Source organism: Crinia signifera, chromosome 2, assembly GCF_055691185.1.
Source record: "Crinia signifera chromosome 2, ASM5569118v1, whole genome shotgun sequence".
Classification (NCBI taxonomy): domain Eukaryota; kingdom Metazoa; phylum Chordata; class Amphibia; order Anura; family Myobatrachidae; genus Crinia; species Crinia signifera.
In genome coordinates, this window is record NC_139218.1 from 84,970,429 (window position 1) to 85,042,517 (window position 72,089).

The following is a 72,089-nucleotide window of genomic DNA, read 5'->3' on the forward strand; positions in this document are numbered from 1 at the left end:
GCACATGGTTTTGTCCATCTAAGAAGGATTTTGTCAGAAAGAGTGAACTAGAATAAGGCCCATAATGCCTGGGTTACTATTGATCTCCCTTTGTTGCTTAGGAATGTGACTACAACTAATCAGATCTATATCAGTCTTACAAAGATTGAGACTCGCAATTTATTTTGAAATACCCAAAGCGCACAGTTTCACCAGAAACTAACAGTCCTTGCAGGTGTAGTTAGTGAAAAAAAAAAATCAAAGAAATAATGGGCATACCAGCATGTGGTCGAATGTAGGTGTATATGCGGGCGGCTGGTGTGAGACTTTGGGTTCTCTTCTAAACCCAGTTCAAGCTTCACCCACTCACTTTCAAAGCCATCACCCAGTCCTTTCCCATTTAAATCTCTGACCTTATAGCTCTTCTCATTCCCACCGACCATCTTCCCTTCACAAATGAATGTCTCCTCTCCTGCAAACTGATTGTTTTTTTCCATTCTGGCCTCCAAGTTTTTGGCCATGGTGTTGAATACCGCTAGAATTCTCCTTTCCCTATCAGACCCTTCGCCTACAGGGCACCTGGAAAATATTCACAGCCCTTCACTTTTTCCACATTTTTTGTGTTACAGCCTTATTCCAAAATACAATTAATTCATATTTTCCCTAATAATTTTACAGACAATACCCCATAACGACAATGTGAAAAATATTTTTGGGGAGATTTTTGCTAATTTATTATATATAAGATGCTAAGAAATCACATATGTATTCACAGCCTTTGCTCAATACTTTGTTTATGCACCTTTGGCAGCAATTACAGCCTCAAGTCTTTTGAATATGATGCCACAAGCTTGGCACAAATATCAGATTCCTCTTTGCAGCACCTCTCAAGCCCTATCAGGTAGGATGGGAAGCATCAGTACACAGCCATTTTTAGATCTCTCCAGAGATGTTCAATTAAATTCAAGTCTGGGCTCTTGCATGGGCACTCAAGGATATACACAGAGTTCTCCTGAAGCCACTCATTTGAAATCTTGGCTCAGTCTGGAGCACGTTTTTATCAACAATGTCTCTGTAAATTGCTGCATTCATATTTCCCTCTATCCTGACTAGTTTCCCAGTTCCTGCCACTGAAAAACATCCCACAACATGACACTGTCACCACCATGCTTCACTGTAGGGATGATATTGGCCTGGTGATGAGTGGTGCCTGGTTTCCTCACACAGTTCAATCTTTGTCTCATTAGACCAGAGAATTTTGTATCTCATGGTCTGAGAGTCCTTCAGGTGCATTTTGGCAAACTCCAGGTCGGCTGTCATGTGCTTTTTTTTTTAATTTGAGTCTTTATTTAAATTTTTCATCAGACATAATAAACATATTATACATTTTAAAAAGTACACACATAGAAAAACACATACAATACATACAATACGTATACGACACTTTGCAAACCATATAGTTTGTAACCACGATCATTTCCCCGGTCTGGGGGGACTGCTTCTTACGATCCCTAGGGGTTGGGGTGGAATAGGGGGAAGAAGATTAGGGTCGCCCGGGAGAACTCCTCTACATACCGTAGTGGTACCGCCCATGTTAGAAAATGACTTGTGATTGTCTTGAAGATTACAGGTAAGGGGTCTGGCTTTTTTACAATTTTATATGGTGACGTCTCATGACACGAGTAAGAAATATTATATGTGATTGTGTCCAAAATAGAAAAAAAAAATAGCTAAAGAGCTTTGTGTTAGATCAGATACCTTTCGTGTAAAAGACAAATATTTTGACTAGATTTTTTTTATTTTTATTTTTTTTATTTTTCCCTTTTTACTTTCTTTTTTGCGACCGTGTGGCTCCAGGTAGCTCGACCTGCTAGCCTACAAATTTATACCACTTGGAATAATACCATGGGTTCCAGATTGCGTGAAACTTAGTTAGGCCCCCGATGGAGGCATAGTGAAATTTTTCGTGCTCATATATCGTGTTGACTAAATTGGTCCATTCTAGAAATACCGGGCCCAATTGTGCCATCCAGTGACGTGCTATTATCAACTTGGCCGAAGCTGTGAGGTTTAATAGAAGGGAGCATAGCTCTCTAGAAATGTGCTCTTCTTGCCAGATCCCCAATACCATGTTTTTGACCGTAAGGATGTCTCGTGGTGATCCCATATCCACCAATACTAGCCGTATTTTGTCCCAGTATTGTACTAATGTATTGCAGGCCCATAGCATATGCCAGAAGGAGGCCCCCGATTCGCCACACCTCGGGCACCTGCCTGAGGCTGAGCCTGATATTTTCTGTAGTCTAACCGCTGTAATATATGTCCTATGAAGAACGTTAAATTGAACTTGTTGGACACGGATCGAATTTGTTGCGCCTTTTGGTGTAGCTAGGGCCCTTTGCCACTGGCTATCAGTAAGGGATGGGAGGTCCTGTACCCATTTCTGCCTGAGCTGCTGTAGCCCCTCTTCCCGTTCGAATGCGGACAAGAATTTATAGATTTTAGAGACCCGTTTTCTCGAGGACAGGGTTTTCAGGAAAAGTTTGACCGGAGCGTCTTGCAACCAGCCCACCCTCCCTCTGCCCCACTGTGTGATAGCATTTCTCAGCTGCAGGAATCTCCAGAACATTGTTCTAGGGAGCGAATACTCGCTCCCTAATTGCTCGAAGGACTTAAAACTATTGTCGTGATATAAATGACCCAGCGCGCTGACCCCGTGTTGGGACCATAATTTTCCTCCTTGCTGTTTATAGACTTCTCTAACTGTGGGAATGAGAAGAAACAATGAATCGGGATCCGTCCCCTCGTATTTATCAACTATACAGGCCATGTTCCAAATTTTTATAGCTTGATTAATAATTCCTGGGTATTTTCTCTGGGTTTTACCCAGGAGCAGGGTCTGGAGGGGTGTGATATGGGGGTCTACACATTTTATCAATTTGAAGAGATCTGGGGTATATTCATCTGCCCGTATCCATGAGCTCAAATGTTCTAGTTGGGCCGCCATGTAGTACCTCTTAAAGTTAGGCATAGCTAACCCCCCATTTTCTCGGCTTCTCCATAGCGTAGCTATCTTGACCCTAGGGCGCTTATTACCCCATATAAAAGATGATAAGATGCTATTTAAATTCCTGAACTGTTCATCCTTTATATAAATGGGGGAATGCTGGAGTATGTATAGGATTTTGGGGAGGATGACCATTTTGATCAGATTGACCCTTCCCATTACTGAGAGGGGGAGTCTGGCCCAGATCTTGCATTTTGTCCTGACCTCGATAATAGTCGGATATAAATTATCCTTAGTGTATTCTTCTGGCTTGCCGGACATCACTATTCCTAGATATTTAAACCCCTGTACCCTGACTAGTGGGGCGTATTCCTCCCGATCTGCCTGACTCTTGTTTCCCAGAATCATTAGGTGGGATTTATCCCAGTTAACAGTGAGCCCAGAAAGGGTACCAAAAAGGCTAAGTTGGTCTATTACTGAGGGAAGATCTTGCTTAGGATCCGCCAGGCCCACCAGCAAGTCGTCGGCATATAGTGAAACTAGGTTATATCTCGAGTCTGTTAGCGGATCCTGGCCGTACAGCTTTGATCTCAACAGGCAGGCAAGTGGCTCAATCGCGACTGCAAAGATTAAAGGGGAGAGCGGGCAACCCTGCCTTGTACCTCTATTTAGAGAAAAGGGAGAGGAAGTGTAGCCATTAATAGAAATCCGGGCGCTAGGGTTCCTATACAATAACTTCAACCAGTTTATGAAGCCGTTCCCAAATCCGAAAGCCCTTAGAGAATTCCACAGATAGCTCCACTCGACGGAGTCGAACGCTTTGTTCGCGTCGAATGAAGCTATCGCTCTTGCATTAGAATGTTGAACATATGTGAATACCCGTCTTAGGTTGATGGATGTAGACTTTCCTCTCATGAAGCCTGATTGGTCAGGGTGTATTATATCTTGAGTGACTTGACTTAATCTGTTCGCTAAAATTTTTGCGATGATCTTCGCATCTGATGATACTAAAGAAATTGGTCTATAGGAGTCGACCCTTATCGAGTCTTTCCCCTTTTTTGGTATAAAAACCATCGATGCTTGGGCCATTGAAGCAGGAAATTCGTCATCCATCAAGATATCCTGACATAGAGTGACTATTTGCGGGGCCAGAATCTTGGTGAATTTTTGATATACCTCACCCGGCAGGCCATCTAGACCAGGGGCTTTTCCTTTCGGCAGGGAGTTGATTACATTTACCACTTCCTCAAGTGATATTGGCTTATCCAATAGACCTTTAGCTTCTAGGGAAAGATGAGGGAGATCTAAGCCCTCCAGGAACTCGCCAAGTTCCTCATCGCTCACTGTCCCGCAGGATTGGTATACCTTGCCAAAATGGGCAACAAATTCGTCCACTATTTTAGGGGTTGTGGTTAGAATTTTATCCTGTTCCGTTACTATTTTAACTATTACATTAGAGGGTTTGTCAGCTTTAGATAAAAGAGCCAGCAATTTCCCCCCCTTATCGGCTTTGGAGTACCGTTGATGTGATCTAGACTGAAGCCTACGACAGTTAACATCTTGAAGGTATTCTAACCATTTGTCCTGCATATTTTGCCACTCCTGTTTGTCTGACTCTAGCTTACTCTGCAGGTATACATTTTCTAGTTCTAGCGTGCTCTCCTCGAGCTTTCGAGCCTTCTCTCGATGGAGCCTCTTGAGGTGTGAAATCCTCTTAATGAGTATACCGCGCAAAAAAGCCTTAAACGTGTCCCAGACACAAGAAGTGGTGGCCGACCCCTCATTCAATTCGAAGAAGGCCGCCACTTCTTGTTCTATCTCGTTCTGATTGATCTGGGAGAGCCAGAATGGCTGGAGCTTCCAGTATCTGAATCCCTCAGCCTTAGCCAAGTCCAGCTGCATTACCAGGGGGGAGTGGTCCGATATGCCCCGGGCCATATACCCAATTTGTGTTACCTTATTAATTACTGTATCTGAGACAAAAATCATGTCTAATCTTGAAAATGCACAATATGATGCTGAATAACACGAAAACTGAATAAGGGTCGGGTATCTTATACGCCATGGGTCCAGCCAACCAATACCTTCCAAAAACTCTGCAAAATTCCTCCCTCCTCTGTTGGTATCGTTATTTGCCCTGGACCATCTGTCTAGCTGGGGGGAGACTACGTTGTTAAAGTCTCCGAGGCAAATTAAATGTTTTGTTGGATAAGATAATGAAAAGTCTACTGCAGCCCTCAGAACGTCAAAGGAAAACGGGGGAGGGATATATATATTTATCAATGTAATGTCTACATGATTTATACTGCAATCCATAAATATATATCTTCCCCCGGGATCGATCTTAATATTTCGACCTTCAAATACCACTGACTTCCTTACCAGGATTGAGACCCCTCTAGCGAGGGAAGTAAATGGAGCGTGTACCAGTGTACCAATCCATGGCCGTCTCAGGGCCGCCAATTTGTCCCCGCATAGGTGGGTTTCTTGGAGACATATAATGTCGGCCTCTAGAGATTTACAATGGTTCAGGACCAGCGATCTTTTCACTTTATCGTTAAGTCCTCTAACAATCCATGTTAAGAATTTAACCATCGCCTTTTGGAATGTAACATCTACCTCTCTTCTTCCTCCCCCTGTTCCCTACTTTTGATAAGATTTTGGGTTTGCAATTCCCACGAAGACAACATATACACACAACACACAAACACACCCCTCCCCCCCTCCCCCACCCTGTACTACCTGGAACACCTGGCGTACCTAATTCCCATCCCATTCCCCTCATGTCCCTAAGGGCACTTAATAAATGGCCACCATTTGCGTGGCCGACTCTCCAGTAGTTCCCCAAATGGATTTAAATAAGTTTTCACATTATGACCCCCCCTCCCCCCTACACGCACAGTCACGTCTGATTTAACTTATACACGACCTAACCTGTGTATCCTCCGGTCCTGCTGGAATAGTATATATTGGAAGACCAATGCTGGATTTTCTTAGTGGGAGAGTGAGAAATGAAGGAATCACCCCTACATACAGCCTGACATTGTCATTACTACCAACTTATGATCCCCACTTGAGTCGACATGCTTAGTAGTTGTTACTAACATATTGGACACCTTGCTTCCAGGGGATAACCCTGTTTTTTTCCCCCTTCCCTCCCATTCTTCGCTTCCCCCCTTCCCCCGACATAGCAATTATTACTAACTCCACACTGACTTTACACACAGCTATAACCCATTATGCAGCTAAAAATCTATGCAGGCCGACAATGGCCTAAATTGCTGTCACAACAGCGGGGGACCCGGAGGTTCTAGCAATAAGAGAAGAAAAGACATAGGAAAGACAAAAGAAAGGAAAAAGGAACCCCTGGAAGCTTCCCAGCCTATCAGTTATTACACCTAATTTCTGACTTTTCACATGATTAATACCCATTAAAGAGAACACCCGCAAATGGCCTAGCATTGCCATGACCACCCGCTATTATCACACCAGCAGGCAGCCCTGATTGGCACTTATCAACAAGATATTCCTAGCATATCGCTAAGGGTTGGCCAGTTGTTTCTTTCCCGGATGGGACCCATCTAGCCAGCCGGCAACATCACCTGGAGAGAAGAAAAATTTAGTGGTCCCGTTTGCTTCCACTCTTAATTTGGAGGGGTAAAGCATAGAGTACTTTAGGCCTAGTTCTCTGAGCCTTGCTTTGACCTCCCTGAATTTGAATCTTTCACGCTGTATTTCAGCCGGAAAGTCTGGGAAGGCGGATATCTTTTTGCCGTTGTAGCCAAAATCTTCTTTATTCCTTATCAAACGAAGCAAACAGTCTCGATCTTTGTAATTCAGGAATTTAGCAATGAATGTGCGTGGGGGACCCCCAGGAGGGGCAGGACGGGTCGGCACTCGATGCGCTCTCTCTATTGCGAATTGCTGAGAGAAAGCTTCTCTGCCGAAGGCCTGTATGAGCCATTCCTCCAGAAATTTCTCTGGGTGGCCCCCCTCTACTCGTTCTTCCAGGCCAATGAATCTAACGTTGTTCCGACGGAGTCGCCCCTCGATGTCCGATATTTTAAATCTCATGTCGGCCAACTGGCCCGACATTACCTTGACTTGCTCCTGTATCGGGGTAACTGCGTGTTCAAGAGAGGAGACCCGGTTTTCAACTTCCGTGACTCTTTCTCTGATTTTTTGATTGTCACATCTCAGCAGCGTTATATCGGATTGGATTTTGTTGATTTGCTCTAACAGGCGGGATTCACAGGTGTTAACCGCCTCCAAAACCTGTTGGAAAGTTACCTCTGTGGGGCGTGGATCGCCAGACCCCTTAGAAGGAGTTGTTTGCGGGGTATTGGGCTGGGAGTTGGAGGCTGCATTACCCTGTGTTCTGGCATATTTCTCTAATCTGGCTGCTGCGGTATTTTGCCCCGTCTTGCCCATTATCCTCAATGAGGCTCTCACGGACGCCAGAGATGATTCTTATAGTAAAGATTTTATAATTTTGCTATAAAGCCAAGGGCAGAGTCCTTTTAAATTGAGGATATGAGCTAGGAGTTCACAGGAGGATCAGGGTGCCGGCCGCTGAGGCCTTTTAGGCAGGGGGATATGAGCCAAGTGTTCACAAGAGGGTCAGGGATCTTTGGGCTGGTAGCAGCAGTGTATTAGCTCTTCTGTATCTGGGGTGACTGGCAAGTCCCAATAGATTCAGTAAGTTCCACACCCCCTACCACATTCCCCGTGCAGAAGTATCACAACCGCAAGTACAGCAGTGTCCTATCTGGGTTTCCCAGTACTTTCAGACTTTTATTTAAGAGTTTCCAATACTGCACCTGCCTCTTGCAGACGGGATCCACTGCGTCCCCTGTTGATTGTACAGGTTCCTCCGACTTTTAAGTGTAAGTCCTTGGGCCTCCTGCACTGCTGCCCTCCACGAACCTGCCGGCCGGGATTCACTTTGCTGGCCTGGAGATGTAGCGTCTGTGACCGTGGCTAAGCGTGCATCGTAGGGGTGGCGGGGACCGCAGTTTTTTGTTTATACACTCAGCCCCCTCTTACTTGGTGCTCAGGTTTCAGCAGAGTACTGCAGCATCCTCAGCCTGTCCTTGAAAAGCAGAAACTCTGGCAGGGAAGTCAGGCAGAGAGACCTGTATTATGGCTCGGCAGGGGATCCAGCAGTGAATCACTAGTGCACGACCTCAGCTACTGTCCTCCGTCAGCTGCAGGTCAAGGAGAGGGCACAGGAGGGAGAGCCAGTATCAGGAACCCGGCATGTGAAACAGCGTGTATACACGCTCCTGCTGGCGTCCTTCAGTCTCCGTCTACAGTGCCTGCTACCCAGAAGGAGAATACAGCGGGGGTCAGGCGGGGGTCAGGCAGGGTCTGCTGGAGGATGACGCTGAAGGATAACACAAGCTGCTGCCGCTGTACACAGATTTCCCTGCACAAGGTCAGTCTGAGTGCCGGGCGGGGGAGCCGGAGGGAGACCCAGGCTCTAATAGGAATGTGTCCAGGCTGGGGCTGTATTTTACCAGCTGCACGTGTACTGAGACATGGAGGGGGCCATAGTAGACAGGAGAGCCGGCGCTAACCTCCCTCACTCACACGCCGCCGTGGCCACGCCCCCCATATCCCACATTCGGCTGTCATGTGCTTTTAACTAAGGAGTGGCTTCCATCTGGCCATTCTACCATACATGCCTGATTGGTGGATTGCTGCAGAGATGGTTGTCCATCTGGAAGGTTCTTCTCTCTCCACAGAGTAATGCTGTAGCTCTGACAGAGTAACCATTGGGATTTTGGTTACCTCCCTCATTAGGGCTCTTCTAGCCCAATCGCTCAGTTTAGACAGCCGGCCAGCTCTAGGAAGAGTCCTGGTGGTTCCAAACTTCTTCCATTTATGGATGATGCAGGCCTCGGTGCTCATTTGGACCTTCAAAGTAGCAGATATTTTTCTGTACCCATCCCCAGATCTGTACCTCGAGACAATCCTGTTTCGGAGGTCTACAGACAATTCCTTTGACTTCATGTTTGGTTTGTGCTCTGACATGCACAGTGGGACCTTATATACACAGGTGTGTGCCTTTCCAAATCATGTCCAATCAACTGAATTTACCACAGGTGGACTCCAATTAAGCTGTAGGAACATCTCAAGGATAATCAGTGGAAACCAGATTCACCTGAGCTAAATTTTGAGCTTTATGGCAAAGGCTGTGAATAATTATGTACATGTGATTTTATTTTTTTTAAACTCCCAAAAACTTTTGTCAATATGGGGTTTTGCATGTAGAATGTTGGAAGGGAAAAATGAATTTATTCCATTTCAAAATAAGGCTGTAACATAACAAAATGGGGAAAAGTGAAGCTCCGTGAATACTTTCCAGATTGCTACCCTCCTTCCAAATCTGTCCTTCCTAAATAAAGTATATCCTGATATAGCTATGCCTCAGTCATGATTTTCATTGCAGCATGACTCTGTAATAGCCACAATATGTAATCAGCCATTGTCATTATTACAATTACTTATGGAATGTTATTTCCTAATATCCTTGCATTTTCACGCATAGCCCTTAGAGTGTTGTTTGTGCTTTTCCTGTTCCAAGCCACTGCCCAGTGTAGTACCAAATCGATTTTAAATCTTGGAGATAGATAGTGGATAAAGATAAAATACTTACCAATAAGCTTCTGCCATTATAAATGCTACATTTGAATAATGACATTTAGGAGCTGACTAGTTTCTACTTTTTCCCTCTGCACTTTGTACATATGCCTCCCAAGTACTAATCTCTCTTATTATCCCAAAATACCCTTTATTCAAACATAATGTCAGCATTCATTACAGTGATACTTAACACTATAGAAGGCAATAATCTAAATTAATTTTAATTGAATTTATCAGAAAAACAATTACCATTTCAAGCAGTAGGCATGGTACACAGTGGTTTGTAATCACTTTTTTTTTTTTTTTCATTTCACTTTTTACTATTTTGCTGAGTGCACTTGGAAGCAGATCAGAAGTAATCTGATAAAATGTATGTTTTATTCATAAATAATTACTTTGAGAGAATATGTGCACTCCATTATAACCTACTGTCTCTGTTTTCTGAATAACATTGACATTATAGTTTCTAATACTGAAAAAAACTGTCAGTAAATTATAGCTACTGAAATGTAAAGACAACTATTGTTTTTGGTCTGTCTTTTTTCTTTTAAAAATCAATAAAAATCACTTAATAAAAAAAAAAAAAACCCTTAGAGTAATTCCACCAACTTCCAATGAAGTTTTTGTATTATTACAATTATTTTAACTTTTTACATTTTATATTCTGAATTAAATACTTTGTATTAAATCGACTTGATTGAGCCTAGAACAGGTACAGTAAGGAAGATATAGTATTGCATTCTATTATTTTTACAAAGACAGGCATCAAAAGGTTAATCTGCTGTAAAAGTGTATAAAATACATAGTATATGTATAAATACATAGAATACCACAACAGGTGTAAAATAATTTAATGCACAGGCATTAATGCACTGTGAAGGATGGTATAAGTAAAGCACGTTGTCAAATATTACATACGTAATTACAGTACTTAAACAAAAGTCAGTTTGCTGACTTACCATACATTCAACATTTTATAATACAAGTAGGGCACAGTGTAAAGTGTTACACGAAAATATACTGATATAAAACATGAAAATGATGAAAGTATAGCAATATAAAAAGACAAGGAAGTGAATAAATTATTTTTTCAACTAGTTTCAACTTCAATATAGTGCAGCTTACAGCTCTTGGAGGGTGATTATCCTCCCAAATATTATTTCTATTATTAGAATTTATTGTATAAACTGTATTGCTGTACTTTATGGAAATAATGCAGGTAATACATATACAAGAGGACCAGCAGGAAAACTACGGGGCATACCAGAAGAATATTAATTGACCTAGAACTATAATACTGTTCATAAAAGAGAAATGAACCTGCTTCTGATGTCTGGCACATGCATCATTGGAGGCACAATAAAGAAAAAAAAACATTTTATTTTAAATAATTTTAATAAAGTTTTTGTTTTTTATAGTTCTTCGGTATTTCGGAGTTCCTTCATAATTGAGTATTTTTTTACTCCCAACAAACCAATTAAATAATCATATATATCCTCATCTGCCACCTGATCAATCCAAATAACAGCAGTCTACATGCCCTTTAAAACCCCATGAATGTCCCCACATGCTAACAGACCTTGACACATGACTCTTAAAGGAACCCAGGCTTTTCCCTGTGCCCTGTAAATGCCCTCCAGATGTGCCCAGCTTAGACCTCCTTTATATGGTATAAAACTTTGTCTGGCTCCACATGCCCCCATAAACTTACAGTTACTAAATTGACTTGCATTGCCTATATAGCTATACACATATGTTGAGATAAAATTAATGAAATCATGGGAGTCAAGCAAAAAAACTCCAATAGTATCTCATATATTTAACCAGATCTGTCACTCTTCCGCTGGGCTACAACAGTGATTACCAGCGTTATAGTTATATGACAATGGTCTGGTACAATTAACAATGTAAAACAGACATAATTGAATCTTTTAATGGAATACAGTTTTAAAAAGCAGAAGTCTTTGGTAAAAGGTATTGCTGGTATTGCTAGCGGCAGGGAGGTGTTCATAAGGTTGGGTGGGTAAAGCATTAGGGGGTGCCTGTGCACCCCTAACACTCAATGTGCGCACATCTATGACTCTGTCTCTCATCTGCTGGTAATACCAGCAGATGAGTGGCCGGGCCAGCGATAATGCGGGAGCGCACATCAGCGCTCACCACTCGATGCCTCATGCAGCCAGGGCGGCTTTCGAGCTAACAGCAGCTCAAATGAGTAAACTGAGCTGAATTCAGCTTAAATTCACCCACTGTGCATGTGCCTTTAATCTCAAAACAAATATAAATTAAATAAGTACTATTTACTATGGGTGTAGTCTGCATGCATAATGGTACAGCTCACACAATATTAAAATGCGCCACAATATGGAACACTTAGAATTTCTTTTGGTTAAAAATAATATATTAATGATCTAGCAACAGAAAAAGACATGCAATATTGCTGTTATGGTTACTAAGATATTATCAATTACGCGCTCCACTAATGATAAGTATATAATTAATGATAACATCAGATAAAACAATCCACTCCATCTATTATATTAATGATCTCTTACATTACACACTATCTCCTATGGCATCAAAAGTTATATGAGCAAGTCATTAATATGTCATTGTAATGGAATAACAGCTTATATAGAATGAAATAATGACTCAGACTGACACTTCACCAATTACATTTTTCTTTCATTCTTTTTTATTGCTGTGACATTATTGGCTATGAGGTACATATGAACTTTTGTGCCCGTCAGAAATTGTGCCAAAGTCCGATACTACTTTTATATTATAATACAGGTCGAGTCTCCCATATCCGTAGATCTCTTATCCGAAATATTCCAAAAAAACGTGTTTCTTCTAAGCATATTTCAATTTTTTTTGTGTCCCCCTCCCCACCCTTTATTTCACCAAGTCCCCTGATGTCCATGGCGGTCTTCAGCATCTTCTTCAGCGGTCCCAGGAGTGCATTCCACTGAAGAAGGGGGGGGCCAGCGCACTGCTCCTGGTTGGGGGGGAGGTTGCGATGCGGCCGCTGCATCGCTCCACATTAGCCGGGTGATGCTCCAGGGGGGGGGGGGGGGGGGGGGGGGCAGGTGATGCCGAAAAGTTACTCCTAGTGGTGGCGCCGGCCCTGTCTGTTCCCCTGGTCTCACTCTCTCTCTCTGCCCATGTCCCCTTCTCTCTCTATGTCTCTCTGTCCTGGTCTCTCCCTCTCTCTGCCCCTAGTCTCTTACTATATCCTCACTGCCACTGGTCTCTCTCCATCTCTCTCTGCTCCATGTCTCTCACTTTGTGAACACATACATTCAAATGTATGTGTACGCCTTGAGATCTGATTGTCCCACCATCCTGTCCAACTGCAGCATGCTGTGGTTGCACCTTGTGGCCCCTGCCACATGTGATTAGGCAGATGCATAGGAGCCTTTGTACAGGCTCCTTCCAGCCAAATGGGTCCCACTGAATGGGACATACTTGGACACTATGTGTGGCCCAAGCCTAAGTTATGTAGTAGCAATCGCATGTAAACAGTTTTCATTTTTATGGATTAAAAAAAAACAAAAAAACAATGTCCAGGTGTGAACCACCTGGGACCACCATTGACAGATGGCCATTTCACCTACAGCAGCTTGATCGCTGTGTGTAAGTCTCAACTATATACTGTCATCTTATATATCACCAAAAGTGACCAATTTCTATCACTAGAGGAACTGATCCGTTAGTACCAGTTGTAGATTCTGGCTCTACTCTTGTTTTATTGAGAAAATCAAACCCAGTAGATACTCTCACTCTCACTCCCGCTGTTCACTGCCAGCTGACACACAGGGGAGAAGCAGAAATTGAAACCGTGGCATATCTCTCAATCTAACCTCTCTAATACCTCTATGTAGCATTCCTATAAGCCACCATACCTGTTGTACTGTGCAAAAAAAACTTTTGACCTTTGCATCATCTATGTGAATTAGATCCATGGGAGGAATATAAACAAAAAATATGTTCACCGGCTTGTTATTCAGGTGGTTACACCTAGATATGGATTTATATGTTTTGTACAAAAACTCTCTTAAGAAAAAAAAAGAAATGAATAAACGTTAAGTTTTGAGTACTTTATTTCTCCTTTTGCAGGACGTGCCCCAGAAAAGAGTCCTTCTTCTTCTTTCCCTTTATTGCAATGTAGTACTACTGACTCGGGGTGCACCCCCAACATTCTAACACATTTGATACTTTCTCGTACTTTACAAGTATAGGGGATCCTATATACTGTAGCCAGGGGCTGGCTGGTAACTTTTAGCCTGGGGGGCAAGTCAAGAGCACTGGCCCATAAGTAGCGCATAAGTGGCCCATAAGTAGCGCATTGTTAAATGCAGGTTTTTAATTAAAAAAAAATGTATTAATTAAAAAGAGATTAGGTCTGAAGTTGATTATATTATAAATACTTTATTATAACTTTTTCATAGCAAAATAATAAAACATAAATAATGCAAAAAAATGTGTAAAGATTTTTCTTTTAACAAAATATGCTCTCCTGCATATGAAAAGAACAGGACACCACAGTCTGGTCTCCTGCATATATAAAGAACAGGACACCACAGGCTGCTCTCCTGCATAAAAGACAGGACACCACAGGCTGCACCCCTGCGTAAAAGACAGGACACCAAAGGCTGCTCCCCCTGTATAATAATAATGCCATGATGCCACAGGCTGCTCCCCCTGTATAATAATTTGTGTCATGGCATTACTATTATTATATTATACAGAGGGAGCAGCCTGTGGTGTCATGGCATTATTATTATTGTACAGGGGGAGCAACCTGTGCTGTCATGGCATTATTAATATATACAGAGGGAGCAGCCTGTGGTGTCATGCCATTATTATTATACAGAGGGAGCAGCCTGTGGTGTCATGGCATAATGCCATGACACCACAGGCTGCTCCCCCTGTACAATAATAATTATGACACCACAGGTTCCTCCCGCTGTATAATAATAATGCAATTACACCACAGGCTGCTCCCTCTGTATAATAATAATGCAATGACACCACATGCTGCTTCCGCTGTATAATAATAATAATGCAATGACACCACAGGCTGCTCTCCTGCATATGAAAAGAACAGGACACCACAGTCTGCTCTCCTGCATAAATAAAGAACAGGACACCACAGGCTGCACCCCTGCGTAAAAGACAGGACACCACAGGCTGCACCCCTGCGTAAAAGACAGGACACCACAGGCTGCTCCCCCTGTATAATAATAATGCCATGATGCCACAGGCTGCTCCCCCTGTATAATAATTTGTGTCATGGCATTACTATTATTATATTATACAGAGGGAGCAGCCTGTGGTGTCATGGCATTATTATTATTGTACAGGGGGAGCAACCTGTGCTGTCATGGCATTATTATTATACAGAGGGAGCAGCCTGTGGTGTCATGCCATTATTGTTATAGAGAGGGAGCAGCCTGTGGTGTCATGGCATAATGCCATGACACCACAGGCTGCTCCTCCTGTACAATAATAATTATGACACCACAGGTTCCTACCGCTGTATAATATAAAAGTAATGCCATGACACCACTGGCTGCTCCCTCTGTATAATAATAATGCAATGACACCACATGCTGCTCCCACTGTATAATAATAATGCAATGACACCACAGGCTGCTCCCGCTGTATAATATAATAATAGTAATACCATGACAAAAATTATTATACAGGGGGAGCAGCCTGTGGTGTCATTGCATTATTATTATACAGAGGGAGCAGCCTGTGGTGCCATGGCATTACATTTATATTATACAGGGGGAGCAGCCAGTGCTGTCATGGCATTATTATTATTATACAGAGGGAGCAGCCTGTGGTGTCATGCCATTATTATTATACAGAGGGAGCAGCCTGTGGTGTCATGGCATAATGCCATGACACCACAGGCTGCTCCCCCTGTACAATAATAATTATGACACCACAGGTTCCTCCCGCTGTATAATATAAAAGTAATGCCATGACACCACAGGCTGCTCCCTCTGTATAATAATAATAATGCAATGACACCACATGCTGCTCCCGCTGTATAATAATAATGCAATGATACCACAGGCTGCTCCCGCTGTATAATAATAATGCAATGATACCACAGGCTGCTCCTGTATACTGTATACTGTAATATAACAATAGTAATGCCATGACACAAATTATTATACAGGGGGAGCAGCCTGTGGTGCCATGGCATTACATTTATGTTATACAGGGGGAGCAGCCTGTGGTGTCATGCCATTATTATTATACAGAGGGAGCAGCCTGTGGTGTCATGGCATAATGCCATGACACCACAGGCTGCTCCCCCTGTACAATAATAATTATGACACCACAGGTTGCTCCCCCTGTATAATATAAAAGTAATGCCATGACACCACTGGCTGCTCCCTCTGTATAATAATAATGCAATGACACCACATGCTGCCCCCGCTGTATAATAATAATGCAATGACACCACAGGCTGCTCCCGCTGTATAATAATAATGCAATGACACCACAGGCTGCTCCCGCTGTATAATATAATAATAGTAATGCCATGACACAAATTATTATACAGGGGGAGCAGCCTGTGGCGTCATTGCATTATTATTATACAGAGGGAGCAGCCTGTGGTGTCATGGCATTACTTTTATATTATACAGGGGGAGCAGCCTGTGGTGTCATGGCATTTTTATTATGCAGAGGGAGCAGCCTGTGGTGTCATGGCATAATGCCATGACACCACAGGCTGCTCCCCCTGTACAATAATAATGACACCACAGGCTGCTCCCCCTGTATAATATAAAAGAAATGCCATGACACCACAGGCTGTTCCCTCTGTATAATAATTTGTGTCATGGCATTACTATTATTAATAGTAATGCCATGACACAAATTATTATACAGGTGGAGCAGCCTGTGGTGTCATTGCATTATTATTAATATACATGAAACAGCACAGCAGATATGTAGTTTTAGATGTTAACTTACTACTGTGTTTTATCCTTCAGGCTCCTCCTGTCCTGCTGCGGCTCCAAAAATGTCAGTTCCCCTCTCTGCGGCCTCCTGAAGCGGCCCCCACGACTTGTTCTGCGGCCCCAGCCTTCCTCCAGTCTCTGCAGAGTGCAGACGCGTGGGTGGGAGGCGTCAACGTCATGACGTCCCCACCGCACCCAGCGTCTGCCACTGCCGCCGGGGATAAGAGGGAACAGGCTACCGGGGCCCTCCACCACGTAGCCGTGGAGGCCGGCGGCCATGTTCCTGTGGCCGCAGACATCATTTAAAAAACCACAGGAACATGGCCGCCGGCAGTGAAAAAAAAAACGGCAATGCGGCCTCGGACACGGCCGCGGCGGCGCGGCCCGCAGCACACCTGCCAGAGCGGCCTGGGGGGCAGATGGCACCCTGCCCCCCCCGCCCCTGACTGTAGCTAGTAACCTATTAGATATACTGAACTTGCTATCCTTGCCAGTGCGGACTCAACCGTGAGCCTTTTTTCTTTATATTTATGCTACAGTTCCAGCTGAGCAGCTTAAAGCCAAAGTCTCCTTCACACACCACAAGCATTAGATCCTACATGCCAGTTGTATACCCTTCCTTACATGCACATGGACAGTATAATAGGCTAATCCCTGAGTACTTCTAGGTGTGTTTAGTAGCATTACAAGAGAAGTTACATTTGTATTAGCCTAGGGCACCTAGAACCTTTGATCAGGCCCTGGACACTGGATTGTGGTGAGCATAGGACAACTATATAAAAATTGCACAATGTCTATACATTTCCATGAGATACAATGAATTACAGTTCATTGCATCCGACGTATCTCACTCCAACTCTCAGCAGTGAAGGGTAGAATTTAGTATCTCCTCTGGTCTTGCCCACAGGTTTCTGATTTCTGGGATAATGTAACCTTGTATATTTCTTCCATAGGCCTGTCTCTATAAATCTTGTGAATCTTGTGGTCATCCCGATGACCAACAACTTGATAAGTTTCTCAAATGATATGTGCTTAATACCCTAACTATGGCAAAAGAGTGCATCACGATGGTTTGGATGGCCCCATGAGGTCCTGTGCTCAACGGGTTCTTCTGGTAAATAACACTGTTGCACACAAGATATTTATATATACCGTCTGGGCTCCTTGGTTGGATATAACCTGCAGGCACTTCCACCATTAATTCCTGTACAGCAGCGGCACCATAAATTTAGAATTAATGCTATTATACTGTAGTTCCTTAAGTAGGGCCACTGGGGATTTCAATTTTATACAGTGTTAATGTAAAATTCCTATCATGTGCTCTTTGTTTTTTTCTATTATATAACTCTTAGTACTTTTGTAACTGAAAATCATGAAAAATACCTTTGCTATTTGTGCCCCTCTCCACCCAGTCCCACCCAGACTGTGTGTTCTCAGTACTTCTCCCTGTCCCCCCCTTACATAGTTAACTTAAAGAGGTTTCCTTCCCCCTTATATTCCTTAATATCCCTTTTCTGCACTTGACCGACAGTCTTTTTCCTGCTCTAGCTTTCTTACATCAGTCCATCGGTCGGCACTTCTTTCAGACAGCCTAGAACATGTGGTGTCATCAGCAAATAATCAGGCTCTCGGTGCTGCCACGAACAGCTGCTCTGTGTCAGATGCTGCAGGGGAAGACAGAAGAACTCATCAGCCAGCAGTGGTGCCCTTCAAACATCCCTACCTGGCTGCACAATAATATAGGAAGCAGCTAGGCCATCTCTTCAAGGGCTTCACGCAGGCACAGCCGCCCACTCCTGGTTACTCCTACGTTGCTACACAAACGTTGCTGATTGGTGGCTGGGTTTGTGTTTGTTTTCAGGGCTGCAGGTACAGGTACAGTAGAAGCACTGATGATCATAGGTGTGCGCATATTGAGTGTTAGGGGTGCACAGGCACACCCTAATGCTGTGCCCACCCTTATAACACCTCTGCCACTAGAAATACCAGCAAAAGACTTTTGCTTTTTAGAACTGTATTCCATAAAAAGAAGCACCTACCTATATCAATCAATAATGTGTGTTTGCAATCATTGTTAATTGTATTAGGCCATTGTCATATCACTACATACCTGTGTCATCCATATATGTGTATAACTGTATTTGCATGTACTGTTACACAGAGTAATTAGAAGATTAAAACTGAAATAGGCAGGAGATTATGGTGTGGCTGAGATATATTGTAGTGAGTGCCGATGATGTAGACATGCCTAATTGGCAGTGTTAGACACGCCCAATAGATGGAGCTATGCACACCCCTTTGACGGTGCACCCCCTAATAAAATGTGCTGCGCACGCCTATGCTGATGATCCCTACTGTGTCAGCTGCTTCTGACTCTGCCTGTGAACTGTTTGCTGTGTTTAGATTTTCTCTTTGGACAGCACTTCTATCACTGGTAAAGTTTGTCAGCCATTAATGCTCTTGTTTCCCCAGCTCTCACAGTAATATATTCATGCACCACTCAGAAGTTTGCCTCAGGCTCTGGTCTTATCACCCCCAAGTGTTCCCCTCTACCCCAATCCCTCATCCTTAAGTATGCCTTACCTACAAAGTATTCCTCTAAGCCCCCTACCCCTTGTATTTCTCTATAATTCCTCCCCAATTGTTCCCCTGAACCCCCTCTCCAAAAGTGCCTCTGACCCCTCTCCCCAAGTGTTTCTGAGTGGCATGATAGTGCATGTCAGTACTGTGGAGGGGCATCATGGATCCATGTTGCTTCACTGTGTTCAGTTTTTTACATTTATTTTTACAATATTGCATTGTTACATTGTAATATTCTGCTATATATTTGAAACTGCATAGCCAATCACATTCTCTTTATACCGGACACCACTAGGTCGACAGGACACAGGACACACGGTCAACATGAGTTTAGGTTGACATGGGTCTAGGTCGACAGGTCATTAGGTTAACACAAGCATTAGGTCGACATGGGCAAGGATCGATAGTGAAAAGGTCGACATTGGGTTTTTCACTGTTTTTTTGAGTCAACATGTGCCGATAGGCGGTACTTCATGCCCCACCATCCACTAGGGTGTGGTGGGAGAATAAAATAGTGTGCCGAGTGTAGCGAGGCACCGTGCCCGAGGCATCGTGAGCGAAGCAAGCAATGCAAGGGCATGTGGTGCAATTTAAACGGTGTCCATGTCGACTGTGTCGACATTCGGGTAAAAAAACTGTGAAAAATTTAAAGTCGACATTTTGACTGTCGACCTTGCCCATGTCGACATAATGCTTGTGTCGACCTAATCTCCCGTCGACCTAGATCCATGTCGACCTTGACCCATGTCGACCTAAACCCACCCCTTTATACATGGCATACAGTAAAATGGGCACATGGAAAAGTCTAACCTAGGATATCAGGCTGTCAGTATACTGGAGGAATCTGACCAGATTCTAACTGACTGTTGCAGTCCTGACCGCATCCTCTTAATATATATATAGGGGGCCCTAGAACTCTATGAAGCCCACAGAGTCATAGATATAGCTAACATTTATCAAATAATTGGAATGGTTGTGTCATCCATCTCTTAGGTGTGTACCCAGAATTATAAATGAGAGGGAATTGTCCATACTGTAGTGTAAAAAGAAAGCATTTGTTGTCTGCTGGCAAAAACATTCAGCTCCCAACTCTGAATCAGCCCTTTATGAGCTATATTAGCCCAGGGCGTGGAACCCACTCCCTTGTCATGACACGGAACATACTGTATAGTAAAGGATGTGTCCTGCTTAAAGTAGCTTACTGTAGCAGGACCGCAATGTGAATGCAGCGTAGAATGCTGTGGTCTCACTGAAGTGAATGAGATGTGAGTGCATGCGCACACCAGCTCCCATTCTCTTCAACAGCAAAGCGGTAGCTTGCCAATGCGTGTGAATGCCCGATCCCCGCTATTCTGCGACATTCTTACTACAACACATCTGTATAACAGAAATGTGAAAGGACATGTTAATAGGCTTAACTGTATATACATTTTTCTTTTGCAACTTACATTTTTTTAGATTATAAATGAGCAGATATACATTATTTAAAAATGCCACATTTTAAAACCCTTCTAACTAGGAAATATAGCACATTGCAGAAAAATCATTGTGTGTTGGTAGTTACATTAAAGATAGAGCTCATTTGATTTATTTGACAGTTGCATAGCACATTGATTGCACCATTCACATCTAAAATGGTCCATTATTATCAGTAAAGTAGTTGAGTAGGTGGGGTTACAGTAGTGCTACAGTATCTGCCACATCTTCCTCTCTGGGGGTCACTGGATCTACTAATTTGGCTTACAGAACTACATCTGTAAAAACTAAAATCTATGGTAATGGTCATTGAGAAACTGCAATCACAAGAAAAGTCCTTATCTAGCATTCAGAAAAACTTGATGGATTGTAATATAAAGATAAGTCCAGTTAAGGGGCCAGATGCACTAAGCTTCAAAAGTGATAAAATGGAGAGTGATAAAAAAACAGCCAATCAGCTCCTACCTGTCGTGCCACAGACTGTGTTTGAAAAATGTCATGCAGGAGCTGATTGGCTGGTTGTTTATCACTCTCCATTTCATCACTTTTGAAGCACAGTGCATCTGGCCCAAAGTCCAGTTAAATAGCTACACCTTCTCCGCAGATCTGTACCAGCCATTAGATAACTCATACCAAAAAAATGTTTTAAAAGAGTTACAGTTGTTTAGCCAAAACAACTATATCAAAAGAGGCAGCGTAACTCCATAGTAATTCAAACTGAAATAGCCATATATTTCAAAACACCATGTACATAAATCATGGTCAACGTTTTGGTGCCAGGATCCTCCTTTATCAAGACGTACAGTTGGGTTTCAGCAATATACGTTATATCATGTAACATTTTAGGAGAAACTATTGTGATACTCTCACAGATAAGTATCTTTATCCTTTCAGGTTATCTTGCAACAGCAATTATCAACAGCTCACCACAATAACTCACGAGGAAAAATAATAGAGTAATTTTATTAAGCTGGAACTCCGTTTTTCTTAAAGGAACTGATGGAAATCAAGGATACTATTATGCACAAAATATCAATATATAAATACAAACATCAGAGATTCTTCCCACGTAACATTGGTGAGATATTGATGTATAACAATATTACTTAGAGCATAAGTTGTACTATTCTGCAACAAACAAATAAGCAACTATCCATTCACCTGCAATGTATAACAAACCGTTACAATATCAAAACAGGTTATAGCGTTTTACCAGAACTAGATTATTATTGCGCAATAATTGTTTATGTCTACAATAGTCTTGGGTTAACCCTATTATGACTGCTGTCACCTGTTCTTTAAGCGCTTATTTATAACAAATATTCTTTCTTTTTTTTAGGTCCCACGCTGCAAGGTCAACTCTCTGTGTATTTGTAATCCAAAGTCAAGAGAATACATAAGGTAAGTCTTGCGTAATAATGCTGCTGACTTTTAACTTGAACGTCAAATAATCTGATAATAGATGACAGAAGCTAGCAATATTTTTGGAATATCCTGAGTAGAATGATATAAGCAATTTTCCCTTAGCAGTATAATTGCCACAAGTGTCTCTATAAGTGTCAGTCCACTTCTGTAATATGCAGCTTTGGGGCTGATTCAGCAGCCACTACTCCCTTCCTCCTAACTTGTAGCTAAGGACGACTTGGGTATTGTGTGCAGTATTAACTACTAGAGTCTCTCCCCAAATGCCAGTGTAGGTACTGCTTATTGCTGCCTGGATGAGGTGAATGTTACACACAATGCTTTCTTTAGCCGGGAGAGGTGTTAGGCTGGCTATGAGGTTATTGCAGGGGCGTTACAGCTATCTGTGGGCCATCCTGTAGGCTGTCTCCGGCTGGACTATCTCTGGGCTGATCTGTGGGATATGCAGGAGACTGTTTTGCTAGAGAAAAAAAAGCGCTCGTGTATAGTGATTATATAAAAAGTAAGAAAAAATGGGAATAGGCAATAATGTAAATGAATAAAATTAATATAAGTTGATAATGTGCTTAACCGCTGAAAAGAAAGAGGTTAGTAAAATGTTTACAGCCCTGATAGGGCTTTTTTGATTGGGAACGAAGGTTGCGGGTCCCGGCTGAGGCTGAAAGTTGAGCACTATAAGTGAAGATCCCCGGCAGGCTTGCTAACTGTCCCTAGCTTACCTAGATCTTCTGGCTTCAGTCTTCATGCTTTTCTTCCTCGCCGTGTGTCTGCCTTCTCCCGGGCCTGTCTTGCTCGATCACGTGCTTCTACTGGCCCCTACTACAGAGGTGGAATGAGGAGACTGTACTGTGCTGCCTTGGGGCTGGACAATCACTCACCACACCCTCTTCTTTATCGATCACAGCTTGGATCAGTCACCGCCTCTGTCACTGCTGCTCAAGGGGACCTCGGGAAATCACCGGAGCCCTTTTGGTGAGAATTCTCCTAATTACAGCAACGCATCACACACTTTCCAGCTGCGCAGCTCTGCTGCCTTAACTTTCTCTCCACAACTGCTACACAGTGTCTTTTCTGCTGCACTTCAGCTTTCCTCAATCCCTATCCACAACACACCTACCGCTCTTTCCCCTCAGCACCTCTATAGTCCCTGCTCTGGGGTTTCCTGATGAGCAGGGGCTCTGCCAACTGTCAGAGTATATTTTCCTTTCTGGAATATTCCTCACAGTTCTCCCCTTTAAAGCAGGGTATATGGTATAGTCTACCCTAATGGGCTAGGAGGACAAGTCCATTGTCAGTTCAGGAAAGGGGTAAACAGTGTTCAGTTCACAATATTCTATTAATAAGGGGTATTAACACATTAATACTTTTCCTAAATAATTAATTAACTACTAATATTACTTTTGATATCTGCTAGATTTACTGTATCACAACCATATAACATTTTAGTTTATGTATAAACATTAACCCTTATTGGGGTGTTACACTATGTTTTTACATGTGCAGATCATTGAGAAAATGGCCACTATGCCATTTTGATGATGATTTCTCTTTGCATTGCCAGTGACCACCATGGGACTTCAGACTGGTATTTTTATATGGGTGTATGGTGTGGGCCACCTTGGTCCTGGGCCTGTGTACATAATTATATGTATGCCATTGACCTTAGCTGAATGCTATTCTGAAGAGTTAATTGATAGAAATACTACACATTGTGACTCCCTGCATTTTACACAAATATATAAGGCTTGGGCCACACATAGAGGCCAAGCGGGTCCAGTTCATTGAAAAATAGAAGTTAGGACAGATTGGTTGGTAGCTTAACTGTCTCCGCTATTTTACTCTCTGAGGCCTGGTACATCTGCCTAATAAGGAAAGATCTACAAAATTGCTGCAGTCCCATGGTGCAGCAGTACATCAAGTCGTACAGACCTCCTTGGGTCCAGTTACTTAACCAGTGGTGTAGAAGTATAACAGTTACAGCTGTACTCAGTGTAATATACACACAGTTTATGGTGGAGCTTGAGCGAAGTGGGGTTTTATACAGCTCTCCAACAAGTGAGAGTTTGCTGCTTGCATGAAGCGGTGCAGGATATTGGAACAACTTTATTTTGCAGGGCTCTCATTTTTATACAGTGTGTCTCCACCACTTTTCACACAGTGGGGACATTTACTAAGAAGGGAGTTCTACTGCACATAGGAAGTTGCCATGGGCAACCAATCAGAGTCTACTTATTTATTTAGCACCTTCTAGAAGATAACAGATAGTATCTGATTGGTTGCCCATAGCAACATCCCATGTGAACTAGAACTCCCATCTTAATTAATTTCCCCCAGCATATCTGTACTAAGGAAGGACCTACAAGATGGCCATTCATTTATAGATTACTGTGACAAGGGTCACATCGACTGGGTAAAATTCAAACATCTGGGTTTATTCTTTCTTCAGCAGTTAGGACACTAATACCCCTTTCACACCAGCCACCCGGTAATTACCCAGACGATTTTTTTTTATTACCCAGCATTTTAAGTGCTGGGTAATTTTGCCGGGTGCAGCCGGACCCCATTCACACCACCCGCAAATTACCAGTTTAAAGCTTTTCAACCTGGTAATTTTCTGTAAAACCTGGGTCTTAAATCCTGGCACTCCAACCCTGGTCAAGAGCAGGGTCGGAGTGCCGGGATTTAAGACCCGTGTTGACCCTTTTACACCATCAAAAAACCCGGGTTTCCCGGCAAATAACCGGGTTGAAAAGCTTTGACCCAGTAATTTGTTTTGTGGTGTGAATGGGGTATTACATGGTTTTAAAAGCTGTTCACAGCAGGTTACAGGATTATATTCCAAGTTTAATAATGGTATAAACTTCAATTGCTCCTTACAGGGCCTGATCAACCAATAGGCTGGTCAGGCTGCTGGGCTGCAGCTGTACCTACTACTACTCCGCATGGAATCTGAAAAAACGGGCTCCCAATAATGGCCTTCTTCTTCTAGGAAACAAACCAACTAGACCTCTAACATCTGTCAGGGGAAGGCAGTGTGCCCAGTGTTACCTGGAAGTGTGGATTCCAGGAGCGCTGGTGTGCTCTGAGCGTAACACCATGGCAACAAGCATTAAATCCCCTGACAATGAGAAATAACTCACCTGGCAACAAGCATGTTAACCCAGGAAACAAGCATATGTATCCCCAGGTAACGAGCAAGTAACTGCTGCCAACGAGCATGTTAGCCCTTGCAATGAGCATGAAACCCTGTCAATGTGCAAATAACCCCTGGCAATGAGCACAAAACCCCTTGCAATGGGAACATAACCCTGGACAACAAGCTTGTAAGTCAGACAAATTATAATTAATGATTGTGGTGATGGTGGTGGTTGGGGGGGGATGGACACTTCTGTATTAGTCCACCGTCATGCGCCAGGTCCACCAAAAATGGGGAGCACGCATATGAGATGCATGCACACCCCATTCTTGACAATGGGACACGCAAGTGTGCGAGATGCTCACGCGTCCCCGTCTCCGCCATCCGCCAGCTTTTCTGATATGGCGAGCTGGTGGGCTGACAGAGAGTGGCTCCATCTGCTGCCCCGCACCGACCCCCGCGGCCCCGCACCTACCCCCACTCACCTGTGTCCGGGCAGCAAAGAGCTGTGCTGCCCGGACCTGTGACCTCCTCCTCCCTGCACTGTACATCCTCTTCCGGGTGCAGGGAGGAGGAGGGGAGCCAGTCCCCCTGCAGCAGCAAAATTTGCCTGGTAAGAGAGGGAGGGGGAGCCGCCGGGACCCGCCACTCATCATCGGGTCACCGCAAAAGACAGCTCTTAACGCAAGAGCTGTCTTTTGTCATAATTATCGCATATGATAGAGCATATGCGATAATTATTTTAGCGGTAGTCAGCGATGGGCGGTGGTAAGGGGGTGTGGATGTTAGAGCATCCCCCCCTAATATGAATGCATGCCCCTTGTCTTAATTTCGGACCTTAGAGTAGATAGGTTGCTTGACAGTTTAGAATATTGGCCCCTGATATATTTGTACATGCACGTGTCAGCTTTCTAGCATAAACATTCCTAATTTAGTCTGTCTTCGTAGCCTAAGGACTCCTTTTATTAGCTTAGTTGCTCTTGTCTGGATATTTTCCACTCCCAAAATTTCATTTTTGGATTGTGGGGCACAGAATTGCACTCTAAATTCCATGTGAGGTCTAACCAATGCCTTGTATAGTTGTAAAATGACATTGTTTTCCCTATTTTCCATACCCCTTTTTATACACGCTTGTATCCTGTTGGCCTTAGTGGCTGCACCACAACACTAAGCACTGAACCCTAGTTTGTTGTCAATTTGGACTCCTTTTGCAATTCTGGTTTGCCCAATTCTACGCCATTTAATGTATAAGTCACACACTGGTTATGTCCTTTTGAGATGCATAACCTTACATTTATGTACATTGACCCTTATTTTCCATCTATCAGTCCATTCATAAGGTTTATCTACTGTAAGTCCCTCTGTAGAATGTTGACATCCTCAACCAATCTAACCACTGTGCACATTTATGTGACATCTGTAAAAATTGATATTCTGCTTTCTGTCCCATTCTCTATATCTTTAATGAATATGTTAAATAGAAGAGGCCCTAATACCGAACCCTGTGGTACTACACTTAGTACTGATATCAAACTTCAAAATGCACCATTGACCACCACCCTCTGCTCTCTATCATGCAGCCTACTAATTCAAATTTTAACCCCTAGCCCCAAATCTTCCATTTTTTTATCAGTTTTTTATTTGTGGAAGTGTGTAGAATGACTTTGCAAAATTCATTCAATTTCAAGAAGACACATCTACAGCATTGCCAATGTCTAGGTTTCTGCGAACATCTTCATAAAATCTTATTAGGTTAGTTTGGCATGAGCGATTCTTTACAAATCCATGTTGATTACTACTGATTATTTGTTTCATTTCTAAATATTCTTGGATCACATCTCTTAAAATTCACTCAAATAATTTCCCTATTCCTAATCGACGGTAAGCTCACAGGTCTACAAATCCCTGGGTCATCTTTTGCCTTTTTTTAAATAATGGTACTACTTCCACAATTCTCCAGTCCTTTGGCACTGTACTAGTCAAATAAGATTTATCAAAAATGTACTGCATTTAGTTGCATCAGAACCCTTTGGTGAATCTCATCTGGACCTAGTGACTTATTTGTTTTTATTTTTACTCAGCCTCTGTGTTGAATTCTATATTTGTTTCTAGCGGGGTCATCTCTTTAGGGGTGCCTGCCTGTTAATGTGAATGTGTGTGCATGTACAAGTGGCAGGGATATAGATTACATGCTCCACTGGAGCAGGCACCTATGTCACTGGAACATTTCACTTGCCCATGTGAAACCTGATTTGTCGATGAGTGATCACACCATGAAAAGGGGTCGTTGCTCCATTAATGGGGCATGGCTTTGTGAAGAAAACCTCCCCTTTCCATTACTCATGGTGGCTGGGAGATGCGGGTTGCCCTGAGGGGTGTTTTGGCTGGAATGCTGTCTCCTACAGTGACAGAAGGTGGTTGCTGCATGTAAAAGGGGCAGCACCTGGCTCCCGAATCTGGGCACATAAAACTCAATTACTGTAAACAGAGAAAAGCCTCAAAAGTAAGTAAGTAAGTAAGTAAGTAAGTAATCACAGAAATTTATACATATCTTATGATCAGGCGCTGAAAGTTCAACAACATGTAGCCATTCCCCTTCGTTTGAATACGGTGTATGCAGGGAATAAAAGGGTGATCACAATCAGATCCTCCAGACCTACCAGGCACTATCTGTTTTTATTGGTGTGAATTAAAGCATTGTTGTATATAACTGTTCTTCACTATATTCACCCTTTTATTCCCTGCATACACCGTATTCAAACAAAGGGGAATGGCTACATGTTGTTGAACTTTCAGCGCCTGATCATAAGATATGTATACATTTCTGTGATTATTGTTGTGTACTAAGGGTTAAGGGAAACACCCTTTATATATATATTGGATTGGCAGCTGAGCGCACTGTTGGTGGACACTCCATTTTTTCCCTCTACAAGTAAGTAAGTAAGTAAGTAAATGTTACTACTAATTGTTTATAATTTACTGTGTGTTGGTGCCTAGAACATATGCAATTGAAAATAAAATGAAACAGAGGATATCAGTCAACCTCCGTGGGTCCACGTGTGAGCGAGATTAATGTGATTTTGTCCAGAACAATATGTTAACAATCTGCCCATGCAAATATTTAAATAAATAATTGTCCTGATTTAGAGGTGCAAGCAATGTAGAGCATTATTCTGCCACAGTACATGTGCCAAATCCACACTGTGCACATGCAGCAGATGTTTAGCGATTGTGGATGCACAAAAGATTTATTCGCAAAATAAATGACAAAGCAGACCATAGGAAAAGATAGTGCCTCAGGACCACATGAAGACCAGGGAAGTGGTCTGTGTCTGCAACTCATAAGAGCAATTTCTATAGCCAACCCAAAGTTTAGCTTGAAGCCCCAAAGTCCAGCCCTCAGATCCAGCCACAGGCCTAAGAACCCTACCCCGGGCCCCGAGACAAGCCACAGACCTTAAGACATTACACAAAACTCAGTAGTGATGTTCTATGGTTATCAGGTCCCGACCCATTCTGATTATGTATGGGTGTTTGATGTTAATATAGTTTCTTCCCTTATAGACATGATAGATATGGTTCCAGGTCTGGCCTAGAGGTAGAAAGCTAATGTACATGAAAGAACATGATAGATCTGGTTCCAGGACTTACCATAGGGTAGTTTCCGGTGTATGAGAGTGTGCGGCAGTGGCGTAACTACGGTGTGGCAGCCCCAGCTGTGGTTTGTGGGGATCCAGTGGTCTTGGGGCGCACTGAAAAATACCTGATGTCCTGTACTAATACACAGTTTGTTGTCACTCAGTAGTAGTGGGCGGCGGTGGCTGTGTACTGTAGCTGCATACCGTAGGTGACAGCCCTTCCCCCCTCCCCAGTCTCCTCACCTCCTCTGATGATCTGGTGTCATTACCCGCACACACTTCCACTAGTATTCACTGGTGATGGAAGGCTACAGTATGTCAGCAGATGGGATGTCCTTCCTGGTACGCAGCATGGGCGCACGCCACTCCTGGGAAGCTGCAGCACAACACATGGCGGCACACAGTGGCCTAGGTAAACAGTCTGCACCATTTTCATGTTTTATCGAAGAAGGGGGGAGGAGGAACGGTGGGGGCACCACAAATTTTTTGGCAGAGGGGAGCTAAATTTATAGTTACGCCACTGGTGTGCGGCAAAGGTAAATTACCAAGTTTATTCCTACTCACACTCTAGCCTAGGGGATCCCAGCATATGTGAGCTAAAAGGTCACCCCTGGAAGTGTGTCATCATCTAAATCTTACTGTATTTGTCCTGGCAACATAAGAGAGCACAAAAAATTAATAAACTTGTTTGCATATATATTTTCATCAGTTGGACAATATCAATTAAAATAAAAATGCAGACTTCCCTATACTACTATAATACCACTGTGCAGAAGCACAGTAATTAAATCTTTAACAATTACAGTCTACTTTTGGAATGAACAGCTAATAATTACATCCTACATCAGCATAAGAACAGCAGTAACAAGGAAACCTCACATGCAATGCATTTGATATGCCATTGTCCTTTCCAGGCCAGAGGTTGACAAATGGTAATGATGTGATACAGGAATCATAAGGTGAACATTGCGACTGTTTTGCACTTCTCCCCCTTTTTTTCCCTGTAGTTTCATTCAGAAGGTTTTCATTCCAACACGTAGTAGCTGCATTTTAATTGAAGGCAATTAATCAACAAAATTACAGGTAATTTTGACCTTTGTGTGCTTTTGTGAGTTAACAGGAACAGTGTTGTCATCTCAGTTCTTTCGAATGACAAGGGGTTAATTTGATTGGCTTGTAGTTGTGCATACTACATGCACTGTAAGCTGTCAAAGTATTAAGATAATTGTCAGCTGCAATCTAGCAATTAGAACTCAATTATCTGAGTTATTACTGAAGCGTTGTAGCTAATTTTTTGTTAAACAGTGTGAACTAAATTTTACTTATTGAAAAACCTTATTGAACACTTATACTTATAAAACACTGTAATCATTATGTATAAAAATGTGTACCATAAATAATGTTTTAATGGATACATTGATTTACAGTTTGCTTGGCACCATTAACATGTACAGTTAAAACAGCATACATGAGCTATATACTATATATAATAATAATAATAATAACAAAATATAATATAATATAAAAAACACTTTAGTTATTGCTTTTGTATGTTTTTTCTTTGTCTCCATAATAAAAAATTCTCTCCTTCTTCCCAGTGCAGATAGGCATTCAATGCAAGTGAGGAAAAGCAAATGTATTATGAAGCAGTGCTTTATAGAGAATGCTAACTGATTTCCATTAGTCCCTGACAAAGGGGAGCCAAGCAGAAACACATGCGTACTAGTGCTAACCTACAAGTATGTTTTTGGAGTTTTAAAAAATGTCTCTTCTGTTTGCACTGTTTTTTAAAACACTATTAAGTAGCCAAATTCTGTGTCGGTTAATGTTGTGTGCTTTTTCAGTATAAGTTATAACCAATCCACTTTCTCATTCTAATATATCACCTACATGTTTTTTGTATTAATTTGTTCCTTTTGACACTTCCAGCTGCTGCTCCAAATTGGAGGATTGTTTCCTATGTGCCAAAAGCAACTGAAGTAACAGAGGAATCATGCATAATATTTATTCTAAGCGAGCACCTCATCAACTGCACTTCTCCTCTCCCTGCTTGAAGCACAGAGCTTGGGATCGGTAGTAAGAAAGCTTACCGTTAACCATACCTGCAATATAAAATAAAAGAATTGTACACAAAATAACACTACTATGTCTTAAAAATTGCATGCAGGTAGCAAAATGATTGAAGACAAAGCACTTGTTGATGTAGCAGTAAGCCTCAAGGTAGACCCCTGAGGGCCAGATGTACTAAGCTTGAAACGTGATAAAATGGAGAGTGATAAACCACCGGCCATTCAGCTCCAACCTGTAATGTCACAGGCTGTGTTTGAAAACACTCACTCTCCGTTTTATCACTTTTGAAGCTCAGTACATCTGGCCTCAGTATTTTTCCCTAGTACTGGAGCTGTTCCACCCTATTAGTCCTCTGCTCTAGGAAAGTAGGACAGAGGCATTAAGCAAAGATGAGGATATGGAAGGAAGAATCATGAGCTCAGCAATGGGGCTTGGGAGAACTTATCACTCTGATAACAGAGGTCTATATTGGGCCCTGCTTATTTTAATGTTTTTATAAATATATTAACAAATGTCCTAGAAAGTGGGCATCCAAATCGGTTTTGACGCTAAGCTATATACGTTTTTTCACAAAGAGAACTATACAAATGTACTATATATATAACCTTAGGGCATGGAGGGATAAGATTCCTAAACAGAATGGATGGTCACAAGAAATATTATATTGGTCAAATCAGAATAGCAAGAAAATGGGTACCATGTGCAGTTAGTACCAAGCAGTGGCAACTACTACTCTCTTGGATGAGAGGTGCTGCCTGTGTTGTAGTCAAGATGCCAGGACTAGGGCATGCACTCAAACAATGGCTTCTCGGGACTGCATTAGCTGCAGCCCCGAGAAGCCAGGTAGTGCTGCTGGATAGGCAGAGGAGTGGATTCAAATTGGAGTTGTACAGTATTAATTGCTGCCAGGACTGGTAGTACCAGTTGAAGAAAGCATCTCCCAGTGTGGCTGCCTGTTCTGTGTTTGATTAGCACATAGTGAATCCAAAGAGAAGAGCCATCACCAGTAAAGCCGGTGCATTTGCTCAATGGGTGGCAGGTTTCATTGGGGGTGGAGGAGGTAGAGAAGGCATCTGCTGCCCTCCAGACACTATGACAAATTCACAAAATATAAAGTTGATTAAAGGTTATGCACAGGTTTATTAATAACAGTAAATTACACACTAATATAAATAATATAGGAAAATGACCCAGTAAAGTTTTCATGTATCAAGGGTTATTTTGTGGAGTTGTATTGAATTAGAAGACATTAAATAGTTTGGTATGACAGGCAAACAATTTTATTCAAAGGAACTTAACAATAATGTCAGTTCTTACATTAATATCCATTTATTTTGTGCCTTATTCTTATATTTCTGTTAAAATATGAAATTAAATGTTAATATATTAACATTTCTTATTATATATTATTATTTTGCTTTCTTCTCTCTTTTTTTTTTTTTTTTTTACCTTGTTTGGTTTCTAGACTCCACTGGACATTTGTGGCTACACTAACACAATATTAATATTACACACTATGTATAATATTAATATATTATGGATACTGGGTGTACCCTGCAGTTCCATCTGTCTTCAAATATATACAACATTCAATTTACAATTGTGGATCTACTAAATAATATGCTGGCTAAACCTTTGTTGTCTAATGTACAATCTTTTATATAAAGTGAGAAATATATCCTAGTAGTGTACCCTTTTAACATCAAAATTCAATAAATTATCAAGAAAAAATAATAGTGAAAAATAAAAAATAAAAATTACAAAATTAATTTATGTATCCATTTATGTGTCCAGAAAGTTCATCATTTGCGCAATAACTGAGATGTTAATTTTAGTACAATTTTTTCTGCATTCGTCTCAATTCACGCAGTAACACTTCTGCAGCAAATGATGCTCTTCATTTAAAAATCCAGATGAGGACATAAATAAAAACAAACATAAATTATTTAGATTAATAGTAATACACTCTCAAACATTTCTACATTTTTATTTTATTGTATGCTATTATCTAGATTTCTTTGTATTAGTTATTGATGAAGATCAGTATCCTCAGAGAGTTGATGGCAAAATGAATTGTGGTATCTACTGAGTTGTAGCTATTATTTGTTTTTATGTATATATAAGAATATTTTATTTGTTATTTGATTTGTTGTATATTCAAATATATACCGAATCATATAACAGAAGACAATTTTCTTGCTATACACGCTTTTACATATATTAAAAAACATAACTATGTTTTCGTGTACTGATACCTTCCCCTTTCTATTGACAAAAATAAATAATTAAATCACTTATCATTCCTATGTGTTTACCTATTATAAATGACACACGCTACTCAATTTGCAGGTCAAAACAATTAATAATCCAGCATTTATCCTGTATTTAAGTCAGGTCTGATGAAAAAGTACCTTCCAAAAATGCACATGCAGTCTCTCAGCGGCTTATTATTAATGACACTCTTCACATAAAATGCATTCTACTTTGTATGATGATGAACCTTACATGAAGCCCTTTCTCAGTAACATGAGTATGCTCTGCCCTCTGCTGGCAAATTGGGCTTATGCCACATGTTTGATGGAACAGATATTACTCCTGAAATGAAAGGTTTGGGAAAATAGAAGAGATAGAAGAACGCTTCCAGAACACATAGTAGCGCATATATCTATACATGTACTATACAGATGATAAAATTGTAAGGGTTTTGTCTGTACATAGACTCTATTTAGAGAAATATACTACTAGGGACCATTAAACTATGGAGACAATTTTTTTCAGGATTTTTTGTCTGTTCATTCCAGTATAAAGTAAAAATGTTTGGATAAGTAAGTTTTAAATGCATTTTCACTGTTCTATAGATTAGTGATCTAGAAAGAAACGGTATGTATTATCTTGATGTGGCATCAAAGAGGGAGAAGCAATAAAGGAAAACACTGATGTTTGACACTGAGTGTTTTAGTTCTACTGCACAATATATATATATATATATATATATATATATATATATTCTGCATATGTCAAGCAAAATTTAGTCCTCCACTTATTCTGGGAATATAGCCTTTTATTGTAGACTGTTTAATAACCCAATATGGAACATGTAGGGATGACCGGTGGTGTGAATGATGAGGGGGGGGGGGGGGAGTGTCACAATTCTGATGACCTTATCCCGATCTGTAAGTACCTCTTGCCCCCAGACCCACCCTCCCTACAGCCTAACCCTTCCTACAAGGGTACCTTCATCTTACTACCCTGTAGCCTATCCCTATCCCCCTTTCTAAGTGCTTAACACTAACCCTTCCTCCCTACAGCCTAACCCTCCCTGCTAGTACCTAAACCTAACATTTAGATACAGGTATTCATTTACTAAAAAGACAGATATTATGTGATCGAATCAATAGGTTATTGGAAGGGACTATGGAGTACCCACTGGTGATGATGGTACATAGCAATGCCAGTGACAAAGGTACGGTAGATGAAGATACTTTAAAATTATTTAATTGAGTTATGCTGTAAAGTTAAAGCAACAAACTGTACATATATATATATATATATATATATATGCTTTATATGTACCATGGACTACAGTAGTAATTTAGGGATTTATATGAGTTGCTGACAAATTGGTGCAAGTAGGGTTCGGAGTAGTTGAAGAAGAAGGGTATTTTCTCAGGTGTGGATTGAAAGGTCTACTGTGTTTATATAGAAAGTCAATATGTCGACAACAAAAGGTCGAAATGCACTAGGTCGATACAGACAAAAGGTCGACATTCAATAGGTCGACATGGTCAAAAGGTTGACACAAAAAGGGTCGACATACATTTTCATGGGTTTTGGTGTCAAGCTCAACACCTCTCAACATGGACACCCAATTAGTGTGATGCATACCCTTGCATGCTTTGGGCCTGGTGCCTTGCTCCACTGGCGCTTCGCATAGAACACTTTACCATTACCAGTTGAAGTCCACTTGGATGGTAAAATATGAAAAAGTCCCAAAAAATTAAGAAATTGTTGAGCTTTTCATGTGTTGGTCATTGTCATGTCAACCTAGTGAATGTCAACCTTTTGTCTGTGTTAACCCCTTTTGGTGTTGACCTACTGACTGTCTACCTAGACATTGTAGACCCTTCAACCGTTTCCCATTTTCTCACAGCCTCTATAGTAGAAGAAATGTGAAACTGTGCTGGGGAAAATGCTGTAATGAATGGATAATAATGGAAGGAAGGATGAAGATAGAAGCCTTATACAATATAAGTTAGTGAATTGACTTTATCCATTGGCAAATATATAAGGAGTCTGGGAAGGTCTGGAAAAGGTGATAAAAAAAACTGGTGTCACCGTCATTTATATAGAAAATATTGCCATGGCAGCTTGATCTTGGTTGGAGCTGAAAAACCAAGCTTCTACACAACAAACTGTTTACATATAACACTTATATTGCAGTTTACAGTTTATACTGTAACAGTTCCCAATAGATATTCCATGGGACAGTCATCCTTATTAAATTACCTTTGTCCTGGCAGTTGGATGTAGTAGGTGTTTGTCCTGCTCAGTGTCTCTCTTCTTCTCTCTGCACAGCACAACAGTTGTAAATGCGTTTCGTGCGCACTTGTCATGCATGTGCCAATTTCCTATCATAAAAAATTTGGAGGTGTTTATATTTGTTATGAATACATTTAAAGAGGACTGTATTCATTTGTTTTGTTGTTTCTGCTCTGGTAAAGCTGCAATTATTGATAATTATGGCTCTTGACAGTGGTTCTCAAACTTCCTTGAATCATGGCGCCCCAGAGTATCAGCATTTTTTTCAAGACACCCGTAGGCCAACAGCTTTGCATTAATACATTTAAAAAAGTGATAAATTTAGTCAATTGTGCTTAAATGTTGCTCTTAGGATCAGTTATGTGGTGATGGACATACAGTAGTTTTGGTTCTATTTGTTCATATATTTTTATGTTTGGCTGCTATTAGCACTGGTTTTGTCTAGCCTATAGCACCATGAATAATCTGTTTTGGTCCTGGATCACCAACACGAGGCACCTCTGCAAGAGTCCGCATTCACCCCTGGGTGCCTAGGCACATAGTTTGGGAACCGTTGTCCTATGAAAAAGCAAGCGCAAACTATTGGTAATATTATCAGCAAACATATTGCTTGGTATAACATTGTAGTGTCCAGTGGTAACTAAAGTGGTCAATATTTAACCAAGACCAGCGGCTAAATGTAATAGCTTCCGAGTTTGATGACTGTGCGGGGTGCTGCCTGAACTCTGTTTTTTTTAAAGGGGCACTCACAAGCAGTGGCGGCTCAGCGGAGGAGAGCGGCGGCCGCAATGCCGCTCCCTCTCCGGGGGCTGCCGCTGCCACCACTGCTGGTCCCCACAGGTCATTGCTGCTTGTGCCAATCATCGCTGTGGGACCTTCGCATGTGCAGTAGCCTCTTCGGTACTGAGCATGTGCTGGCCCCAGCCTCTATGGGGCTACTTCGGGAGCAGACCCGTAGAATGGTATACAGCCCAGGTCCGGCACATCGCTAAAGATACCCATTTCTTAGGTTCTGCCCTGCAGTTGCGCATTGAGAGTCATCCCGGAGGGAGGGAACACCCCCCAATGGGACTGCCTTGGTAACTGGCAGGTAGGACATTCAATAGGAAGTCACTGCGAGTCACAGTAAAGCCAGTGCAGTCTCACAGACTGCATCTGGCTACACACAGTGGCGGATTTTACCATAGGTAAAAACTGCCGCTGCTTACAAGGCAAAACCATGCCTTGTAAGTGATTTCCCCATGAACAAAACCTCCAAATTCGTCCGGCATCCTGCACAGCCGCCAAACTCGGAGACTATTGCATTTGGCCACATGTGTGTGCAACAAAAAAGATAAAAAACAACAATTGGCCCTTTATCCATTGACAGAGATACACCATGGTGGCCGTATTGCCTGACAAAGACTTTCCTAAACTAGCAGGAAAGCAATTTTTTCTAAAAGGTATAAATAACTGCGGTATGAAATGTGAGTTATAGAGATCAATACTTGTTTTGATTAAATATGTATCTGCAAAAATGCCCTAATTGAAGGTATATACAATACTTTATAAATAATACCCTGTTTTCTTTTTACATTTTCAATCATCTTTCAACATCAATAAAGTACATTTTACAAACATTTTATTTCTACTCACATGAATGATATTTCCACATCACTGGTCAAAATCTTTTCCTCTATTTTTGGATCAATACACACTGACCTACAACAAATTATGTTAACTTATTTTCTAAGGAAAATTGCAAATTGTTTCAAACAAGACAATAAATTCCATACATGGGATACGGTGCCTGAAACGAGATAGAGAGCAATAATCAATTATCATATGTGAGAATGAGCATTGCCGCACAATGCATAGGCAGAGTGCTGTGATTTCTTTTGTTTGTTGGTGACAAATAAATATTCAATTTGTACATTTATAAGTATATATGAATATATATGTTATCCATAGGTGTACATTTGCTTTATGGAAAACAAACCTGTACCAGCGTTAAATTTAAACCTATCACATATATCTATCTACTGTTATGATCCCTTCTTAGTAGCAGCGACAGTGACTAGCTTCTGTGAAAATGGGGAACAGGTGCTTTACTATAGTTCTGGTATGCAGCCAGCATTCCGGTACTCAGGATGGCGGTGCTCAGTATACCGATGCCAGCATCCTGACTATCATCAGGAAAATGGTGCTGCATCCTCAAAAGGATGAAGATGCCAAAGCCATAATACTGACAGCCAGCATCTTAGTAACTGAGTATGTGGGGCGGGTTAGGGTCTGGCCGTGGGTGGGGTGGGGGTTAGTTTTTGGCCCTAGCGGGGGGACATAGGTTTAGGCTGCAAATGGGTGAAGTTTGGGGTTAGGATACCAGGAAGGGAGGTTAGGTGTAGGTGGCAGGGTGCGGGGATTAGGTTTAGGCAATAGCAGGGAGGGGTAGGGTCAGGCTGTGGGGAGGGTTAGAGGGGGCAGGGTAAGTATACTTATCTCACCCCTGTCAGGATTGCCTTCTTAGGGATGCCAGCATCGGTATATTGACAGCCAGCATCCTGACCTACAGTCATCCGTAGGTCAGTTCTATGTCCAGCATATGTGGCCAAAGAACAATACCAGACACAAACATAGTCAGAGCTGACAGACAACGGCTAAAGTGTCCATTTTACCACAAGAGCAAAAATCTTCGGCAGAATCAAGAGTTAAGATAACTAAAGTAGTAAAGCACTGGATTTCCAGCAGTTCTTAGTCTATAATGGACTAGATTATCTTTTATTTATACCCATCCTATCGCAATCCATACCAAATATCCTCTAGCTCAGGGGTGGCCAACCGGTCAAAGGTAAAGAGCCCAAAAATATCGGTAGTCAAGCTAAAGAGCCGACATCATGCGCGCGCCGAAGGCGAATGCGCCAAAAAAAGGGGCGTAGTCTATTTTAATCCCTTGGGTGGGTGTGATGCAAATATGCCTCCAATAGTGCAGTGCCATATATACATATGCCCCCAATAGTGCCAGATACACATATGCCCCCCATGGTGCCAGGTATGCACCACACGGTGCCGGGTATGCCCCCACAGTGCCAAAAAGCTGGTATGCCCCTACAGTGCCACAAACTGCTATGCCCCCACAGTGCCACAAACTGCTATGCCCCCACAGTGCCACAAACTGCTATGCCCCCACAGTGCCACAAACTGCAAGGCCCCACAGTGCCACAAACTGCTACTGCACTCACCCTTGTTGCTGCTGCTGCCAGGTGGGGAGAGGACAGTCTGGTGTCCCCCTGCAGTCCTCCTGTCATGTCCCCGATGGGAGGAGAGCACAGCACACCGCGTGTCTCCTTCCCCCTCATTTCCCTGTGACTGGGCCGCCCACCAATCAAAGCTCGCTGGCCGGCTCCTGATTGGCTGCTGGCCCACGAGCTCTGCTTGGCGGACGGCCCAGTCACAAGGATGCACAGTAAGGGATAGGAGAGATGCGCGATGCGCGCTCTCCTCCCCTCAGAAGGAGAAGGGATTCAGGGAACCGGCAGCAGGGGGACTGGGACAGACGGTGGGCGGCAGGCAGCAGTGGGAGCAGGAGCCGCACTTTACAAGGGGGAGAGCCGCATGAGGCTCAAGAGTCACAGGTTGGCCACCACTGCTCTAGCTGCTAGTCTTCAATGACTACTTTAATAATGGAGGCAGAAATGTCTTCTGTAGTCAAGACACATTATAGTCACCATCAGTTACAGTTGTTATGTCTTAAATGTCATATGGTTAGGTTACCATATGTATCATGATCCCATCAATGTATACATTGGTGGTGCTTGTGCCTTGATGTGATGGTCTCCAGCTAAGGCTCAGAGTGGGGGGCGACATTATGAAATGATACAGTATCTGACTCCTCGAATTCCTATCTGTGTGATTGGATTAGAAATCAGGAGGACCAGCTCAGAGAAAATGTGTTCACATCCCTTCATGTCTTTGCTGCATAAGTTCAAGAGTACATAGAGGAGCAGCACAGCATCAGAAGACTGTACCATGGATTAAAAACATACTAATAGGACAATAAAGGGGAAGATGAAAATATGATGGTGCAGACAGACCTGTGAGGGGCCAGGGAAAGTTATGAAAGCAGTGGTGAGAGCTGCTCAATCAAACTAGTAATGCCCCCCAGGTGCTGCAAGGGAGGGGGATTTAACCCCCAGCACACCAAAGGGCATTAGTAATACGATTTGAAAAACCAACATAATAGAGGGTCATTCAGAGATCTTAGTTACATATATTTTGCAAAAGATATGATAAGCTTCCAGGCCTCGTCTAGGCTTCTCTGATACCGGAAGTCCTACACTGCATGATAACAGCACCTATTCTTATGAAAGGTTATGAAAGGACAGTGATATATATGGAAGGAGTGGTCAATGACAGAGATTTGGGGGTAAATATAATAGGGTCCAAGATGCTGGAGGTTAAGGACTTTGGTAGGGTATGGCCATATTTTTTGTCAAAACAAAAATTCACCAATCTTCGGAAAATATCCAACAACTTGGACCCTATTATATTTGCCCCATGAAGTAGGAAGAGATAGCAGTAAGCTGGTAGAAAAAACTATGAAAGGCAAGGCCATATTCCGAGAGGAGGGGACCTGTGTGAGGGCCCCAACTATCTACCAGCGGCTACAGCACTTTAGACTATGGCTTTTCTCATGTGCATGTAAAGGTCTCTAGGAAAATGGCATCTGCACCTTGTGCCCAGTGGCATACAATATTTACTGTGCATGCTCAATTCTTTATGTTCCCAGTGCCGGCTGCTGCAGGATTCCGGAGGTTTACATATAATTACAAAAATGGGTTCAGTGATTGTTGTGTGGGCCTCCCTGGACCTAGAGGTGCATGTGCACTGCACACCCTGCACCCATTTATATATATACGCCAATGGTGAGAGAGCAAGTGCTACTGGCTTCTTCATCTCGTCCTAATGTCTCCTCATTGCTCTCCTACTCCTCAGTGTGACTCTGGGTGAGAACCACCTCCTCACCCACCTCCTGGCTCTCATCACCTCTGGTCAGGGCTGCCACTAGGAATCACGGGGCCCGGGACTGACCTTCAGTCCGCCCCCCCCCCAGTACCATTATGGCCATCCACTCCCCGCCCCAGTACCATTTTGGCCGCTCCTGCCCGCAACCCCCAGTACCATTACCGCCACTCCCGCAACCCCTCCCCTGAATAGCATAACTTACCTAGGTGCGAAGGCGCATCTCCTCGGTGGCACATCTCCTCTGGATGGGAGCGCACACTGCACAGTGCAGCCTGCAAGCGCCGAGACCCTCTGTGTCCTAGGCTCAGCACTATGCAGGTTGCACTGTGTATTGTGCATGACTGGCTGGGGGGCCACCGGGTTGGGGAGGCAGTGTGCGGCTGCGGGGGTGGGAGGGTGGCACCGTGCAACTGTGGGCAGCACCCCCCTGTCGACGGCCCTGCCTCTGGTACACAGTCTGAAAGACATACTGAACACATAACCAACTCAAAACTCTCTCTAAATAAACAAGCTCTCTCCTTCTCAGGCTCCTTCACAAACCTTTGAAAGGTCAAAATGTCAAGTTGGGATTTATATAGGGTGTGTGAGGTACCAGTCAGGTGGCTTTTGGGTGCCAATAGGGGATTTTTTTTAAACTGTGCTTCTCACATTATTTACTTTCAATTCTGATTGGTTTGACCCAAAAGTCTTGCACCCTATGACATTTTTTAGTTGCAGAATAAGCTCAAGAAAGATCAGAGCTTACAAGCTGATATATGGCTGCTCCAACTGCCCTGCACCACTACCTGCATGCAAGACACACTGTAGAAGCACGGACAGTTGTGTAGAGGAGATGATGAACCTTTTGTGGAGCTTTGAATTAGCAAGCTACTTCCTAGACCAATGCCACCATCAAAGGAGCCCCTCCTTTAATGGCGGCATCAAAAGAGAGGCTGCAGCACAGTTGAAAGCCACACTAACTGCCATTCCAAACTGACTCACTGGCAGTTAGTGTGGCTCCTCTATTTGCCGCTTCCTGCTCTGCCGGACGCCCCGCTCAACGCCCCACCGCTCACCACTGCCTGGCGCTCCTGCCCCCACCGCTGCTACAGCTCCACGGGAGTTTTACATGTGATAAATCTGAAGCTAGAAGCTCATCCAGTCTCCAGTCCCCGGAGGCAACCACTCAGCATGTCCCACTCAACATGTCCAGCACCACAGAACAACAGAGCCACATCAGTCACATATCAGGGTATGCTCTGTATGCAGTGTCTTCTTTATTCAGTGTCTTGCTTTCACTTTATCCTCTCCGCATCTGCTGCACCCCCTCCCCCTTCTACACAGGTTCCTCTCTGCTGCTCACTCTCTCCTCAAACCCTCTTTCCTATCCACAGCAACCCCTCTCCCCAAGTTCCCCTCTGCTGCTCACTCTTTCCTCCCATCCCCCTCCCCCATCCACAGCAGCGTCTACCCCCATCTCCCCTTTATATAGGTTTCCCTCCCTTCGCACCCCCCCATCCACATCCATGCCACCCTTTTCCTGATCACTGTCTCCTCACACGGATACCCCCTCCCCATCCATGGCACCTCTCACTACACAGGTTCCGCTCTGTTGCACACATCACCCTTCCCATCCATGGCACCCCCAAAACAACCCCTCCTCACACAGGTCCCCCTCTCTTGCTCACTGTCTCCTCACACCTCCATCCACTGCACCCCTCTCCTGATTTCTCTCTCCTTACACCCCTCTCACGTACCTTCTCATTCTCTCTATCCATGACACCGTCTTTCTCACCCCCTTTTTTTCTCTTATCTCTATCTCACCCTCTCTCTCTTCCCTTTCACCCCCTTTCTCTCTATCTCTGACATTGTCTCTCTCACCCCTTCTCTCGCCTTTCTCTCTATTCCTGACAGCGTCTCTCAACCCCTTATCTTCTGAGCATATTCTGTGTGTAAATGACATTACTGGGAACATTATGTGTGTAAATGACACTACTGGGGGCATTCTGTGAGAAAATTTTACACACAATGTATATTTAAATTTTATAGCTAAAAATAGCATATGTAAAGCTACTGTACAGTTGTTGTATCAATATATCACATCTACAATTAGGCCCATTGAAATTAAAATATAGCCACCTCACAAATGAACACCCTGTAGCTAGAATGACCATTGACACGAGCACACACTGCTTTAATCACATGGAAGTAAGTTCATACCAATCTCCTGGAGGAAAAATAAACTGTAGTGGCCCTCTTCTCTGGGATCTGGCAACTTGTTTCTTTCAATTAATGGGCACACATTGTCCCCCTCATGAAAAAAAGAAACATATTGTTTCCTCCCTGAAATACTTAAAAACACATAGGAAAAAGAAAAAATACACATTGACCTCCACTGGGAAAAAAACAGATGCTTGGCTGACAGGGTGGTAGAGTGGCAGCGGGAGGGTGGGATGGTCATATGATGGGGGCAGACAGATGCTGTGCAGAGAGAGGGTGGAAAGCCAGATGCTGGGTAGTGATGAGGGAAGATGTGTGCTGTGTGAAAAAGGGTAGGGCAGTCAGATGTTGGGCGAGGACAGCCAGGGGCTAGGCAGAGTTAAGGAAGGCAAAGAGATGCTGCATAGGAAAAGGGTGGGACAGCCAAATTCTTGGCAAAGAGAGGTTCAAATAGCCAGACACTAAGCAGAGACATGGGGAGGTAGATCCTGAGCAGATGGGACATCTGGATATTGGGCAGTAAGAGGAAGATGAAAACTAGCTGTTGGGAAGAGAGAGAGATTGGGACTGCAGTTTCTGGGCAGAGGGGGTGGGGCAGACAGTTATGTAGAGAAATGGTGGAACAGCCAGTTGCTGAGCACAAAACATGGGAGAGAAGAGACAGCTACTAGGCAGATAAAGGGTGGGACATCCAGATGCTGACAGAAAGGTGGATGTGTCACAACTGAAGGGCTGGATGAAGTCGTGTGGTGTGTAGCAACCGGAGACGGACCAGAGGAGGAAGGATTAAATCGTGCAGGTTTAATAATAGAATTCATAAATGGAACAATACACACTTGAATACTTTCTTAAAGTGGCAGTTAGTGGTAATAAGAATTGAGCCAGCACGGCACTTTGAAAGAAGAAAAAGTTCATTTAAACAATGACAGTTCAAGCACTGCGGACGGCAGGCTGGGGTCTTGAGAAATGAAGAAATCCGGAAAGAGAATGTACTTGATGGTAATGAGGGATCCTTGAAGACTGAAAGAAGATGGATGATGACAGAAGAATGGGAAGTTGCTTGGAAGCAGACGGCTTGAAGAGCTTAGGCCAGGAAGCTCAGGGATGCAGGCAGAGACCAGACTGTGGAGAGAACTGGCAGCGATGGGGTTAAGCTGAATCGAGACCAACACAGAGCACTGAAGCAAGGCACCAAGTCAGGAGAGGTGAGTCAGAGAGCCGGAGTCAGCTGGGAGCTGTGAACGCCTCTGGAGACTCTTTGTACTGACACTGAACAGGCCTAGGCAGATCCCCTATATCCCTAAAGGGCGGCTGCCATTGGCTGTCAGGTCAGTATTGGCGGAAACCTCAGACAAGGACCAATCTGCTATTTGCCCTTAACCAAGATGGCGGCGCCGGCCTCCCGGCGCCCCTACAGCACATACCGCTACACTTGCCGGCGTCCCACGCTGCCTGCTGCCCACCAGACTGCCGCTGCCTGCTGCCGCTGACCTGGAGACCACTACACGCTAGCCGACGGCGGGCGCGAACGGGTAAGTAATAAGCCCGCCACGCACCGCCACGGCTGCGTGTGACAGGATGATAGTCAGATGCTATGTAGAGAGGTGGGAGGGGTCAGTCAAGATGCTAGGCAGATAAAGGGGGCGGTCAGATACAGGGTAGAGGAAAGGAAGCAGCCAGATGTTGTGCAAAGAGGTGGTGAACAGATGATGGACAGAGAGAGAGAGAAGGGAATATAGAGAGACAAACATTTTTTGAAGATGTTGAGAGATACGAGCAGAGAAGAGAGAGTGGCAGAGATAGGCATGAGCTATAGAGACAGAAGCAGGAACTGTGGAGCCACAATCATTACTCTCAGGCACTGACCATGTTGACAGATTGGATCCTTAATGTTCCAGGGGTTAGAGGAACATGTACCAATTTCTTTCAATCAGGACCTCTACTAATCATGTGCCGAGCTCCTCCAATCAAAGCTCAACACATGTTTTTTTTTGCCTGTGCTGAAATTTTGGAGGTAACTCGACAGTCAACACTGCACTGAAGAAGGAATGTATAGATCACTGGAGGTACATCCCATGCCCGTCGCAATGATGCTCGTGGCATATGTGATGAGCTATACAAGGGAAAACTTTTTTAGGAGCTACCCTTTGTGATCACTGCCGGTGCCTATACTTAAGGGTCCCTCAGGACTGCTCAGGGATACTTGTGACCGCAGGGAATGCTGGGAGGGATTCTTGTTGGATCCCTCACACAGCAGCACGGTGGAAGTCCATAGGCTTCTATCAGGCAATGCCAGCTAGTTGTAATTACCCCCTGCATCGGAACCCCAAAAAAGGGGCTTTAGTACATTCAAATATGAGTGGTAATCATTTACACTGCAAAATCAGTTTGATTTTGCAGTGTAAATGATTGTCGTCAGTGGCGTAACTATAGTGGGTGCAGGGGATGCAGTTGCTATGGGGCCCGGCAGCTTGGGGGGGCCCCAAGGCAACCCACTGCACTCTCTATAGTTGGGAGTCCAGCATGTCACTTACTGGATGGAGGATGAAGGTACTGTAGGAGGCAAAGCCTTTCCGAAAGGTAGCGGCGGCGCTGGCTGTGCACGGCTGACAGACTGTCACAGTACAAGGCGGTGGAGTTATACAGACAGTCCCGCCGGGTCCCGGCTTAGTGTACACTGTGTTCAGGTGCGCTGTGCGCATGTCTGACTCTGCGTCTACGCTCACGCTGAAAAGAGGAAGACGGAGAAGGAGTGACGGAGCTGCCGATTATATTACTACAGCAATCAGCTGAGCAAATAAGTGTCTGGTCTCCGTTCCCCGGCCGGCCAGTCCCCTTCCCTCCCGCCCGGCATGCGGTAGTGTCAGTCTGACTTTGACTGACTTGTCCTAATGGGTGTCAGCTGGCTGCCCGCTCTCCACAGCCACAGGCAGTCACACAGCGCTGCAGCACAGGCGGGCAGCCAGCAGGTCACAGGGGGGAAGTAACGGAGGAGACCCTGGTCTGGATCCTGACTGACCTCTGACGGCAATAAAACAGCAGGGTGAGTTGCACGGCTCGTCCCACCGGTGAAGTCTCGGCCCTGCTAGACAGATAAGGTGATAGTGAGCTTCTGTGAATTGCCAGACTGACACCCAGCCACCCCCTCTCCCAGCTTTTCAATCCTCTTCTCCTTCCAGGGATTCCTCACTGATCATGAGGGGTCAGGCACAGAACTGTACAGGGATATCAGGTCCTGTGTTTTGAATCTATCAGGCATCCTATTCACTCTGGGTCCCGGTCTCTCCATCCCCATCCTATTGTCCTGCATCTCACCATCCCCATTCTACTGCCCTGCGTCTATCATCCCCATCCTACCTCCCTGCATCTCTCCATCCCCATCCTACCGCCCTGCATCTCACCATCCCCATCCTACTGCCCTGCGTCTATCATCCCCATCCTACCGCCCTGCGTCTCTCCATCCCCACCCTACCGCCCTGCGTCTCTCTCCCTGCCCCGTTTTTTTCATGTGTAGACAGATGTGTTTTTCTCTGGGGGGGGGGCCCTTTCAATATTTTGCTATGGGGCCCATGAGCTTCTAGTTACGCCCCTGATTGTCGTTTTAAAAAACTGGAGATTTCTTATCAAATCTCTCACTTTTTGAATCTCTCATCCTATTAAATGTCACCTGGAGTGTGGGGTACGTAAACGGACTAGGTTCGGGTAAGTTTGTGAGGTTTTCCTCCCAGATAGAATAGTAGTAAGTAGTAAGGCTAGTCATTTAGGGCCTTATTCTAGTTCACTCTTTCTGACAAAATCATTCCTAGATGGACAAAACCATGTGCACTGCAGGGGGGCAGATGTAAAATGAGAGAATTAGATTTGGGTGAGTTATTTTGTTTATGTGCAGGGTAAATACTGGCTGCTTTATTTTTACACTGCAATATAGATCTCACTTTGAAGTAAAACCCCACCCAAATCTAAATCTCTCTGCACAAGTTACATCTGCCCCCCTGCAGTGCACATGGTTTTGTCCATCTAAGAAAGATTTTGTCAGAAAGAGTGAACTAGAATAAGGCCCTATGTGAGGCACCATTGTTTTTTTCATTTTGCTTATGGATTTTTTAACAATATTAACTTATTGTGGTCCAAATTTTATTTGTGCAATTCAACAGTCTGGTTTAAATATTTAAATTAATTGTAATATTTTTTTTTATTAAAAAAAATGGTCTACATTAAATATTGAACAATGTTAATGTTCTTATTTTAAAGTGGCTCACCATTGGATCTGCTACTAGCCCTAGGGCTGTTGAGTCTGACTAGATGTTGGACTTGAAAGGCTAGCCTTAACGACTATTTCTTTACGTTGCAGTGATACTTTCAGTTTTAATGAAATGTGAATGTGTATATTGAAGACATTTTTTTATTAAAGACTCAAGTTTGTGCTTTTTTAATAGGGCAAAACTTACCAAACACATATCTTCCTATTGTCTTTCTATTGATGTATATCCTGAGGTTAAATAACCCATTCACTAAATTAGTAGTTCTAGATGACATGGAGAACAGGTTGATCAACTAATAAGTAATAAATAGAAGTATATAATTATATACAATTATATTGGTAGTCATTAAAGGATCAAATACATGGGCCAATTCAGGATTGCTCGCAGAGATCCGTATTAGGCCCCAGTCTCGATGGTCGGGGTTTGCGCTTGCACAGGCAATCTTGATCACAGTTTAACGAGCCAACCTGAATTATGGCCACAATTACTAAAACTTAGTCTAAGCTATGTTATCATCACAAGATAGGTAAACAAAAAAACATTAGCAACAAAATGAACCCTATAAAATGACATTGAGTAGTCTTTACAACATTATTGGTTGTGCCAGTGCATATTTGACCCTTCTATAAGATAAATGTCAAGATATGATGTTTATTATAGACATAGCTGCAGATTCTAGCTGTTTTCATCAAAGAAGTGACTTTAAAATAAAAAAAAAATGAAATACCCATTAACTTTGTCTTTTTCATCATATAAATGTAATGCTTTTTAAAATGTGCACCACTTATTATATACACTATCCCATTAGGAGCTTTAACTTGTGCATTATTGACTTAATGTAGCACCTTCTTTCCCTTAATGGTATCCTAGAACTGCTAAAAATGGAAAGTCACACTTAAACGGCATAGTCACTAATGTCATATGTGAAGTTTCCAATTACAGAATTTTGCCGATTTATATAGTTTTCGGTATATTTATTGAAGCGTGACCTATTAACAGGTCTGTCCAGAGCTGGCCCGATTAAGCCTAAAGGTCCATACACACTGGGCGATTTTGCCCAGCGTGTATGAACAGCAATGATCACTGTCATCGCTAGGAGAAAGCTGCTCAGAGTATACACACTGAACGGCTTTCCCCCTGCCCGGCACCATCAGTGGGCCTTTAGAAACACAATTTACACATACAACAGAAAGTCACCTATTTATACATTTACATTTTTTTGTAGAAGTGAGTATCACATAGAAGGACCATTAAATTTGTAGAAGAACTATTAGTAATTTCAGTGTCACATTGGGACATGATGGACCCACTGGGGAATGCAGTGGTAGGGGCCCCTCTTTAGCGGTGTGACTAATCTACAGACAGGGTCAGCTGCCACAGAGGTTTGGCTAACACTTAGAGAGTGGAATTTCAATGTATATACAGTAAATACTGCATGTATAATAATGTATAGATAATGTATAGATTGAATGGGAAAAAAGGGAGTGGGAAGGGAGAGCGGCACCAGTCTGACTATGCACTTGGAAATATGAGTCTAGTAATTTCTTCTGATACTGTATGTTTTTTCTGGAACAACTGGCTGTTGGAGTTTAAAGATCAAAATAATCACAAACCACCATACACCTTACGTCAAAAGGTGGTTATCTATGTGACAGTCATTGGTGCACCCCTGCAAGCCGCTCAGCAACAATACCCCCATATATGTGAGTGTCATATGACTTACTGTCCTATTCAGCTTCTCTTTCGCAATTCCATCTAAGCCTAATAGGAACAGGATCCTGATTAAGGAAGATAAGAGGGGCGCTATTCCCTAAAACCATAAAATGCATATTTTGTGTAATTAACTGCACCTTTTTTAGAGGTTCCATTCAATTAAGAATTATAAATTCATGTCATTTTAAAGTGTGTGTATAAGATGTTTAATAAGGATTAAATACATTTTTATATCATACTGGTTGGTATTTTGTTCCTCAAAGCGCAGTTTCTTCTTTCCTTTTTTTTATAGTGACTTCTATAACTTGATATTAAATGTAAAACACTGCAAAATATTATTGTATACTTCAAACTGCACAGCAGTTGGTGAAGTTTTACTCTGAATTTAATTTACATATTTGTATAGATGCAAATAAGACAGAGGAAATACAATTTTAGCCAATTGTGTAATCTCCAATGATGGGGATATATGTAGGGTTAATTCATAGGTTATATAAGGCATCATCAATTGTTTTTTTATAGAAATTCTCTGGTCGCCACTTTGTTCCAAAAAACAATATCCATCCCCGAGTATATCCTTTGTTTAGTTGAAAAGGATTAGTGCATATATAACTGTTTGTTAGTTAACTGGTATTAGTACATTATTAAGCCGATCACTGGAAAATAAAGAGAGCCAGTGCTTGTAGAACGATGCCACTTCTGCTGTTCACCCGTCTTGTCACCAGACAGCGGACAGGGAATGAGAGAGATAGCGAGTCTACAGTTCTGGGATCAATGCCAGTCGACTCTGATACTAAAAGGCAGTGCACAGTATGTTCCTGGATCTAGACCAGCTCTTGACTGTGCTATGAAAAAGTAGGCATAGATACAGTCTAGATAATCTACTGCAGTTTATTCCTTAGTAGGATTCCTGTATATATGCTCACAAGTCTCAATACGTGAGGGCGGTAATAAGGATTATAGTCAGCCTCATTAGTACTTGCCAGTAGCTTAGGCTGATTACCTCCAGCACATATTTACCACTGTACTTATATTATGGTTCTGTCGCTGACAGTGATTCATTAGCACAGGCTGCTACTGCTTGGCATTTATCTGTTAATATCCAGCTCAGCCCTTTATGTACAATACCAATTTTTATCAATTTTAAATAGATACACATGTAGGTATAAATGTATCAAACCGGTACACACATGACCGCAGGTATTGGGACCACAGATCTAACTCATAGCAGTCGCTGAATTGCCCGTGCTGCTGACCACAACGGGTGCCAAAGCAGTGAGCTGATCCAGCTGAGCTGTCTCCTATATTGGAGGGTGACGGCCTGAATTAATGGAGGAAATGGGAGGGGTTCACATACTGTGACTGCAGATATAGTCAAACTTCACCAACTGCTGTTCAGTTAGAAGTATAAATAACATTTTGCAGTGTGTTACATGTGATATCAAGTTATAGAAGTGTCTTTATTTTATAAAAATAATATTAAAAGTTTTGTTTTAATAAATAGCCATAGTGCAACCTTTTTCTGGAACATAAGAGTGCCCCCAAACAGAGTCCTTTCTTCTTTCTTTTGCCCTCCCTTGGACATAGAGTCATATAATGTATGATAATGTACCAGATTAAGATTGGCAATGCACTGTAGAAAATATAAGATAACCAAAAGACGAGGTACGGTCCCCAGACAGTGAAGCCAACTGGGGGTTTCCCCTGTTGCCCTGTGGGCCAGTGCAACCCTTAGTAATGTTCAGGTATAATCTCAGAGATTAGTTGCAGTTTGGGCTTTTTACAAACTGAACACCCACAAACTTAGGGCATCTGAGGCAAAACGTCATATTCTCTGTATCAAATATTGCATGTTTTGGATCTCCCCAGAGTAGGATTTCATGTGTTTTGGATTATATATATAGTAAGTACCCTCTTTCTTACACAGTGCCGGTGCAGGCGGGGGGGGGGGCTCTAAGGGTGGGGAGGAATACGGCTGCCGGGGGTGATGCGTGATGCCGCCGGCGGCGCGCTGATCTGGGGGGGGGGGAGAGGGATACGGCCGCCGTGCTGTTCCGGTGTATATATACTCACCCTTCAGGAGGAGCTCGGGTCTAGCTCAGTGGGCGGGAGGGAGAGCTGGAGGTCTGGCTTAGCAGGCAGGAGGGAGGCCTCGCAGTTCAGTCCCGGCGCAGTGTGACTGACATCTTCCTCCACCCGCACCGTGTACAGCCGCTCAGCACTTGGCTCACCCTCAGACGCTGCCCGGCTGAGCGGCTGTACGCGGTGCGGGTGGAGGAAAATGTCAGTTAACATGCACCGGGACTGAACTGCACACAGCGCAGCTCTCCCTTCCTCCTGCCCGCTAAGCCAGACCTCCAGCTCTCCCTCCTGCCCTGCTCCCAACTACCGCCCCCCAGTGGCCGGCGCCCTAGGCAAATGCCTAACACTGCCTAGTGGTGGCGCCGGCCCTGTTCTTACATAGTAACATAGTAACTTTGTAGGTAAGGGCGAATAAAGACATTTGTCCATCAAGTTCAACCTGTTTAACTAGACTCAGACTAAATCCTAGCTATTTTCTCCCCCTAGGCTTTCACATTTTGATACTATCATCAGCATAACCAGTTTGTTGGATATGGCCTTTTTTAATCCACTGATATCCCCACTAGACCATACTGTAGCTTGCCAATTATAGCCCTGAATGTTATCATCCATCAAGTACTTGTCCAATCTGATCTTAAATATATTTAATGTATCTGGCCTCAGCTGGCAGTGAGTTCCACACAAAACCTTCTCTCCTCTAGTTTAAGTGGATGCCGTCTTGATTGCAGTCACCATTTCACACTGGAGAGGGTAGGGAGAGGTTGTATGATGGGTTTGGAGGCTGGGGAACACATGTTTTAAAAAAAACAACAACCAATTACATTAGCTTCATTTTTTAGTACACCTCAGGGCACCATTATGGTCCTATCAGGTGTTATACATACACTACACTGGACCTGGGCCACATGTCTTTGTTGAGATTTTGCACGCCTGGGAACTTGAAGGTGGAGCAGCCGCATCACTGTCCACTCAGCTCTCCCCATCCACTGACAGTTTAGAAAAATGGATGGACAAAATCGGCCCACAAGGCCATCGGTCCCTTTTGGCATTTGGAATTTCAGAAGTGCCAGATGGCCAGGCCGGCCCTGCTGCACAGTGTACAACTATACACACACACACACACACTATTACCTAATAATACCTCTTATTATTAGTATTGAGGTTGACCAATTTTTCTTGTTGCTTTTAAAAGCAAGTGATGCAGCATATATCGTATTTGCGGGATTGTGCTGCATATTACTGGGTAATATTTTTTCAAATTATTATTAAAGTTTACCAATTTCTCCTGCTTAGAATAAAATGAAAACAAGAGGCACCTTATATTCCATATTACCTCGGCTACGTTACGTAATACATGCCTGGTCTGTCTGATGTACTGCATATCTGTCACCTAGAAAATAATTATTATTATTAGTAGTATTGAAACTGACCAATGAATCCTGCTGCTATTAAAAAATGTAAACATTGGGGGAAATTTACCAATATGAAAAACCTAGTTTTTCGTATTGGTATTTCCCCTACGACAGTCAGTCATATGCAAAGTCGTGTTCCGGAGGGGAATGTACAAAGCAGTCATATACGACTGCTTTGTAACCCTCCGATGTCGTATTCATTCGTATTAGCGGCACATATATACGGCCGCTAATACAAATTTTTCTAGCAGTCTGCACGGATCAGTCAGATCCGTGCAGGCTGCAGAGTGTAAAAAAAAATAGAAAAATAAATAAATATAAAAAAAAAAAACGGCGTGGGGTCCCCCCCACAGCCGAAACCAGCACCAGGCTGACAGAGCCTGGAGCCAGTAATTAAAAATCAGGGAACCCGACAAATAGGGGTTCCCTGATTTTTAACAACCAGCCCCAGGCTCCTGCTCTGGGGCTGGTTCCCAAAATACGGGGGACAAAATGAGTAGGGGTCCTCCATATTTTAAGAACCAGCCCCAGGCAAAACCAGCCAGCAGGGTAATGCCACAGCCGGGGGGAGACTTTTTATGCAAGTCCCCCCAGCCAAAACATTAACCCTCTGACCAGTCAGCCTGGCCAGGGGCCCAGGGGGAGTGGGGACCCCCCCAATAAAGGGGTCCCCCCCTCCAGGACTTACCTGACCAGGCTGAAGCCTGGTGCTGTCCCCGATGCCCCTGGGCGGTGGGCATCGGGCTGATTCAAGTGTAAAAAAAAGATTAAACTATTGTTTTTTACTGTGGCACTACAAGTGCCAGCAAGCCTCCCCAGCAAGCTGGGACTTGGAGAACCACAAGTCCCAGCCTGCTGGGCATTAAAGGGCCCGCTGGCACTTGTAGTTCCACAGTTAAAAAAATAGTACACAAAACACACTGACACAAATTTTAAATAAAAGTTTAATACACACATCACACACACACTGATACTTACCTATCTTGATCCCGTCGGTAGGTCGCTGGCTCCGGTGTCGGCGGCTCCGGTGTCGGACTTTACTGGCTCCTGATTGGCCGCTAGGCGGCTCCTGATCGGCTAGAATTCGTTCTTAGTCCAGACGTCGAGGAGGAAACTTCTCTGAAGCTCTGAAAGTCCCGGGAGCCCGGCAGCGTAAAGAAGAAATAAGCCCTGGAAAAGAAGACAGAAGACACAAGACCATCCATGGAGGACCTGGTGAGTAGGATTTCCTTCCACAGGTCCACCATGGATTTTCTTCAGAGAGGAAGCCGGAGCCGCCGACACCGGAGCCGCCGACACTGGAGCCGCCGACACCGGAGCCGCCGACACCGGAGCCAGCGACCTACCGACGGGATCAAGATAGGTAAGTATCAGTGTGTGTGTGATGTGTGTATTAAACTTTTATTTAAAATTTGTGTCAGTGTGTTTTGTGTACTATTTTTTTAACTGTGGAACTACAAGTGCCAGCGGGCCCTTTAATGCCCAGCAGGCTGGGACTTGTGGTTCTCCAAGTCCCAGCTTGCTGGGGAGGCTTGCTGGCACTTGTAGTGCCACAGTAAAAAACAATAGTTTAATCTTTTTTTTACACTTGAATCAGCCCGATGCCCACCGCCCAGGGGCATCGGGGACAGCACCAGGCTTCAGCCTGGTCAGGTAAGTCCTGGAGGGGCGGGACCCCTTTATTGGGGGGGGGTCCTCACTCCCCCAGGGCCCCTGGCCAGGCTGACTGGTCAGAGGGTTAATGTTTTGGCCGGGGGGACTTGCATAAAAAGTCTCCCCCCCCGGCTGTGGCATTACCCTGCTGGCTGGTTTTGCCTAGGGCTGGTTCTTAAAATACGGGGGACCCCTACTCATTTTGTCCCCCGTATTTTGGGAACCAGCCCCAGAGCAGGAGCCTGGGGCTGGTTGTCAAAAATCAGGGAACCCCTATTTGTCGGGTTCCCTGATTTTTAATTACCGGCTAAAGGCTCTGTCAGCCTGGTGCTGGTTTCGGCTGTGGGGGGGACCCCACGCCGTTTTATTTATTTATTTATTTTATTTTATTTATTTTTACACCGCAGCCTGCACGGATCTGACTGATCCGTGCAGGCTAAAACGAGAATACGACAGGAAAATGGTGTTCTATTTTTCTGCCGTATTTTTGTGGACAAAAGCAGCCGTATTTTCTATACGGCTGCTTAGTAAATCAGGAACCACCATTCTTTTGAATGGTGATTTCTGTCGTATCCTATCGATGGTGTAGACATTCGTATTTGTAAATACAAATACGAATGTTCCATCCCTAGGACTACGAATTGTTGTATTTTGGGGATAGAAAATCCCGAAAATACAAATTCGTAAAAAAAAGGTGTATTTCTCCCTACGAATACACCTTTTTTTCTACGAATCCATTTTGGTAAATTTCCCCCATTATTGCTGGGTTGTGTTACATAATACATACTAGGTGCTAATTTATTGTTATTATTATTATTATTATTATTGCCCAGATGTTCCTGTTCTTTTAAAATTTATAACAGAGTCGGTCATGTTTTCCTATCATATTTAAATTAAATAATAGTATGTTATTAAGAGTAACACAGCCTGTATTATTAGCTGGTTTGTGTCACTGAGTTTGTGGTACCTCATCATCTGCACCCCAAACTATAGGTGAGAATTTTTTTTTTATCATTTAGCGTCAATCTTGTCCTGATTTTATAAGAATAAAACCAATCATTGATCAGTCTATAGAAGAGGAAGAGCAACCCAGTAATAGGGGATAATTCTGGTTCACTCCTTCTGGCAAATTCCTTCTCAAATGAACCAAAACATGTGCACTGCAGGTGGGGTAGATGTTACTTGTGCAGAGAGAGCTAGATTTGGGTGGGGTTTTACTTCAAAGTGAGATCTATATTGTAGTGTAAAAATAAAGCAGTCAGTATTTCCCCTGCACAGAAACAAAATAACTCACCCAAATCTAATTCTCTCTGCACATTTTACATCTGCCCCCCTGCAGTGCACATGGTTTGTCCATCTAAGAAGGAATTTGCCAGAAGGATTGAACCAGAATAACCCCCATAGTCCTGTGCTCACTGCCAGTCATAGTATTTTTGTAACATCATATTTGCATATGCATTTGCATATTTTGCCCATTCTCACTGGTTTTTGCATATTTTACCTAAAATCTAGTGATGGTGCATATTTTAGGCCCCGCCCTCTTCCCACCCGTGAGTCACAGCACTGCTTTGCCCTGCTGGCCAGGAAGTGGTAGAGTGTGCAGGCTGGTGCAATATGTGCGCAGTGTGTACACTTGGATGTATGCTATGTCTGACACTGCTCTAGGTTGCCAATCCATGTTGATAAAAGTCAGTCAGGGCGGATGCTATTACGAAGCTCCTGAACCTTTGCCTGCCCCTGGCCTCAGACTTTACACCAAGAGACAGACTTCTGCAGCAGAGGAGGCTGGCAGAAGGGTTGTGACATCACGCGGCGCAGAGAAAATGCTGTGTCACAGTGAGTATGCAGCGCAGGGAAGAAGCCTTTCACTTCACCACCCTCACACGCTATGCTGACATTTGATCCATCAACGCTGGAGATGAGGGTCTGTGTAGTTGATGGAACAAGAGCTTTGGACGCTGCAGTATGCTGTAGCAGCCAGGAAGAAAAATAATCCTGTGCACAACACTAAACATTTGCAGATGCTGTGGGCCTATTTTTGAGGTTTATTTGCAACTAATTATATGCTGATTTTTAAATAAATAAGTTATAAATTACTTTCTTTTATTATTTAATGTAGCATATTTTAACACTTTTCATGCATATTTTAAGTATTTTTCATGCATATTTGCATGCATATTTCAAGCTTTTTTTGTTGCATATAATCCTGTCTCTAGTGATAACGCACCAGCCAATCAGCTCACATCTGTCCTTTTTTCAAACAGCCTGGGATGTGGCAGAAGCTAATTGGCTGGTACTGTACTTTATCATTCTCCATTGTAATACTTTGCAAGACTTAGTACATCTCACCCAGTGTGTTTTTGAGATGTAGCTTTCTGGGTACTGCACATTGTAATCCTCATCATTCTTTCTCCAAACGCATTATTGCAAGGAAGCCATTTTGGGGGTTATTCTAGTTCATTCTTTCTGACAAAATCCTTCTTAGATGGACAAAACCATGTGCACTGCGGGTGGGGCAGATGTAACTTGTGCAGAGAGAATTAGATTTGGGTGGGGTTTTTCTTCAAAGTGAGATCTATATTGCAGTGTAAAATAAAGCAGTCAGTATTTTCCCTGCACAGAAACAAAATAACTCACCCAAATCTAATTCTCTCTGCACATATTACATCTGCCCCCCTGCAGTGCACAGGGGGGCAGATGTAATGGAAAGAAAGAATGAACTAGAATAAACCCCTTTATTGTCCTGTGTGTAAAGAAATAACCAGCTCTTTATAATGAAATTTAAAAACTTACTTAGTGCGTGTTTTTGAAATTCAGCATAAATTAATTTTCTTACTAGGTGACATGTTATCCCTCCATCTTTACTCCAAAATAATTATTAAACATGTTTTCCCCCAGCACACCAAGGAGCATTAGCAATTAGATTTGAAAAACCACATGGTAGTAACTAATTCAGAGACCTTAGGTACATATATTTGCAAAAATATGGTGATAAACTTCCAGACCATCGTTAAGGCTTCTTTAATAGTTTCAACGCTGTAGTAATCTTAGGGCTTTGATAACTCTGAAGTACATATAATATGTAGAGAGGAAGTGGCACACAAGGGAGCAGCTGGAACAGAGAGTTGACTAATACAGGTACAGGGGCACGGGGTCTAACCTGCCAATGGTCTTCAGCACAAAAACCCACAAGGGGCTTTGGACTTCACTACACTGAAAGATGCTCAATCAGATTATGTGCTGAGGGGCATTACTAATAGGGGACTCTCCAGAAAGTGAACAAAAAGTCCCGTACATCACACGCTTTTACATTTTCTTTTCCTTAAAACTGGTCTGTTAGTGTGATGTTGTCAAACTCAGGTGTGGTGTAACCGGTACCTTGTACTCTTTGCTCTTGCTGTCATGGTCCGTTGGTGGTCTTCGCCTGAACTCTGTGGGCAAAGGGACAAGGAACCCCAAAGAGCAACACCGCCACACAATAACAGGTTCACCACACATGAGGACGGTAAAAAAAAGGTTCGATTTGGCAGCTCTGGATCATGGGTCACCGTTATGAGCAAGTAAGCAATAACAGGTGTGATAACTAGCAATGATAATGGAGGTGATAGAGCAAATGGATATCGTGTGCTATGAGACCCTATCACACAGGTCTCAACTCGTGCAGTACACGGCACTTACTGTACAATTAATGAAAAATGCAATTACCTTATATCAATTAAAACAGTTGAGCAGTATTATGCAGCAAGTAATACGAAACAATACAATCAATTAAAGGATACTGTGCGCGGTGGGGCCCCAGTCGATACTGGGCCGCATTTCGAACAATATACTGCAAAAACACAAACAGTATTACATCACCAATATGAGCATACAGATACAGCAGTTCCCAGTTCAACATGCAACAATATACGCAGTTTAACCCAAAGTTAGGTACCTTTGGCCTAGGTGCACCGAAATGTACAGCCAGATGCAGGGCCGGTGCTAGGGTATTGGGCGCCCTCCTGCAAACTATAAAATTTGCGCCCTCCCATATCTTATAATAGAGACATGCTTGAGGTATGCACACTTTAAAGGGGCATGTTCTTGAGTGTAGTGTGCCACACCCAGGGCCGGACTGGGACCAGAAATCGGCCCTGGCATTTTGAGCACACAGGCCCACCCGCAGTAGGCGGGACCCTTTCGCGGTGAAGCCGTGCACCGAAAAGGGGGCGTGGCCTCATGGAAATGAGGCGTGGTATCACAAAAAGGAGGCATTACACATTGTGGAACACACCGTAGTGCCCATTACACAGTATGAAACACACCATGATGTTCATTACAGACTACGACACAATCCATTATGCATATTACACATTATGACACACACAGGGAACTCCTGTCATGGATGGATTGGTTTGCAGCGGTCACATATAAACTTGAAGTAGTTCAATCAACCCTGGAGTAAACTTATTAATGCTTTATGGAGACCACAAGGCTGCTGAACTGGCCTGACACCTTCCTTTCTGAGGACAGATGCACACTGCATTACACAATGTTCAACTTCAAACACCGTCCCACTGTCACACACAGTACGCAAACACTGTACACACAACATGCACCCACTGTAACACACAGCACGCACACACAGTCTGTCACACACACACACTGTTACACATAGAAGTCACACACACACGCACACATTGCTCTCACTGGTCCTGGAGTTGTTTCCCGATACCTCTCCCCATCCATTTCCCCTGTCTAACCTGCAGGCAGCTGTAAACTGTCGGGCGGCCGCGGACTGTGAGTGCAGCTCCTCCATCATGTGTGCGGCTCCCGGTGGCTGTCAGGCTCCCAGGTCCGTCACTGCAACAACGAGGGGGGGGATGTCGCCTGGCGGGGGATGTCGCGGCCAGGTCATAGTGCGGCACTGCCGCTACAGTGCTTTAAGTGGGGAGAGGGCCCTCCCAGCTCCCCCCACCCACGCTGGCTGCAGACTGTCACTGGATGGCCAGGTACGGCCGCGTATGCAAATGACGCGGTCAGCGGCGCACAGTGAGTGAAGCCAGGACTGGGCTCGATGCTGCTGCAGAAAGTTCTCACTTTCTGCACAAAATCGGCCCACAAGGCCATCGGCCCTTCTGGCATTTGCCAGAAGTGCCAGATGGCCAGTCCGGCCCTGGCCACACCATATACCTCTTAAACACATTATGCAACACAATAGTAGACCGCATAATACTTGCCCCTTAAACATTATGCGATACACAATGACATCTGTTACATAGCATACAGGATTAACAGCAGTAGTAATAATAATAATGGGTAAGAGGGTATGTGCACTGGTAACATTCAGGAGTAACAGCAGTAGTAATAATGGGTAAGAGGGTATGTGCACTGGTAGCATTCAGGAGTAACAGCAGTAGTAATAATAATAATAATTATAATAATAATAATAGGTAAGAGGGTATGTGCACTGGTAGCATTCAGGAGTAACAGCAGTAGTAATAATGGGTAAGAGGGTATGTGCACTGGTAGCATACAGGAGTAACAGCAGTAGTAATAATAATAATAATAATAATAATAATAATAATAATAGGTAAGAGGGTATGTGCACTTGTAACACACAGGAGTAACAGCAGTAATAATAATAATAATAATAATAATAATAATAATAATAATAAGTAAGAGGGTATGTGCACTGGTAGCATTCAGGAGTAACAGCAGTAGTAATAATGGGTAGGATGGTATGTGCACTGGTAACATACAGGAGTAACAGCAGTAGTAATAATGGGTAAGAGGGTATGTGCACTGGTAGCATACAGGAGTAACAGCAGTAGTAATAATGGGTAAGAGGATCTAAGAAGTGGTAGCATAGGGGAGTAACCGTAATTGGTAGTTAAATTCTGGGAATAATAATTAGTAAGAGGGTCTGTGGGGAGCAACAGGTAGTATTGGTACTGGTATGCTATAGTGGGCGAGTACTAGTCAGACCAGCTGTTACTGTGACTGCGTGGCGGTTCGGGACCACGCTCTGCAACCCCCGGTGCAGTTAGCCCGGTGCCTCCCCCCGTTACTAAGCAGTGGGCTGCCCCCGGCACTGCCTGATGCCCCAAAAGTTTTACCCTGCTTTTTTTTTACACATTAATGATAATATGTGACGTGTCAGAGTGAGACACATGCAGCCTGTGCACATCGGATTAAATTGCGGAGGGTTCGTACACCAGTCCTTCTCAACAAGGCTTCGTTCTCAGGAGTTATCTCAGTGCATGGCTAGTGTTCCTTAACCACTTGTTCCTATTTTTAGTTGCTCAGTTTCTACAAGCAGTGACAGCGTCAACCTCCTGCACAGTGCACCCTTGCTGCCCGCACACTCACTGTGCGGTTCCTCACCTCAGTCAGGCACAGTCTGCTGCACAGCCTCTTTCACATGACGGCGGCACGGGCACCTTCCCTTGAAGCCCGCACACTCACTTTTTATCCTTACCCGGCGCTCCTCACTCAGGCATGCAGCACAGTGCAGCCTACAGAGCGCCAAACCTAGGACACAGCGGGGGAGCTCCACGCTGATGCTGATCGGTGCTCCCCCGCTGTGTCCTAGGTTCGGCACTCTGTAGGCTGCACTGTGCTCCATGCCTGAGTGAGGAGCCGCCGGGTGAGGAGAAAAAGTGAGTGTGCGGGCTTCAAGGGAAGGTGCCCGTGCCACCGTCATGTGAAAGAGGCTGTGCAGTGTGCCTGACTGAGGTGAGGAGCCGCACAGTGAGTGTGCGGGCAGCAAGGGTGCACTGTACAGGAGGTTGACGCAGTGTCGCTGTCACTGCTTAGGGAGGAGGGACAAACAGGTGCCCCCCTACAGCTGTCACTCGGTGGGGAGTAGGGAGCGCCTCTCAGGTCCGGCGCCTACCTGCTTTGCAGGCTTTGCTGAGCGGGTAGCGCCGGCCCTGGCCAGATGCGGTGTAGCAAACCAATGCTGGATAGTAGGCTTGAACCTGTACAGTCTTGCACTTGTGGCCGTAAGGCACTTAGTGGATAGGTGCTCTATCAGTTCCCTGTGGGTTTTGTGAAAATTGCCTGGTGGTTGGCCTGTATTAATGGGGTTTTCTGGTAAAGCAATGGAGTCCCTCTGTTGTGGGTCCTGTGGACAAAGGGGTCGGTGAGGACTACCAACTGAGGTAGCGTAGGGTGAAGCAGATCCAGGGATGGGCGGTGCAAAGGGTGATGGGCCACCGGCTAACTGGGGCCAATGGTACGGATGGATCAGGGGTGAGTGGGTGGCCTGTATGGTAATAGTAAGATACCTGGGATTCAGGTGCCATTGCCAGCTACTGCCGGTCACTGCTGAATTAGGAGCACTCTGTTGGAAGTCGCTGCTGGGCACTTGGACCTCTGCTGGGCACTTGATACAGATGGGCACTTGAACCTCTGCTGGGCACTTGATACGGCTGGGCACTTGTCACCGCTGGGCACCTGTATCTGCTGGGCACTTGTCACCACTGGGCACTTGTCACTGCTGGAATGCACTCCACTGCGCACTGGAGTCATTGCTGGGGCACCACTATTCTCCCGTCCTGCTGCCTCTCCCCAATCCAGCTACTGTGTACTAGCCTCAGGTTCCTCCGTTGTCCCCGGCCTCCAGCTGTAAATCACCGCCAGGGGTTAAGTCTGAGGGTGCAGGGTCAGCCTGTCTCCAGCCAGCGGCAGGCTGCCTCTCTCTCTTCCCGGTGGCTGGTCCCACCTGTAAATCACCGCCGCTGTGCTGCACATGGGCATGTCTCTCCCTCCTCAGCAGCAGCCCTGCTCACTGCCCGGGTCTCCGCTGTCAATTACCGCCTGGGTCTCCATCTCACTCTGGCGAGCTGTGCTGTCAGCCAGCTGCCGCGTCATGCTGGAGCCGGGAAGGACTGGTGAGGTCATTCTCCTGTGCCGTCCTCCGCACAGCGCGCTCCCTCTCTCTCACCGCCGGGGCTGTTACTGTCTACAGGTCAGTTGCACCCTGTATCTCCCCTCTCTGAAGCACTGATCTCCTCAGCACACCCGGTCACCACTGCTTACTCCTTACTTGGCACCAGTCCTTCTCTCCTCAGGGGCAAAAAATACATCCTCATCTGCCCAACAACAGGCAGGGACTTCCCCTTAGTTTGGCACCCACTGAGCCACCAATGAAAAGGCCCTTTAGCTTCAGGGATTCCAGGTGGGCACTGGGTCCCTAATCTTGTAATTTATATCTCTGAGCTGTGGGGCGGTTGCCTAGCAACCCCCGAGCACACTGCTGTCCACCATTTTGTTTAAGGGCAGACAAATGGGCAACATGAGGGGAAAAAAATGGGTGGGGTACCACCAGTTCTGGGGTACCACATGAGGAAACTGTTGTAATATGAAAACTTAATTGCTTAGAAGCAATGTCTCACCATACAACTTAAGACCCTCTAAATTCTTGGTATTTTGGAAAAGTATTATTATTATTATTATTACATTTTATCTATAAGGCACTAGAATTGGTTTGCAGTGCCATACATAATGGCACACATTACAAAAATACAGGGTACACAGAACTAAACATAACAGTAAACAGGTAACAATTAGCAGCACAATTCTTAGAACACAATCCAGCTGATTTGTAGGGACACAAAGGAGTTGTCCGCATGCTACTAGGGGCAGGTTGTCAAAAGTAGAGATGAATAAACATAAGTGAGAAGAGTTTCGGGTATAGATGGTAGGTAAGTAATAGAGCTTTAAATGAAATGCAAGAAGAGGGCTGTGAGAACAAGAGGGAAGAGGGTCATGCACCAAAGAGCTTACAGTCTAGAGGGGGTGGGGGTCAAACCGATGACACAAAGTAGAGGCGAGGAGGCCTAAAGGCAAAAAGTGAGCATGGCATGGGTGACCAGGACATGCTGAGGCAGGTCCGGAGACAGCGGCCTCAGTACCAGGAGGGTAAGCTTTGATTTATAGGGGAGCAGCATGGGCACAATCTTGGATACGCACCTGGGATGCAGTGACCAGTGTAGATGAGAGGCGATGGCCCTTGGCTTACCGGAGAGGATGGGATGGAGCTTGTAGGGAAATGAGGTTGGGGATGTAGAAAGCCTTGTATATGAGGGTGAGGAGATTTAAGAGGATTTTGTAGGGGAATGAAAGCCAGTGCCGATTTTTTTGAAGATGCTTGCCAGAAGTAGAGCAGCAGCAGCAGAGGAAGATAAATCTAGCTGAGGAGTTGAGGACAGACTAGATGGGAGTGTGCTGGTAAGACATGAAGGGGGCTGAGGACAGAACCATGGGGGACCCCGACAGGGAAGATGGAAGGGAGTGAAGTGTAGCCAGAGCAAAAAAACAGGTTGGTTTCAGTGACAAACACAGGATTTTTAGAGGGGGGGGGGGGGGGTGTTCTCCCACTCTTCAGCAATTGAAGCTAAGGATAGTATAATACAGTATTTTACGTCTAAATTTCTTAATATGAAAGTTTTGGACTGTGGTGCCATGAAAACAATTCTGATTCTCAAGGGTGCAGTGACTAAAAAAGTTTGGGATCCACTGGTATAAGCTGTAAAAAAAACATTTAAATAAGATAAGTGGTCAGGAAATGTTTAAACATGTAATAAATAAACATACATAATGGAAACAGTACTGCACTTTCTAAGCTCACAATCTCCCACTTCATGGTAAGGCTCCTATCTCTTCCTCCTGACAGCTACTCTCTGGTTCAGTTCACTGTTTGAGGGCTCAAATCCACACATACAGTAAATGTGGTAGAAGAAGCTGGTACACATGGCATGTGCAGCAGCTCTGCTCTGTCCCTTAAACTGCATGATGTGATGGCAGCTCTAGTGATCATATTATTTACCAGTGCTATGGTTGTCATAATTTAAGGCACTTGTCAAGAGAAGGGGGTTTCCAGGCAACCAGAACCACCCCCTTACATTTACTTATGAGTTTTGCTGTGTAAATGATTGCTGTTGTAAAAATACATGTAGCTAACTTTACAGCCTGCAACTCACAGACCATTTAATTTAGCCTCCAGCCTTTTATAATCAAACTAGGTGATTCATCATGCTCTTCACACCGTATTAAGGGGCTCCACCCCTTAACCTGTGAATGGCTTTATTGTGGGTGCGGAGGTGCACCGGTTGAGTAAGGGGCAGTTGCGGGACTGTTGGTGGTGTGGGTGGGGGAGGTATGGGTGCGTGGGTAATGGAAGTTTGGGGATGGGTGGGTGCGGGGGTAGTGTGTGTTGAGGAGGTCCGGGTGCAGGGGTGCAAAGGACCGCAGGTGGGGGAGTGGCAGATGCGGGGCTGCCGCAGGTGGGGGAGGGTGTTTGGTGGTTCTGTGGGAGGGGCGGGTGCGGGTGTGCTGTGGATGGTGTCGTTGCAGCTGTGGCTGGGGGAGGGGAGGATGCGGGGTGTCCTGTGGATGGGGCAGGTGCAATGGTGTTGCGGTGGGTGAGGGGCAGTTGCACAGGTACTGCAGGTGGGTGAGGGTTGGGTGCTGGTGATCTGCATGTGGGTGTGGTTGTACTGCATGCGCAGTACATGCGATTGCAGGCGTGCCATGGTACCATGGGTTGGGAGGAGCAGGTGTGTGCAGGTGTGGCGTAGGTGGGGGAATGGTGGGTGCTGGGGTACTGCAGTTGTCAGCATCTCAGGTGCGGGGTGAAAACGGGTGGTGGAGGTGTGGGTGCGGTGCTGCTGGGGGTGTGAATGTCCTGGGGTTATGTGGGTGGGAGGGGAGGTGAGGGTGTGGTGGAGTGGCGAGTGGAGTAGGGGCGTGTGTGAGGGTAGTGTGAGTGCTGGAAGGGGAGGTGCGGCGGGTTGTGAAGATCCATGTGCAGGGATACTGTGGTAGGTGAGTGATGGGTGTAGGGCTGCAGCAAGTGGTGGAGGGGCAGGTGCGGGGATGGCGCAGCTGTGGGCATAAAGGGCAGCCTCAGAACAAAGCAGGTGTGCAGTTGCAAGAAGCCTCCAGGGACACCTATCCCTCCACACATAAATGCTGCCTGATCCCCAGGATCTTGACTCCTCTCCCTGTGTGTCAACGCATCCTGCACATCCCTGCTCTGGGCTCCCTATACCAGAGGCTACCTTTCCACATCCCAGTAGCTGTCACAAACCTGACCTGGTTTACATTTATTTGTGGATTTCCAATGTTTCTAGGCTTGTCTGTGTCCATGCTGCTGCTCTGCTTCCTCCTTGATTAAGTTTCTGTGAGGCTCTCTGACTTTAGCACTGGTCACATGATCCAGGTATATTCAAGTAATCTCACTTCCTGATTGTGACCTAATTGCTGCTGCGGCCAGTAGCCAATCCCCAGCTACCTAGGGGATATAAGGATTCACTTGAGAACAGCTCAGGGCCTCAAACAACATGTCCTGTGTGTATCCAGTCCTCAGTGTTCCAAGGCTACAGGTTCCTGTCCAGAGTCCCTGTGGTTTTCTGTGCAATCTGCTGCTACCTGCTTTTACCGGAATCAGTATTGAATCCCGGCGGTCGGGATCCCGGCGTTCAGAATCCCGACGCCGGAATCCCGACAGCCGAAATGCCGACAAGTGGGGGAAGTGGATCGCCACGCAGCGGGCCCGGTGCCTCGCTACGCTCGGCACACTAATTTATTCTCCCTCCAGGGGTGTCGTGGACACCCACGGAGGGAGAATGTGTCGGCATTTCGGCGGTCGGGATTCTGAACGCCGGGATCCCGACCGCCGGGATTGTAACTGCATCCCCTTTTACCAAAGCTCCCTGGCTCTCTCCAGCTGCCAGGTTACCTTCTTCACTGTTACCATCAGCAGCACCCAAGGGAAGAGGATAGAGCACTCCAGCATCTCCCAGCAGAGTTTGCTACTGGTCTTAAAGAGCCATCACCGTCTTCGACTCCCTAGTCAACACAGGCATCAACTCTAAACCTCACTCGTCATTCTCCAGAGAGTTTCCCAGAGACTGACTCCAAGGCTCCTGAGTAGCTGCTACAGTGAACCTCATCCTGTTGCTGCTGCTGTTGTTACTACTACCTTGCCTGGTTGATTCCACCTGCTGTAGCTGCTCTTATATCATCTCATGCGTCCAGCTTACAGTCAGCTTCCCAAGTGCAGCACAGGACCATCGGTTCCCAGACTGACAGTCATCGACTCCCAGGTTGACTCTGTCCTCATCAACTCCCAGGTCGACTCTGCCGTCATCAACTCCCAGGTCAGTTCTACCTTCATCGACTCCCATGTCGGTTCTTCTGACTCCCAGGTCAGCTCTGCTGTCATTGGCTTCCAGGTCAGAAGGGGGGTAGTGACCATAAGCCACCCAAAAGCGCTGGTTAGATTAGGGCGATCAATTCGTATAGATGGGTGTCAGGTGATCGATAGTGGCAATAATCCTTTTAACTTTGGGTAAAACTGCAGCCTCCTATCAAAGGTATTGTGAACCTTTGTGAATTTGAACAACCTGGGGAGTGATAGAAATCTACCACAAGGTGGCGCTGCTTTACCACAAAGTACAATTTTATACCATATTTTTGTGATATCACTTAGTTTTATTAAAAAAACATATTAAACAATTCATATGCATATACAATCAATACACTCAAATGGACAAACAAGACATACAACACTGAACATATATTGAGCAGAGCGATATATAAGAATGAGGCTTTATATATTTCGAGGCATTTAAATCATGGCAAGATAGTTACCAGTCCCGTTCAGTAGTTTGTAGCATATTTGATCCTACTTTGGATCATGGAGATCCCAGTCACTTTCCCTATATCCGAGCAGTCCTTTTTAAGAAAATATAGTTAGACCAGCTCCAGGCAACAAGTGTTCTTGTGGTTAGGGCTCCTTTATGAATATGCAGTCAGATCTGCTCACCCGAATTTTAGTGGTGTAACACACGCTAGTGAGTGCAGCGTAACGGGATCCTGGCACCGGGCTGTATCGGGCTTCCAATACGCGTTTCTCCGCCTTGTATGTAGTCGGCGGCTTCCTCAGCTGGATGCCCGATAGCATCTGTGACCAGTTTATATGCGGTGTCCGTTCGCCGGGTTTGTTCACTGCGAACTTCCGCATTTTGCGCTCCAAGCCTCGTTTCAGTGTCCTCTATTTGTAGAGAGCGGTGGCCATTTTCCTTATTTGCGCACCATGCCTCATTCTCAAATTTTGTATATAAGGTGCAGTGGCCATTTTTAATCCATTCAAGCCTCGTTCACAATTACAAATCCACCATTTTTGTTTTATATAGCCTCAATTATACCTATAATCTAAGCCTCGTTATACAGTCCCGGAAGTGTCATCTATCTCTATGTCCATAGCCTCTTTGTATCCATATACATATCGCTCAATGATTTTTAAAAAAAACATACATATCGCTCTGCATCCTTTTAAATAGCACAATATATATACAGCTCATGCGCTCATTTTCAGTTAATTACTATTATTTATTTCCTTCATAGCCCATTTAATATACTCTTCCCAATAATAATATCCCCCTTTTTTCTTTTCCCTGGGGGGCAAATTACAACTACATTTACATATATATACATATATATATATATACATGCATATATATATAAAAAAACATATACACACATATATAAAAAAAAAAAATACACATCAATAAAAATAATATATCAATAAAATATAATATTATATAAAGGGCCAGGGGATGGTCATGCGTATATAACACCCATATCCACTCCCTTTCCCCATATACCATTAGATCACCAGCACATCCCTAAACAGAGATAGAAATGCATAACCCATCCTCCCTCCCAAGGTCTATATTATCAAATGCTATTCATCTCTATCGTGTCATTAAGACCTTGTGGTACCAATGTCCTAAGTCTAAAAATCCAGTAGGCCTCCCTCCTACATAGTTGCACATATCTATCCCCCCCCTCACTGTATCATGTATGTGTTCAATACCCATCATCGTCACACCTCTCATGTCCCCTTTTTGACACCTTCCCATATGTTTATACAGGCTATTGGATTGTACCATTTTGCAGATATTACGTTTATGCTCCATGAACCTAATATGCAGATTCCGTATTGTGCGGCCCACATACTGTAGACCGCATTTACAGCTCAGTATATAAATAATATACTCTGTCTTGCAATTTATAAATGATTTTTATTGGGAAGGTTTCTCCTGATACATATGATGAAAAATTAACATTTTTTCTACATGTGTACATACACGACATACACTTATCTCCTCCACATATATGGAACCCACTTGGCTTCTCTGGTAGCCACGTGGGCTTCATAATTTGTTTCTCTGTATTTTTAAACAAACTAGGGGCCAATCTATTCTTCAGGTTTCTTGCCTTCCTAAAAACCACTGTATTCTTAATTTCTACTTCAGTTTTAAGGGTTTCATCTAGCTCAAGAAGATGTACATTTTTCTTTATTATCTTTTTAATTTTCATTGCCTCTGAATTATATTGTGTGACAAACATTGCTTTATTTTCTTTTTTGTTGTCTTTCTTTTTAGAGTGACCTATTCCTAATAACAGGGCCCTATCTGTTTTATCAACCCATTCTAGTGAGTCTTTCAAAAGTTCTTCCGGATAACCCTGTTCAAGGAAAGCCTGATATATGTTTTTACTCTGCCTCCCATAAGCTTCCTGGGTGGAACAATTTCTCTTAATCCTTAGAAATTGACTTCTGGGGATATTTTGTTTCCATTTTACATGGTGGTTGCTGGTATAATTTAGGTATCGGTTTTGATCCACCTTTTTAACATAAGTCTCTGTGACTATTTTCCCATCTTTGATCGTGAGAGCTATATCAAGGAAGTTCACACTCTCCTTATGGTATGTGCTCGTAAATTTAAGACCAAACAAATTATCATTTAAACTCTCAGTAAAATTAATAACTGATTCCAGATCCCCTTCCCAAACAAAAATTAAATCATCTATGTACCTACCATATAGAACCAGGTTCCCCCCATACCCGCCACCCCATACATGGTGCTCCTCAAGACGCCCCATGACAAGGTTTGCGAAGCTGGGGGCGAATCTGGTCCCCATGGCGGTACCCTTAGACTGTAAATAAAAATGGGAATCAAACACAAAATAATTATGTGATAATATGAAACTAATGGATTGTAAAATAAAAGTGTTAAGTGCCTGTGATATTTCAGTGTCCTGATTAAGATAATATTCAACTGCCTCCACCCCAAGTTTGTGATCTATATTTGAGTAAAGTGATTCAACATCACAAGTGATAAAATAATAATTTTCTTTCCACTTTACCTGTGATATTTTTTGTAAAAAGTGAGTTGTGTCTTTTATATAGGAATCAAGCTGTAAAACATATTTCTGTAAATGACTGTCTATAAAAAATGATAAATTATTTGTCATGGATCCAATCCCAGCTATAATTGGTCTGCCCGGAGGGCAGATCAGGGTCTTGTGGATCTTCGGCAGAAAATAATAAGTTGGTTTAATGGGTTGTGTAACATATAAGAAGGTACGAATCTCCCTCGATATAGCTCCCACGAACATCCCCTCATCCAATAGATGCTTATATTCATTTTGAAACATTAAGGTTGGGTTCTTTTTTAGTTTTGTATAGTAATTTGTATCTCCTAGTTGTCTATAGGATTCCTTTAGATAATCCACTGTATCCATAATAACTATCCCCCCCCCCCCTTGTCCGCCTGTTTAATAGTCAGATTATGGTCCTCACACAGAGTTTTGATAGCTAGACGTTCTTTTTTTGTAAGGTTATCTTTAAGAGTGTTTTTTTCAGATTTGTCACACAATTTCCTAAAATCTTCCATTGTATTTTTATAGAAGCTCTCTAGAAAAGGGCCCCTATATTGTAAAGGATAAAATTCTGATGGGTTCTTGAATCTCGCACCACCATTAGTGTTTTTCACATCATAGATGGGTACACTTTCTGTTGTCACATTTTCATTGGTAGCTAGAGACTCCAGAATCTCAATGAGTACATCATCACTTGAATCAAGTGAAACTGACAATGCTCCCCCTCTTTGTTTTTTTAAAGCAAAATATCTTTTTTGGCTCAAGGTTCTCACATAGCGGTTTAGGTCAATAAATAGCTCAAAAAGGTTGGGTTTCTTTGCAGGAGCAAAGTTCAACCCTTTTTCCAGAAGACTATTTTCATCTTTTTGTAATGTTCTTTTTGAGAGATTATAGATACCTTTCCCCTTTACTTCTTTTTTAGATTTCCCCCCCCTCGATTTTCGTCCTCCCCGTTTTCCTCTGACTCGTAATCTCTTGTTCTTTTTAGCAAATTCTGGCCTTCGTTCCTGTATGGGGGGTAGTTCTGTCTGGGGGTTATCCCTAAAAAATCCTGATCTCTTCCTCTTATTGGGGTATTGTATTCTCCCTCCCTCCTATATCTCTTATTGCCATTTTCATATGATCTGCTTTGAATATTAGGTCTCTGGAATTCTGGTGTTCGATTTTCCAGGGGGTCATATCTATTTCTCACTGGTACCGCGTAGTTACCATTGTATTGGTACCTCTCATCTCTTTGTGTCTGACGAGGTTTCTTTCTATTATTATAGCCATTGTTTACTCTATTATTCCTCTGTTCCTGGTTGTTACCATATACTGGCGTTAAACTGTTCTTATATGGTGGATATCTTGGCTCCCACTTTTTCCTATTATAGGTATGGATCTCCCCTTGTTCATAATCTATTTTATCCCTGTTCATTTTATTATTTTTTCTATGGATAAGTGAATTTTCAAACTCCACATTCTTATTGACCTGTTGGTCTCGTTTCACAAACTCGGGGTCACCTGTATGTTTTTTCAATAGGTCTTGTACCCCTTCGATCTCTTTCTGGATCTCTAGCACTTTGGCTTCTCTAAACCTGATGAGTAACTTCATCAGGTTTTTTGAACAATTGTCCAATACATTATCCCATTCATCTGTGAATGTTTTATCCTCCTTGAATGTGGAGGTTTTCAAAATTCTCAAACCCCGCGGTATAAGATTAAGGTCTAGGTATTTTTGTAGTGTAACCTGATCCCACCAATGTCTTGTCTCATTAGTGCATAGATTTTCTAGCTTATTAAAGAGGCTCTGCATATTATCTGTTTCCCCACTGGGTACAATTTGTTGCACTCTAGTGGGGTCTTTCATATACATATTTCTCCTCTCTAGTCTCTCCGTGAGGCATTTTAAGCTAGACATTTTTAGCAATAAAAGGCAATCAATAAGACAAAATATTCCAACACCTGCAGCTCTTGTTCACAATATCAAACAAAGGGAAAGAAGGGGGGTAGTGACCATAAGCCACCCAAAAGCGCTGGTTAGATTAGGGCGATCAATTCGTATAGATGGGTATCAGGTGATCGATAGTGGCAATAATCCTTTTAACTTTGGGTAAAACTGCAGCCTCCTATCAAAGGTATTGTGAACCTTTGTGAATTTGAACAACCTGGGGAGTGATAGAAATCTACCACAAGGTGGCGCTGCTTTACCACAAAGTACAATTTTATACCATATTTTTGTGATATCACTTAGTTTTATTAAAAAAACATATTAAACAATTCATATGCATATACAATCAATACACTCAAATGGACAAACAAGACATACAACACTGAACATATATTGAGCAGAGCGATATATAAGAATGAGGCTTTATATATTTCGAGGCATTTAAATCATGGCAAGATAGTTACCAGTCCCGTTCAGTAGTTTGTAGCATATTTGATCCTACTTTGGATCATGGAGATCCCAGTCACTTTCCCTATATCCGAGCAGTCCTTTTTAAGAAAATATAGTTAGACCAGCTCCAGGCGACAAGTGTTCTTGTGGTTAGGGCTCCTTTATGAATATGCAGTCAGATCTGCTCACCCGAATTTTAGTGGTGTAACACACGCTAGTGAGTGCAGCGTAACGGGATCCTGGCACCGGGCTGTATCGGGCTTCCAATACGCGTTTCTCCGCCTTGTATGTAGTCGGCGGCTTCCTCAGCTGGATGCCCGATAGCATCTGTGACCAGTTTATATGCGGTGTCCGTTCGCCGGGTTTGTTCACTGCGAACTTCCGCATTTTGCGCTCCAAGCCTCGTTTCAGTGTCCTCTATTTGTAGAGAGCGGTGGCCATTTTCCTTATTTGCGCACCATGCCTCATTCTCAAATTTTGTATATAAGGTGCAGTGGCCATTTTTAATCCATTCAAGCCTCGTTCACAATTACAAATCCACCATTTTTGTTTTATATAGCCTCAATTATACCTATAATCTAAGCCTCGTTATACAGTCCCGGAAGTGTCATCTATCTCTATGTCCATAGCCTCTTTGTATCCATATACATATCGCTCAATGATTTTTAAAAAAAACATACATATCGC

General features: G+C 43.7%; 1 long non-coding RNA gene across 1 annotated transcript; it reads right to left on the bottom strand.

The window, feature by feature from the left end:
• Window positions 1-30,312: 30,312 nt before the first annotated feature.
• Window positions 30,313-40,313, bottom strand: LOC146059889 (uncharacterized). The gene is made up of 4 exons (XR_014470329.1): window positions 37,117-40,313; window positions 35,449-35,570; window positions 33,354-33,537; window positions 30,313-30,974 (listed from the first exon to the last, which is right to left on the bottom strand). It is a non-coding gene; the product is annotated as an uncharacterized LOC146059889 (long non-coding RNA).
• Between the last annotated feature and the right edge of the window lie 31,776 nt (window positions 40,314-72,089).